The sequence below is a fragment of the Pleurodeles waltl genome, chromosome 8, assembly GCF_031143425.1.
Source record: "Pleurodeles waltl isolate 20211129_DDA chromosome 8, aPleWal1.hap1.20221129, whole genome shotgun sequence".
In the NCBI taxonomy this organism is placed as follows: Eukaryota; Metazoa; Chordata; class Amphibia; order Caudata; family Salamandridae; genus Pleurodeles; species Pleurodeles waltl.
The window spans coordinates 617,529,995-617,602,083 of record NC_090447.1 but is presented as its reverse complement, the minus strand read 5'-3'; positions in this window follow the sequence as shown (position 1 = coordinate 617,602,083).

The following is a 72,089-nucleotide window of genomic DNA, read 5'->3' as shown; positions in this document are numbered from 1 at the left end:
AGGCGCTAGGGCCTTAGAGTCATTTTTTGCATGGGAACGCCTACTTTGCATCTAATTATTGCAAAGTAGGTTTCCACGTCCAAAAAATGACTTTGACTCCATAAATTTGGCACTAGACAGGTCTAGCGCCAAAGTATAAATATGGACTTAGTTTGGCACCAAATTTACATGACAAAAATGACACAAATTTGGTGGAAAACAAGTATAAATATGCCCCTTAGACTGTGATTCTAAATGAGCAGAATATGCATGAACTAAGTGAGTACTGACAGTATTGATTGTGTCAAATACTTCATACCACGAGTTTTCTCCTCGAGCATAAGGAATTGAATGCTCATTTGGTGTTTTCTGCACAGAATTCCACATCCATCAGAATTTACTGCATTTTTCCCCGATAAGTTTTGTCAGGTTTGACCAGACAAATGTAATTTGGAGGATACTGTTGGGTGCTATGTTCACTGCAGATCTCGGAACTGCGGTATCTGCACAAACAGTTGCTTACACTGGGACTGGAATTTACCAAACCCACTTCAAATCAGAGCCTAAAATGAGAACAACCGAAAAAAGTTACAAAGTTTTAAGTGGTGAAAATTCAAGAACCTCGGGGTTGGGTGAGGGGCGAGCAATAGATTCCTGGTTCCACGCTGATCTTGGGAGAAAAACCAACACAAAGCTAATGATAAACATGTTCCCTATCCATAAGCAGCAACATTTTGCAACCATCAAGAAAATTCACTCTTTAAAAATTTAAACTGAACCATGTATTGTGCTGGAAACAGAAAAGAAAGTGCCACAGAAAGGAAAACGTATACCTCAGTGAAAGGTAAACGCGCACATACAAACAGAAGGCATATAATTATAAAACAGTTTTTTAAAGATTTTACCAGCATGAAAAGCACCTCCTAGATCAAAGCAAGCCATAGATTCAATAACACTGTGTTGAAAGAAGTGGGATTAACAAAGTACTGCCTTTACTGTCTGCTGGTGAAAGAGAAGACACAAAACTCTCTGCCTCATTTTCATGATCTACTAGGGCCTTTTTAAGTCTGGTTTAAAACAAGTTTTCTTAACGTAGCTTCCAGCTGACCGTTCAGCATAAAAGTCCATTTACTCTGAAATAAGAACACATGCCTACATTCACTCGTTCCCACAAATAAGGTGTCAGTGCGTGATTTCGGCCTATATGTGTAGTGCATCTAAAGCTAATTTCCCTTGTGTCTTAATAGCAGTGTAAGCATAATCATTTTTATAAGTCCTTTTCTCCAATCCTTTCTCTAACCTCTCCTTCAATGCCTTCCTTCTGTCTTCAGTGTGCCCTATAAAGCTCTTCTCCAATGGGGTTAGTAAGCAGGTTAGGTTATTTCGATGCGCATAAGCAGAACCAAATGTTAGTGTTGCCTCAAAGAATCTTCTAACTAATACTATATCATGCTCCTTAGCTATTTTACTCAAATATCTAATAATAGGCACAAAAGAAAACACAAGATCATAGTTAGAATAAAAGTACTGGATATATTCTTGGTTATAGAATCTGGTTAGTAGCAGACTACAAGTTATGCCATATGTTAAAGGCAAGCTATGGTACGTAACCCCTTTTTCCACAGAGGAAGGAATTTGCGCACATACAAGACAATTCCTCGCATCCATCGTCTCAACATATTCTCTAACAAAACAATAAAACACATTAGAAGTAAGCTCTCCTTGAGCATTAGTATAGTCATGCAAATAATTTTCATCTAGCTTAAACCTATCTAAAGCTGTTAGTAGTCTCAGGAACAGAAGCAATAGTAGCCTCCTTCATTTCATGAATAGACATTCCCACAATCATTATTATATACATTATTCCACACATATTTACCACTCCAACACTGAAATACCTACAATACCTAATACCTCTAACACGGTTATTTAACTCAGCCATGATCTGTAAAGAATCAGAAAGTAGAATCAACTCTTAGATAAAGTGCAACAGAAAAATAAAAAATTAAGAAAAATCTTTCTTTCTCGTAGTTCAGTTTCACACATAGGAACCCTTTTCTCCTTTGTCAGAAATCCATTAGCAGCTTTGTCACATCCAGGTTTTCAATTGTCATATCAGGTTATCAATGTCTTTTCCGGTTTTATTTCAACAGTCTCTTTCAGGTTTCTTCAGACTAGCTCAACAACTCAGTCTATTGATCCCTTTCAGGTTGCATCAAATTACTGATTCTGAACTTCTCTGTCAAAACAAAAGGACATAAACTCATTTTGCCATCCACTTGTTGCTGCATATGCCAACTCAGGACCTGCGTCTCGTCGTCTTGCTACTCTCTTTCTTTTCAACCTTTGTTCTCCACTTATTTCTCCTTCACGTATCTTCCTTTCTCATAGTATCCACTTCTTCCTCTATTGGTTCGTTTATGAACAACTCCTTCTTCTTCCCAATTTGCGACTCAGGCCAAATGTCTCCTTTTCTCTTCCTTCAGTTAATAATCTCCTCAGTATTGGACTCTTCTCTTTTTCTATGGTGTTTTCTCTTGATGGACCTGCAACGGGTTCAGGAGGAGTCAGACCACTTTGACTTTGATCCGTCTCATGTCTTTCCCCCTCTTGATCTGGCACTTGTTCTGCTTGCTTTTCAGCCCCGTCTGCTTCTGGGAGAACCCCTGCTGTGCTTGGTTCTCCTGCTGTATGTGTTGAGTTAGATTATTGCTCACCCGCCTGTAATTCTTTACTTTCGTCTCTTACAGGGGTGATTGACCCATCTTCTACCAGCTCAGGATCAACTTCAATATCAGCTTGTTCTTGCTCAGGTATAGCCACTTGCTTTGCTACTGCTGGTGCTCTCAACAACACTTCTTCATGCTCTTGCGGACTCACCACTCTCTTTGTATGGCTTGCGTATATCCAATTCGGAAGTCCTGCACACTTTACAGCTGTTGTAGTTGTTAGCACCACCTGGTATGGACCTTTCCAACGTGGCTTTAAACAGGTCTTTCAAACGTGCTTTTTGATGACAACCCAATCTCCCGCTCTCTCATTGTGACCTGGGGCATGGACAGGTGGCAGGGTAAGAGTGAACCACATCAGCCAGACCTTTGCAGTAGTCCAACACCATACCATCTGTAATATTGAGAAGTGCATTGGTGGGAATTGCTGGCAACCTCATTGCTCTGCCCATGAGGATCTCATAGGGCAACAGTCCTGTCTTCCTGTCAGGAATATTTCGCATTGACATCAATACCAAGGGTAGAGCATCTGGCCATTTTAGATTGGTTGCTGCACACATCTTGGCAATTCTTGATTTCAATGTACCATTAATTTTTTCCACTAGTCCTGATACTTCATGATGATAGCTGCAATGCAACTTCTGCTCAATGTTTAATGCTGCACATAAGAGTTTGATCACTTCGTTATTGAAGTGAGTTCCCCTATCTGATTCTAAAGAGATCGGAAATCCGAACTGTGGTATTCATTCTCTAAGCAAAAGCTTTGCTACAGTGAGACTGTAATTTCTTCATGTGGGGTATGCTTCAATCCAATGACTAAACACACACACACAATCACCAACAAGTACTTCAATAGACCGCATGCAGGCATCTCAATGAAATCCTACTGCATTCTGCTGAATGGTCCTCCTGCTCTTCCAATGTGGCTCAAATTCACCACTGTCCCTTTTCCCACATGTAATTGCTGACAAATTATACATCGATGACATACTGCCTCTGCTGCTTGTCTGAATTTCAGATTAAAACAATCAACCTTAAACAGCCTAACCATGGTGTCTCTTCCAATATGTGCTTGGCCATGATAATACATGGCTGTTGGACCTGGCTTTTTGACAGGGTCATCCCCAAACTTTTTGCCTTCCTCCTTTTCTTTTTCTGACCTCATTTTTGCTGGTTTTTAGACTCTGCGCACTTTACCACTGCTAACCAGTGCTAAAGTGCATATGCTCTCTCCCTTAAAACATGGTAAACCTTGAATCATACCTGATTGGACTATTAATTTACTTATAAGTCCCTAGTAAGGTGCACTTTATGTGCATAGGGCTGGTAAATTAAATGCTACTAGTGGGCCAGCAGCACTGGTTGTGTCACCCACTTATGTAGCCCCTTTTCCTTGTCTCAGGCCTGCCATTGCAAGGCCTGTGTGTGCAGTTTCACTGCCACCTCGACTTGGCATTTAAAAGTACTTGCCAAGCCTAGAACTCCCCTTTTTCTACATATAAGTCACCCTTAATGTGTGCCCTAGGTAACCCCTAGAGCAGGGTGTTGTGTAGGTAAGAGGCAGGACATGTACCTGTGTAGTTATATGTCCTGGTAGTGTAAAACTCCTGAATTCGTTTTTACACTACTGTGAGGCCTGCTCCCTTCATAGGCTAACATTGGGGCTGCCCTCATACACTGTTGAAGTGGCAGCTGCTGATCTGAAAGGAGCAGGAAGGTCATATTTAGTATGGCCAGAATGGTAATACAAAGTCCTGCTGACTGGTGAAGTCGGATTTAATATTACTATTCTAGAAATGCCACTTTTAGAAAGTGAGCATTTCTTTGCACTTAAATCCTTCTGTGCCTTACAATCCACGTCTGGCTGGGCTTGGTTGACAGCTCCTTGTGCATTCACTCAGACACACCCCAAACACAGGGTACTCAGCCTCACTTGTATACATCTGCATTTTGAATGGGTCTTCCTGGGCTGGGAGGGTGGAGGGCCTGCTCTCACACAAAGGACTGCCACACCCCCTACTGGGACCCTGGCAGACAGGATTGAACTGAAAGGGGACCTGGTGCACTTCTTAGCCACTCTTTGAAGTCTCCCCCACTTCAAAGGCACATTTGGGTATAAAACAGGGCCTCTGCCCTACCTCATCAGACACTTGCTGGAGAAGAAACCTGAACCAGAAACTACATCCTGCCAAGAAGAACTGCCTGGCTGCTCAAAGGACTCACCTGTCTGCTTTTCTACAAGGGACTGCTGCCTTGCTGTTGGCCTGCTGCCTTGCTGAACTCTTGTCTGGCTGTAATAGTGCTCTCCAAGGGCTTGGATAGAGCTTGCCTCCTGTTCCCTGAAGTCTCAGGACCAAAAAGACTTCTCTCTTCCTCTTGGACGCTCCGTGCGCCGAACTTTTCGACACACAGCTTGTTCCGCGGCAAGAAAAACGCCGCACACCGACGCTGATCGACGCGACGTCTTTGGGACGACCGAAACTTTGACGCACTGCCTCGCAAGGACAACGCCGCCCGACTCCGCAGGAGAAATCGACGCGACGCCTGCCGTGAGATCGAAACTTTGACGCACGGCCTCGCAAGGACAACGCCGCCCGACTCCGCAGGAGAAATCGACGCGACGCCTGCCGTGAGATCGAAACTTCGACGCGCAGCCCCGCAGAACGACGCGCAGCCGGAACACAAGCAGGAAAATCCACGCACAGACCCGGGACATCTGGTACTCCCCGCAAACCACAGTAAGAGACTGTCCGCGCGCCGGAAAACGACGCCCGACTCCCCGCGTGGAAAATAACGACGCAAGTCCGTGTGTGCTGAGGAGAAATCGACGCACACACCAGTTTTCCACGCACCTCTTCTCCTGTGGCCCTCTGAGGAGATTTTCCACCAGAAACCAGGTACTTTGTGTTTGAAAGAGACTTTGTTTACTTTCTAAAGACTTAAGACACTTTCTATCACTTTTCAGTGATATCTGTACAAATTCGTATTGCAACTTTGATCGTTTTGACCTGAAGATACCCAGATAAATATTATATATTTTTCTAAACACTGTGTGGTGTATTTTTGTGGTGTTATGCTATGGTGTTGTATGATTTATTGCACAAATGCTTTACACATTGCTTTCTAAGTTAAGCCTGACTGCTCGTGCCAAGCTACCGGAGGGTGAGCACAGGCTGATTTTGGATTGTGTGTGACTTACCCTGACTAGAGTGAGGGTTCTTGCTTGGACAGAGGGCAACCTGACTGCCAACCAAAAACCCAATTTCTAACATTGGTGATCAGCGGTGAGGATAGGACTTGTATTTGTGCAGTGACATACAGTAGCTAAGTATTTCACTACCTACCCACAGTTGAAGGTCAACTTGGTTTTTATCTCTTTTTGCAAATCCGTTTTTTTTCCTGACAATTTTCAAAAACGAAATCCTCACTCAACATGTCTCTGACTGGGTCTCAGACAGGGGACTTTGACCTAGTCCAGTTGGATACATATACGGTCAAACAACTAAGAGGATTCTGCAGGGCATTGAGGGTACCCACCCAAGGGGCCTCCAGAAAGGAGGACTTTCAAGTGGCGCTGAGGGCCTGGGCAGAAGCCCATTTAGAGGATGATGAGGAAGAGGAGCCAGAAAATGGCCCCTCAGAGGAATTTTCACTATCTGTGGATGGTGTTACCACTGCAATTGTGCACCCTTCCAGGCCAGGGAGCAGTGTCTCTGTGCAAAGCCTGACCGCAGAGGAAAGGAGAGAAGAAAGGGAGTTCCAATTGCAAATGGCAAAACTGAAAATTGAGGCTCAACATGAGGAGAGAAGGGCAGAAAGAGAAGCCAAACAAGCTGAGGCTGAAAGAGCAGCCAAACAGATTGAAGCTGAAAGGGCAGCCAAACAAGCGGAAGCTGAAAGAGCAGCCAAACAAGCGGAAGCTGAAAGAGCAGCCAAACAGGTGGAAGCTGAAAGAGCTTTGGCTGAAAAGAAACTATTATTGGCTCATGAACTGAGTCTCAAGGAGCTGGAGATCAAGGCAAGACAGTCTGAACCCAGCAATAATGGAGGCAGCATACTGACAGGACCTGCTGGAGAAAAGAAGGTTCGTATACCCAAAAATGTGGTGCCCAGTTTTGTGGTGGGAGATGACATAGATAAATGGTTAGCTGCTTATGAAGTTGCACTAAGGGCTCATGAGGTTCCTGAATGGCAATGGGGGGTAGCTATGTGGGGTTATGTACCGCCATTGGGGAGGGATACACTCCTCACATTGGATCAACCTGATCAAAACACATACCCACTTCAGAAAGCCACTTTACTTGCCAAGTTTGGGCTGACCCCTGAGGGATACCTTCAGAGGTTCAGGGACAGCACCAAACAAACCACACAAACATGGGTAGATTTCTTTGACTTCTCCAGTAAGGCACTGAATGGATGGGTGCGGGGCAACAAAGTAGCTGATTATAAAGGTTTATATGACTTGATTCTGAGAGAGCATATGCTTAATACTACTTTTACAGAGTTGCGCCAGCACTTAGTGGATAGTAAGCTGACTGATCCCAGGAAGCTTGCTGAGGAGGCGGACCTCTGGGCAAGCACCAGAGTGTCCAAAAAGGTATCTGGGAGTGACCCCGAGAAGGGTAGTTCCGGTTCCCCCCAACAAAGTGAGAGGGAGGTTAGAAATGACCCAGACGAGTCCCAGAGTTAGGGGGGAAGAAAGGGTTCCCATACCTCATCTGAGAAACAGGGTGGGGGTTCTGGTGGGCAGTGGCCCAAAGCATCCCATTCCCAACCCCGCTGCTTTGAGTGTTCCCAGATAGGACACAGGAAGGGGGACTCTGTCTGTCCAAAGAACTCACTCAATATTGGGACCTCTACAAGGGTGGCCCATGTGGCCTTAGGGGAATGTAGTCCCCAGGGGCAGGTCGTAGACCATGCCTTCATCTCCTTTAGTTGGGAGGTGGACTCAGAGGGTAAACTGGTGATCCCTGAGGGTGGGAGTCGTCACTTCCACCAGGTGGGAGTGAATGGGATCCCAGTCACCGCTCTGAGAGACACAGGGGCTAGTCTTACCATGATTGTGGAGAGACTAGTGTCACCAGAGCAGTACACCGGACAAGTGTGTAGAGTGACTCCAGCCATTGGGGAAGATTTCTTCCGCCCCATGGCCCGGGTGTCCCTAGAGTGGGGTGGGGAGGTGACCCAGAGGCGGGTCATAGTTAGTCCCCAGCTGCCCATTGACTGCATTCTGGGGAATGAGTTTCCCTTAGTGTCAGGAGAGCTGAGAGGGCCAACCCGCAAGGGTGCCCTAACAGTTCAGATGTCTGGCAGTAGCACTCCCAGAGGAGGGTATGTAAGACCCAATGGGGAGGCATGGGGAGGAAGGACTCACCCCTGTCCTCTGTTCAGCCTCAGAGTACAGACCCTGGGCTGAGGGACCAGTATCAGGGACCCACCCCTGGCCTGGTGAGAGTGGAGAAGGGGTGCAAGACCCCTGGGGTTACTACCCCCCATTCGGGGATGCTACAGGAATCCCTTGGGAGCTCCCTACCAGCCCCCCAGTTGGAGGAGAAGCTCAGCCAACGGCCCCCCTCAGGGTCTCCACCTAGCAGTGGATGGTCAGGGGCCTGGCTCATAACACTGACAGCTGTCAGTGGCATCGGTTGGTTTCTGTCCTTGTGGGCAGAGTTTTCCCTGGGTTGGGGACAGAAGTCAGACCCAAGGAATGGAATGGGCCACATCACTTTGTTGGCCATGGTGATACTGTCTGCATACTGGGATGCATCTGTAACCAAATTAAAGTTAGGAGCTGTAGAGATGGGGTCCTCAGGAGATGAGAAGGGTTCCCCATGGGCCAGATCAGTGGCCCCAGAGAGTATAGACAAAGAAGCCTCACTGAGTTCAGAAAGGCGTAGAACTGGCGAGTGCCCCTGCAGTAGTGGGCCATTGTCCATGTTCTATCGCCTTAAGCAGGGAAGTCCATCAGAGTGTTGATTAGTCTACCCTGGCTTTAGGCTGGGAGGGGGTCATGTTGGACCTGGCTTTTTGACAGGGTCATCCCCAAACTTTTTGCCTTCCTCCTTTTCTTTTTCTGACCTCATTTTTGCTGGTTTTTAGACTCTGCGCACTTTACCAGTGCTAACCAGTGCTAAAGTGCATATGCTCTCTCCCTTAAAACATGGTAAACCTTGAATCATACCTGATTGGACTATTAATTTACTTATAAGTCCCTAGTAAGGTGCACTTTATGTGCATAGGGCTGGTAAATTAAATGTTACTAGTGGGCCAGCAGCACTGGTTGTGCCACCCACTTAAGTAGCCCCTTTTCCTTGTCTCAGGCCTGCCATTGCAAGGCCTGTGTGTGCAGTTTCACTGCCACCTCGACTTGGCATTTAAAAGTACTTGCCGAGCCTAGAACTCCCCTTTTTCTACATATGAGTCACCCTTAATGTGTGCCCTAGGTAACCCCTAGAGCAGGGTGTTGTGTAGGTAAGAGGCAGGACATGTACCTGTGTAGTTATATGTCCTGGTAGTGTAAAACTCCTGAATTCGCTTTTACACTACTGTGAGGCCTGCTCCCTTCATAGGCTAACATTGGGGCTGCACTCATACACTGTTGAAGTGGCAGCTGCTGATCTGAAAGGAGCAGGAAGGTCATATTTAGTATGGCCAGAATGGTAATACAAAGTCCTGCTGACTGGTGAAGTCGGATTTAATATTACTATTCTAGAAATGCCACTTTTAGAAAGTGAGCATCTTTGCACTTAAATCCTTCTGTGCCTTACAATCCACGTCTGGCTGGGCTTGGTTGACAGCTCCTTGTGCATTCACTCAGACACACCCCAAACACAGGGTACTCAGCCTCACTTGCATACATCTGCATTTTGAATGGGTCTTCCTGGGCTGGGAGGGTGGAGGGCCTGCTCTCACACAAAGGACTGCCACACCCCCTACTGGGACCCTGGCAGACAGGATTGAACTGAAAGGGGACTTGGTGCACTTCTTAGCCACTCTTTGAAGTCTCCCCCACTTCAAAGGCACATTTGGGTATAAAACAGGGCCTCTGCCCTACCTCATCAGACACTTGCTGGAGAAGAAACCTGAACCAGAAACTACATCCTGCCAAGAAGAACTGCCTGGCTGCTCAAAGGACTCACCTGTCTGCTTTTCTACAAAGGACTGCTGCCTTGCTGTTGGCATGCTGCCTTGCTGAACTCTTGTCTGGCTGTAAGAGTGCTCTCCAAGGGCTTGGATAGAGCTTGCCTCCTGTTCCCTGAAGTCTCAGGACCAAAAAGACTTCTCTCTTCCTCTTGGACGCTCCGTGCGGCGAACTTTTCGACGCACAGCTTGTTCCGCGGCAAGAAAAACGCCGCACACTGACGCTGATCGACGCGACGTCTTCGGGACGACCGAAACTTTGACACACGGCCTCGCAAGGACAACGCCGCCCGACTTCCCGGGAGAAATCGACGTGACGCCTGCCGTGAGATCAAAACTTTGACGCACGGCCTCGCAAGGACAACGCCGCCCGACTCCGCAGGAGAAATCGACGCGACGCCTGCCGTGAGATCGAAACTTTGACGCACGGGCTTGCAAGGACAACGCCGCCCGACTCCGCAGGAGAAATCGACGCGACGCCTGCCGTGAGATCGAAACTTCGACGCGCAGCCCCACAGAACGACGCGCAGCCGGAAAACAAGCAGGAAAATCCACGCACAGACCCGGGACATCTGGTACTCCCCGCAAACCACAGTAAGAGACTGTCCGCGCGCCGGAAAACAACGCCCGACTCCCCGTGTGGAAAATAACGACGCAAGTCCGTGTGTGCTGAGGAGAAATCGACGCACACACCAGTTATCCACGCACCTCTTCTCCTGTGGCCCTCTGAGGAGATTTTCCACCAGAAACCAGGTACTTTGTGTTTGAAAGAGACTTTGTTTAATTTCTAAAGACTTAAGACACTTTCTATCACTTTTCAGTGATATCTGTACAAATTCGTATTGCAACTTTGATCGTTTTGACCTGAAGATACCCAGATAAATATTATATATTTTTCTAAACACTGTGTGGTGTATTTTTGTGGTGTTATGCTATGGTGTTGTATGATTTATTGCACAAATGCTTTACACATTGCTTTCTAAGTTAAGCCTGATTGCTCGTGCCAAGCTACCGGAGGGTGAGCACAGGCTGATTTTGGATTGTGTGTGACTTACCCTGACTAGAGTGAGGGTTCTTGCTTGGACAGAGGGCAACCTGACTGCCAACAAAAACCCCATTTCTAACAATGGCCATCTGGGTCAACAAACTGTTGGCAATACCATCTGGCCCTCCTCTGAAACCCAAATCTCATCAGATCTTTGAATACACTTTAGTCTAACCCAAAGCTTTTTTCTTCCTTGTCTGCATTTTCCTGCAATGTTTTCAGTTCTTCTAGATTATCAATCACTTTTAAAGCAAAACTTGCACAAGTGTTCTCTTCTTCAGGAATTAATTCCCACTTGTCTTTAAATGATATACAGTTCAATGCGCAAACCCTTGTGACTTGATCTGCATTTCCGTTTCCCAATGAAATGTAATCCTGTGTCTTTTGATGTGCACTGCATTTTACCACAGAAATGTCTTCAGGTAACTGTATTGCGTACAACAACTCTTTTATTCGGTCGCCATTTCTCACTGGTGTTCCAGTAGAGGTCATAAAACCTCGCTGTGACCACAACTGGCCAAAATCATGAACAATTCCAAATCCATATTGACTGTCAGTGTAGATTGTGACTCTTAATCTTGCAGAGACATAGCAGGCTCTTGTAAGAGCTACTAATTCTGCTACTTGTGCAGAGTATACACCTGGAAGCCATGAAGCTTCTAATGTGCATGTAATTGTGCACACGGCATATCCTGCTCTCAGTGTGCCTGTTCCATCTCTGAGAAATGAACCATTAGCAAAGACAATTTGGTCATTTTCCTCTAAACGCGTGTCTCTAGTATCAGGTCTCGGTTTGGTACATAATTCAGTTATCTCAAGAAAATCGTGCTCAACATCTTCATTTTCAATTTCAACAGTATCACTTGGAAGCAATGTTGCTGGATTTAACACTGTAGATCTTTTCAATGTTACATTTGGAGCACCCAATATGCTCGTCTCATACCTTATCAGTCTTGCACCCGTCAAAAATTGAGTTTTCGTCCTTGTCAATAAAATCTCAACAGAGTGTGGTATCATTACCGTCAAAGGGTATCCCATGACTACCCCCTCGCATTGGGATAGACTCTGACCAACTGCGGCTACTGCGCGCAGACAACCTGGTAAAGCTACTGCAACCGGGTCCAAGGTAGTTGAAAAATAAGCTACTGGGCGATAAGCACCCCCATGGACCTGTGTCAAAACAGACAAAGAGCAACCATCACGCTCATGACAAAACAATGTGAAGGCTTTGTGTAATCAGGCGTTCCCAACACTGGAGCTCTGCACAAACTCTCTCTCAATTCAGTGAATGCTTTCATCTGCTCTTCATCTAAGGTAATAGGATCTGTAACTTCTTTATCTTTCAACTGCTGCAAACGTTTAGTAATTTCAGCAAAATTTGGAATCCACTGTCTGCAGTACCCCACCATTTCCAAAACATCCTGACATCTCTCTGTGATGTCGAGGGACTTCTCTGCAGAACCATGGTAGTTCTCTCCCGGGAGATTCTCCTCAATTCCTTCTCAATCTGGTGTCCCAAGTATTTTACAGATTTTTGGCAATACTGCAGTTTCACAGGAGAAACTTTATGTCTGAATTCTCCCAAATGATTCAACAGGGCAATTGAGTCATGTTTACACTCGTCCCTTGTTCTGGATGCGGTGAACAAATAATCAATATGCTGCACTAGAGTCGATTGATATGGCAATTCTAATGACTCCAGGTTCTTTTTCAAGATCTGATTAAACAGTGATGGTGACTCCATATACCCTTGTGGAAGCCTGCACCAGCTGAAGACTCTGTCTAGGAAATTGAAACTAAAAAGAAACTGACTATCCTCATGAAGAGGCACAGAAAAGAAAGCTTGTGACAAATCTACCACTGTGAACCACTCTGCATCACAAAGAATCTGAAACAGTATCACTGCTGGATTTGGCACCATTGGACAACAATTAACCACCGAATTGTTCACTTTTAGCAAATCCTGCAAAACACGCACTTTTCCACATGGCTTCTTCAAACCCATTATTGTTGAATTACATGGGATGCTTAACACTGCCTTCAAAACTCCTTGTTTTAGAAAGTCTCCAATTATTTGTGCCACCTTCATCAAAACATCTTGTGGCATATTGGGCTGTAAAGTAATCTTAATCAGCTCCACTCCCTTAATCAGACCTACTTCTTAACCTGTCAGATCCCAGACTTCTTCCTTCACTGTTCCCTGCAAGTTTGCATGCAATTCTTTCACAGTAAACATTGGAAAAAACTCAATCAATGGACATTCTTCATTGGCATTGTTAACCAACATTTCAGTCACCTGCTCTTCCTCATCATCACTATTTATTTGAACTTCTATTCCGGTGTCCGAACAACTAATGGAACAGTTTGTCTTTCACAGCAAATCTCTTCCCAATAATGATACGGGACTGGAGTCACACACCACAAACCTATGTAGTCTCTGGTAATTTCCAATTTCAACCTGCATTTGTTCTGTGATTGGATTTGTCAACTGTCTATTCTCCACACCCACAACTTGAACTGTCCTGCCTGAAAGAGGTAAATTTAGGACTTTTACATTTCTCACTGTAGAGCGTGTGGCTCCTGTATTTACTAAGAATGAGTCCTTGTAACCCATCACCTTTCCCTTCACGAAAGGTCCTATGTGACCCACCTCTAGGGAAGCTGCAAGCATACAAGCTCCTTCATCCGAACTGTCACTCATCCATTCTTCGTTTATGTCATCCTCACTGTAAAATGGAAATTGGTGCACTGTGTTATTACTACTGTCTTGTCTCTGACCTGTGACCTGCTGAGTAAGCATCACCTGTTGCTGCTCAATCGGGGCTTGAGGTATCTGCATTTGCCGTCTAGGTACAATGGGAACCTGCCGCTTTATTGGTTGAAGTTGTGTTAATTGTGCACATGGCACCTGCATTTGCTGCACCAGCAGAAAATGTTGTTCTCGATTATGAACATTGGTTGCAAATCCCTTCATTTTGGGGAGGTTCACAGTTTCAAATGTACTGACATCACCTTGCTTAACAACACCATCCTGCGCCATCAACGGACACTCCAGTGTCCCACGTTTCCGCACAAATAACACAGCAACATCTTTTTCATCCCCTGCATGTCATTCTGAACCACTACAGTCCCTAACGCCGGACCACGCATCATGTCAACTCCACGTCCTCTACCTCTTATTTGAGGCTGGAACATAACAGCTCTTTGCTGCAGTGGCATAGGCGGTACTATAGCTCCCTGCACTCCTGTTTGAGCTGCCTTTATTTGCATCACCATTGCTTTCTCCTTCAACTTTTTCTGTTTCAATTCAATCTCATCAGTACAGTATTTTGCATATTGCAACACTTCATCAATCGGCATTGCCTGCCAGCAAATCAAATGACTCTTAATCATCTGTCCTACTTCTGGTCTCAAACCTTTGACAAATCTAAACACAAAATGTAACATGTCTTTCGACTCAATTGCTTCCTTGCCACTGTACTCCTTAAATGCCTTTAACAATCTTTCATAGTAGGTATGTATTGACTCTTTAGACTCCTGAACTGATCTATCGATTCGTTGCCAATCAATGTTTTGGGGAGAAATTCTCATTTCCTGGAACTCGATCACCGTCTAATAATTTTTCATTACCTCAGGTGAAGGTGCACCTGTCAGCTTATCCCCTTCTGGTTCACTTGTTGGCCAGTCTACAGCTCTCTTACACTCGACCCACAGGTCAGCTGGCACCACTATCTCCAATAGCATGTTCAAGTCCTCCCACAAACATTTGGAAAGTTTTACAAACCCATCTGTCTGCTGATACCACTCAACCAGCTTCTCTCTCAGCTTCGGGTAATCATTTGTAAAAGACAATATATCACTCCTGTGCCATGGGACATGAACAAACTACCCTCCTGGAATCTCTCTCATCGGAAGCATCTTTACTGATTCCCCTTTTTGAACTTCTTCAGATCCCTCTTGCGAATCCCGCTTTCGTTTGTCTTTTTTCTTTGTCCATCTACCATCCCACTTCTCTAATGCTCCCCAAATCTGAGCACTCTGCAGCAACTCCTTCAAATGAGCCTTCATTCCTGCTGATCTCATATGTTCAAAGTCTTTTGCCTCAAAATCTAATCTGTAACTGCATTTCAAATGCTTTGTTTTCTCAATCTCAATGTCATGTCTCTTTGCTAGCTCTGCCAAATTCTTATGAATTTTACTCACTTCTCTTGTAATCTTTGGGTATAAGTATCTCAACTCCTCTCCAGTGTAGGATTCCAATCTGCTTACACCCATTGTGTCTTCAACTAGTTTGGTTGCCTCTATATTCAACCTCACACGATTTATCTGATCTTCGCCTTTGGATGCATTTTGAGGAGTGTTTAAACTGTCTAACCATTCGCTCAGTTGCTGAGCTGACAAACCCTGTAATGAAATGTTACTCGCATTTAGAACTGGTAACTGTTGCACCACTGCACCTGAAGCTTGCAGCTTTAATAGTTTCAAACCCTGACTCGCGTTCGGGCCATTTACTGCATCAGGAAGTGCCACAAGTGGACTAAGATCCATTAAAGGTCTAGATCCATTGAAAGTCTGACCCGTGGATGATACCATCTGCACAGGATCACTCACTCCCCTCCTCACAAGGCTCTGTGACATTTCGTTCTGCTTCCCTGTACTTGATTTCTTTTGCGCAAATGAAGGTACCACTGGACCAACAGTAATTGGTAGCGATATTACATTTAGAGCTGCCTTAACACTTGTGCCTTGAGGGAATGTTACCCCCATTGCCTGGTTCATGACTCGTGTAATATATGACTGTGTTACTGTCATTGGGGTAAACTTCGGCAAACCCTGTGCCTGTGCTGAAGGCAATAGCATTGGTGTCGGTTCTGTCTGAAATAGCATTGGCTTCGGAAGCACTTGCTCCCTTGGCACCATTATGTTCGAGACTGTCTCAAGAACTGGTATATCTGGATAAATTCTCTGTACCGCAGGTGGATGCATCTGCGCTTGGGCCACGGCAGTAGCTCCGACATTAGGTGTACTCTGTACTACCCCTCGTATCTGTTCACTATCTGTCTGAGCTGCTCCCTCAGTTCCCTGTGCTTGTGTTGTAACAGTTGTAGTGGCACTAGTATCCTGAGTAGGTTGTACAAGGTGGAGTTCGATCCCTAAACAACTGCGTAATGAGGTCTTCAACATCAGAATCCTTATCATCAATATAAAAGTTTCTCTTTTACTGTACTTTCATGTTCTTTAGCACTATCTTCCTTCCCTGTCTCATCTTCCTCTGTGATGGCAGGAAACAATTTAGCACACTGTAGTGTCTCTGCTCTCCATCTCTTCTGTTCCCAATCCCATCTAGCTTCAGCTAAAGATTTCTCTACTCGCCTGATTCTCCTTTTGAACTTCATCTCCTCTGGCTGTCTGGGTACCAGCTCCCAAACCGCTAAAGCCTCAAACTGTGCCGGTCTTGGTAACGGCTTCATCTCATATGAAGCCATTCGCAATTGGGCCAAAATTCTCAAATTAAATGTTCTGTGTTCTGGAAAGGCTAAGGCCCTCCCTTCTTAGTTAGCTTACACCACTGCTTCAACCATAAACACAGTGCTACACATCACTCCTCCATCACAATGTAAACCGGAGAATTTTCCGGTGGGGTCGGCTTCCCCACTGATGCCTTAATGTAAGATTCACCCTTCATCGAACTTCTAAATGCTTTGAAAAACTTCATTTTGTCTGTTTATTACTTCAATTCAATAATGAAATGACTTTTACTCCCAAGATTCCCTCCTTTCCGCTTACTCAACCTATTGCCTCTTACGGACGGCTGGCAATCCACTCGCGACTCTTCTTCAGTAACCAACCTATCCCAGCGCAGCTCACTCTGACGTCACACACAGCGGCTGACAAAGTCTTGCGGCTCGTCCTCCACTTCGATTCACACAACTAATTCAAATTATTGCGAGCACCTTAACCAAATACCAATAACTAAAGCAAACCTGCTGGTTTACCACATGAAGGTGGCACAATCGGTTCAGAGACCTTACGGATTTTCACTAATGGCTCTTTTTCTCTTGTAGCTATTTCTCTTTCTCAGTCTCCCACATCCACAAGCAAAATTTGACCCGCAAATTTTACTCTCAACTGATCAATGGGTCTGTCCTGATGCACATAGAACTCACCAAATCTCAGTCGAAATTTTCACTTACTCAATTAACTCACACACAGACTTGTTGACCACGCCTGATCAACCTACTAAACCAGACAGATTACAACATATAATCAAGTGTCACCTCCACTTGTCAATATACTCCGGAGTCTTAGACCACTCAGGGTCCGTACATCATCCACAACTACGTGGATAATTTTTTAGCCCAAAGCGCCACACACATATGAAGTTCGACGACTTCCCTGCTCTCATACTACGTAGTACGCACACTCCTACTAACTTCAATTGGAGTACGCAAACTCCCTACATTACCTCTCATACATCACAATTCACCTGCGGTTTGCTTAAGCCTGAGCAAGCGCAACCTACCACTTTTGCACTATCACAAAAACATGTCGAGAACATATCCATCATTTCTGGGCTTAAGGGGACATCATCTTTGCTACCATTGCCATTTCAGGAAAACAAAATTCAAAACTCATAAAAATATGAACTACTAACCCTAACTTAAACTAGTACCATAACCAAATAATCACTGCGTAACTAGCTCCCCAAGGAAACTAACCATCAAGCTGCTACCAAAAACTGTTAGTGCACCTGGTCCTTAGTAAGTAAACTTACAAGGGTACGTGTATAGGTCGATTAATCTTTTGACTCGCATGGAGTATTCTAGTCATACAGTGACCATAGAAAAATAAAAACATGAATAATCATTAGTCAACTCTAGTTAGACACCCTCAAACCCATCTACTCATGAATAACCACAACTCGAAGAAGAGTTAACAATTTTTATTTCCCTATTGTTACAATTCTAAATCATCCATTAGTTCAAGCTTTAATCAACTTTATTAATCCATAAAAAGGAGCATCATCATCGAAAAGACATTTGCAAAAAGATAATTCCATAAGCTACAACAATTAGCATTAATATTGTGGTTCAGCAATTAAGTCCGTCAGTCATTGTCACCGTCAACGTCACCCCCAACAGCCTACCTAACCAAAATGAGCATTAAGATGTGGGTCTTCATGGGAAACAATTTGGAGAAAAACATAAATTTTGAAAATTCTACCTAAGTGAGAATCACTATAAAACAGCGCAGTTGGTACTTAGAAGAAAAGGCATAAGAATCGTCAGTCACATTTCATAGCTCCCTATCAAGGGTGGATCAGCAACAAGTCAGTCTTCATCCTCAGGTCATCAACCAGTCAGCTACGGATCAGGCTCACAAAGTCTGAACCCAATATCAGCACCTCGGACAGCATCTTCTGATGTCATCGATTTCTGAGTTCTTTTCCCTTCGTCATGACTTTTTATTAGGGTCTCCTACTTCATCCCCCTAATTGCTAATCGGTCAGTTAGTCAGCGGATATGACTTTCACCTATAGTTTTTGTTCACAAAATCTATTAATTTCAATATATCCTGGGTTTCAAGCAGTGGATTGGTTCTCTAGTCGATGCCCTCATCATCCAGCTCATCAGGTATCAAAATTGTTGCATATGGCTCTTCAGTCAGTGCCTCTATTGTTCAAGTCCTGGGAAAGTACATTTAGCCTGCTCTACACAGAATTGTATTAAATTGTCTTCATCATCTCCTGTCCGTCTGTATATTGCATAATGTTCTAACTACTTGAACTTCGAACGGGTCAAGGTTATCCACAACGGTTTCAAGTCCTTTGCAAAGCGTCCGATTTCTCCATGTTCAGAGTGTGCGAGGCCTAGTTCAAACCAGGCCTTTAGTTCAGCTAATTTAAGACTAGAAATTAATGTAAAACATGCATCTCATTATGACATATTAGTACATTTTTCTCACATATTTTCATTATTTTGCACATTTTTCAGTCATTTTAGTATACATGGTGATCATGGTGTGGGGCACATTTTCAAACGCGCACATTATTTTTCTACGATTATTTTCTATGCACATTTTCCCATTAGTAATAACATATAAATCATTAATAATTTTCTTAATTAGCATATCTGCTTCAACAATAGCTTATTCAGAAAAAGATGACTCACAGATGACTGAAGTATACAAAAAGTTGACTCGCAGATGATGTCACAGGAAATTAGTGCTCCAGTTTGAAGGTATTTTTTTTTTTTTTTTTTACATTTCCATCCGTATTTTTTTTTTTTTTACATTTCCATCCACATTTATTCATATTTACGTTTTGCTAATTTTCTCAGTTTACTCATCCCTGATTTTTGCGAGAAATGACCTGAAGAAAGTACTGTTCACATTTAAGTAATGAGAAAAGATGCACTCATACTTGAAAGCCAGAAGCGTTTCAATGATAGGAATGAGGGGAATACCCATGAATGATAAGTAAGTTTACTTAAATGAAAATATACACATTTAGTGTGTTGACGCCGATATGCTAATTAGAAATTATTAATAAATGTGTATATGTTATGATTTATCAAATTCATAGGGAAATTAATTGAAGAGAAAACTAATGTGCATGCTTTTGAAATGTGCCCACGGGGTATGTCAACCACATATACAAACTTACACTAAAAGGACTAAGAAATGCGTAAAATAATGAAAATGTGTAATAATGATGTAGTAATGTGCCATAATGAGATATATAAGCTTTGTTTTGCATTATATCGTAGACGCTAACTTATCCAAAGTTGTGGCCTACTTGCCAGGCCTCATGCAGAAGCAGAATTAATAAACACACAGTGTAGAAGTGTCTAGTGCCTATGAACCGACCATGAACTGTGTGCTAAGCTAGAATTTTCTGCAATGTACCGACGGACAGGCGATGATGAAGTCAATTTGATACAATTATGTGTGGAGTAGGCTGAATGTACTTTCCCAGGACTTGAACAATAGAGGCACTGAATGAAGAGGAACATGCAACATTTTGGATACCTGGAGAGCCGGATGATGACGACATCGTACAGTGGACCAATCCATGAAGTGAGAAAGACGAAATACTAGAACTCATAGATATGTAGAATAAAAGTATTGGGAAACGTCAGATATGGAAGACTGATTCACCAATTAGGAATTAGGGGGATGGACTGAAAAACTCTAATAAACAGTCATGACAAGGGGCTAAAACTTCAGATGTAAGGGCAAATTCAGATGCGAGTGGTGAATGCTGATGACGTCAAGAGACGCGGTTCGAAATTCTGTCATTGGTCTCATGCTCTTGAGAGTCTGATGCGTTGCTGATCGATTGATGACCTGAAAACGAAGACTGACTTTGTTGCTGATCCATTTCGTGGATAGGTAGTTATGACAATATGGCTGATTAACTTTTATCCCTTTCTTTCTAGGTACCAACTGCGCTGATTTATAATTTTTCTTTTAGTTAGATGTTTTTCAAATTCACAATTTCAAAATTGTTTTTGAATGAAGTCCCACATGCTAAATGCTAATTTGGGTTAGGTAAGGATTCTTTGGGTGACTCTGACAGTGACAAATGATTGACGGACTGATTGCTGAACTCTGCTATTAATGCTGTTATATTCATCTTTGTTGGCTTATGCTGAAGCATTTGAGCATATGTTTTCTCAAGTTCTGATTAAAGTTATGTTATAGGTGGTCATTAATGAACTAATTTTGAGTTGATTGAATAAAGTTTGATCTAACTTGATGACCTAGCATTGTAACTAATAGGGAACTAAAAATTGATAAAGTTGTGGTTATTCATGTAATGTTGATATATTGTCTCATGCTTAATGATTCTCTTAGTGGTTATTGATTGATTACATTGATAATTGATGTTCATCGATTACTACATAGCTAGGATACTCCATGCGATCCAAAAGGTTCATCGGTCTATAAGCGTCCCCTTGTAAGTTTACTTACTAAGCACCAGGGGGGCTTGCAAGTGCTAAAGTTGGGCACATCTACAGCTGTTAGGCCTGGTTCAGAAACGTTCTCTCTCTTTTAACTCCCCTGACCTTACCCTGTAATCTTCACGAGCTCTGGCTTGGCACTCATGACTGACAGTATTTAGAATCTCTAATAAACAACCTATTTTCCATTTTTATCCACATAATTAGGTTGTTTACTGTATGTATTATCTGTAACAATCAATAAATCGGAAAACTGGGAGCCTCAATCGCAATGGCCCATATTTATGGAAGGTTAGAGTCGCCTTAGCATCAATAATTTTGACGCTAAACCGCCACTAACTTAACTCCATTTTTAATTTTGACGCTAGAACCGTCTAGTTTAAAAATGTTGAGTTAGCGCCATTTCTAGGAAGCGCCAACCTACCTTGCCTTAGTGAGACGCAAGGTAGGCGTTCCCGTCCTAAAAAAGACGCTAGCCCCCTAGCACCATAATTAACTCCCAACGCTGGCCAGCCCAGACATTAATGTGCAGGTAGGCCCTTTTCCATGCGGAAACATCATGGAATGTGCAAAAAGATGCCCACTCCAACCCCCAGCATCACCACAGGGACACTACAGGAGGAGGAAGCCCATCACAGGTAAGTTGCAGGTAAGTGTATGTGCATGTGTGTGGTGTGCCACTGGGGGCCCCTTACATGGGGTACCCTGGTAGACACTGGGTATGTTGGTCTTGCCCTGAGGACCCTGGTCCCCTGTGGGGGGCATTAGGGTAGTGGTAATGACTCCTGTCTATATTGAGAAATGAGTATTTTTTTGGCTGCCTGTGCATCAAAAATGACGCCAGGCTAACTAGCAGCAGATATTTTGCCGTTAATCAGCCTAACGTAATTATTGACCCACTAGCGCCATTTCCACCCAACGTCATCCATCACTGGCTAGTGTCTTTGTTTGAGACACTAGCCACTCTTTAGCGCCATCGTGCATCATTTTATACCTATGGCACGCGGATGGAGTTAGGGAATGGCTTTAGCTCACGTTAAAAAAAATGATGCACAACTGCGCTAGCACGGTTGTGTGCCATTTTTCATAAAAATGGGCAAATGTGTGCTATGGGACAGGGTTCAGAGGAAAATAGCTGCAGCTTTCTGACTCAGGTGGTCTCATCAGATGGTATTTTGCTCATTTCAGCCCTCTTCCTCTTCTAGTCTACTTTACACTCCTCTTTTGCCCACTCTCTCCCATGAATGCTCTTCCTAATTCCTCACCACTTTGCCCTTCCTCAATCTCTTTCCTGTGTGTCTCTCTCTCTCTCTCCTGCTCTCCACTCCTCATAACATTCTGACCATCTTCACAGTCCACTAGTCCTACTCATTGCTCTAAGAGGGTCTTACACTTCTCTTTTAATCACTCGCTTTCTCCTTCCCTCTCTTGTTCCTGCTTCTCTCCCTCCCACCTAAAGTTTTTCATATTCTCTCTTGGCTCTTCTGTCTCCTTTCCTGTCACATCTTCTCTCTTTCTCTATCACTTCCTCTCAACTGTTCCTCCTTTCTTCTTTCTTCATCACAGTTTCATCAGCAGGATCCACTGTTCTTGTGGGTTGCCTAAGACCTCCCCTTGTTTTTTTTTATATCACTCTTATTCCCTTTTACATCCCCTTTCACTTCTGATGTGTGCACTTTCTCTGTTTCTTTCTTTCCCTCCACTGGCTCTTCACTCTTCTTCTCTATGGTCTGTTACACACTTTTCATCAGTGGGACCTATTGCAATACATTCATTGGGTGCTTCGGTCCCTTAGATCCTAGATTGATGGAGCTGTATTCATGTTCCATTGTTTACTGGGTTCCTTCCCCGGCTGTTTTCATCTATTCGAGGAGCAGGACTCCTGCTTAGCAGAGGGACTGATAGTGCTACCATCTGAGCTGGTGATCTACAGCTCTCCTTACATGAAGCCCAAGGCCACTGTGTCGTGGGGACTCCAAGGGCATGTACTGCACCTGTAACTTAAAGGTCAGCCTGGTGCATGTGAGGACAAATAGTAAAAAACGTGAAAGAGACTGTCAACACAGTGTCATAGTGATCAGTCTCACACTAAGACCCATATTTATAATTTTTTTGCGCCTCATTTGCGTCATTTTTTACGCTAAAAAAGTATAAATATGGGCCTAAAACTACACATTATAAAGCTGCATTGCAGTACTACTCACCACTGCCGTTTCTTGTCTTTATTGTGCGCAATGCATGCAGCCTCAGCTAGGCACAGAGTACATTTAGGGGCATATTTAAGAGTCCCTAGTGCCACTGGAGCGTCACTTTTAGTGACGCTATGCACTGCACCCTATTTACAAGGTGGCGTTAAGCCACTTTCTGTGGCTTAACACCACCTTGTGAATACAGCCCCTTCACACACAGCACTTTGTGTGAAAGGGACGTGCAATGGGTGTTGCTGTGGGAGTGCCACAGCAACACCAATTGCAGTTTGACGCTGCCCCAGATTTACTAGTTTTCATAAACCTGAGGCAGTGCCAAAATCCAACACCACCCCAAGAGTGGCGTTAGCAGGGTGCAACAAGGACATCAGGCGGCATTGAGAGTACACACTTGAGTGGTCAAAAGTTCGATATGATCTATCAGTTAACGGAACCTGGGGCTGGATCAGTCAGGAGCCTGTCAGTGCTTGCATAGCTGAACTGAGAAGAACGCACGGGGGACCGCCTGAAATGGTTAGGATTCGTTTTGCATCAGATTGCAATTAATCAGCAGGCCTTAGGGAGCCATATAAATGTAGTGTAAAATCTATATGTAGTAAGGATCACCAAAAAGTGAAGCCGGCTACCACCTAAATTGGTAGGGTTTACAAGTATGTAGGGTTGTCAAGAATGCTGCTGGTCCCCAGTCTCAGGCTGGCATGGTTAAGTGGGTGCTCTCTGCATTACCAAGGTCCATAGGCGTGGCACAGTCACCCCCATGACCCCAGGCAAGTGCCAGGCCATCTTTCATTTATAAAGGTACTTAAGACCTTTCTTTTCTGATGAGTCCTCCTGGGACTGTGGCTTTACTGTCCTTCTCATGTCTTCTGATCTCTCAGCACCACCTCAGTACAATCACGTCATCTGGGGGACCGAGTGCTCTAAAATAAATGCATAAATTATGCTATCAAGAAGGCGCTGGATTGGTGCCATTGATAAAAAAACAGAAACGAATGTAATTTTCAATACCGACCTATTGATAGTAAGGCAATGAGTGAGGTTCCATGACAAAATATCGAGTACAAAGCTATTGGCACACAAAAGTATAGCCACATGTAGCCGAATGCTAAATATATGCTAAATATCGATAGCATAAACATTGTCTTTCCATACGTGTTATAGGAATGATGCAAAATATTGTGCCAAAAATACTGCGGAAGGAAATATTGTCAAACCAAGGTAAGGATATAAATATTTTGATAAATTCAAATTGATTAGTACTATTTATAAAATATCATTATTGTTAAACAACATGCAGTGTATGCGACATACTTTTTTCAATTTGTTATACATATATATTTTTTTAATATATTCGCCCTGCCAGGGGTGTCACGCTGCATTAGCGGAGATGCACTGATCATGATAATTATTCCAAATTCTCTCATCCGCAAGGAGGAGCACCCATGAAGTCCAAAACTCAAAAAATAATTTTGAGTTAACAATTCACCAGTCGTTATGGCTGCACATCCCGGCTTTGTTCACGGTCATATCGTAAGGAGAAAATGAAGCTCATATACAATTAATAACATAAAAGACGACCAGAGTGAAGGAAAATCGTCTCAGCATTATCTTTCATCTACAAACAGTAGAGTCTTCACACTGTCACAGTACCGAAGTTTGTCGAAATAGCTCCAATGAAAACTTTTCTACTGTTTCTATAATGTAAGTTGGCTTGAGTCCTGATCAATCAGACCATTCAATAGCCCGATTCTGTAAACCACGAAATGGGAGTATATTTAAGCAGAGGTCCATTTTAAGCATGACCCAAAGTCCGATGTGTACTCAAATTCCGCTGTGTGCCCAGCCATAAAGAGGAGTTATATTTACTTCTCTTTCATTAGTCGCGAATCCCAAGTGTGCAATGCTCGCCCTGTTTTTATGTGAGTAGGGATGATATGGTACATCCCAGTTTTGTAGCAAAGAGGTCCACATTGGTAGCATACAGTTTCTGATACATTTATAACAAATATAGGGGGTCATTACAACCCTGGCGGATGGCGGAGAACCGGCAGTAAGACCGCCAACAGGCTGGCGGTCTTACCTTGGTGAATTATGACCATGGCGATTACCACCATGGTCATCCGCCGGTTCTCCATCCCGCCCGCCAGGGCGGAAATGATCGCCGGGCTGGAGACCTGGGTCTCCAGCCCCGCGGCTGTCGGTATACTGCTGGCGGTATTTGGACCCGGCTTACTGCCGTGGATTTCCAGCGGTTTGAACCGCCATGAAATCCATGGCGGTAAGCACTATCAGTGCCAGGGAATTCCTTCCCTGGCACTGATAGGGGTCTCCCCCACACCCCACCCCACCCCGACTCCCTCCCCTACACCCCCCCCACCCCTGCCACCCCCCAAAGGTGGCAGGGCCCCCCTCCCCACCCCGACCCCCAACATAACATTACTCACACACACCCGACACGCATGCAGGCACCACCAACACACACACACACACACACCGACATACATGCCCACAGCCACACACACAGTCAGGCACGCACACCCACATTCAAACATACACGCACACATCCATACAGACATACCCACAGCCATACACGCACTCATTCCCATACACACAACACTCCCACAAGCATACACGCACTCACACACCCCCTCTACATACACACACGCACACCCCCATGCACCCACACAACACACAACACGCCTCCACCCCCCTCCCCTAACGGACGATCGACTTACCTTGTCCGTCGATCCTCCGGGAGGGGACGGGAGCCATGGGGGCAGCTCCGCCGACACCTCCACGCCAACAGAACACCGCCACGGCAAATCACAGGACGTGATTCGCTGGGCGGTGTTCTGTTGGCGTGGAGGTGGAGCAACCTCCACTTCCCCGCCGCCCGCAAGCATGGCTGTTGGCGGCTCTCCGTCGGAATAACGACGGAGAGCAGCCAACAGTCATAATACGCCGAGCGGCAAACCCCCTGCATAGGCGGTCTTCCACACGGCGGTCCCTCGGCGGTCTTGCTAAAAGACCGCCGAAGTCGTAATGTCCCCCATAGTATTGAAAAATATGTAATCCCTAATCTCATTGTATCTTTGGGGAATGAGGCCACGTGCCTTTCTTCTCCAGCATGAACTGATTCAACAGTCTCTCTGGGCAAATAAACAATATAATGTTTCATTGACCCCTTAACTGCTGAACACTTTCCTCACTCCTCGCATTTTGAGTCCTTTTTAGCTATTTGGGGTAGCTGATGCTTAGTCCTCCATAATTTATTTCCACATAAGGTATCCACACCACATTTGTATCCTTTTTTACCAGCATCTTGGGGATTCTAAAGGTACACAAGGTCTATTGGTTCCTCTGGATGGGAACCAAGAATATAGGCCAATATATCTACATTTTGGGGGGCTTATTTACAAGCACCACTGGTGCATCACCGTTTTCCATATAAAAAGTGACGCACCTGCGGTGCAAGATACTTGTAAATAAGCCCCTGAGTTTTGGGGGGAAAACATGACTAAGTGCTGCACAAAAAGTGCCGATTTTCTACCTGAAAATGGCATCAATGAACCATCTTCCCGGCATTCAGGAGCCTACTTGTTTTACCACAGTTTTGGCATTTATCAAAGAGGTAGAATATTTTTCCTTTTCTGTGCTGTCACCTTACTCCAGTTTGTGGTGGAAACTGGTGTTAAACTCAAGGTGATCCAGGAAAGATATAGGTTTTGAAAGAAGACAGAATTCTAAATTTAGCTAGAGATCATATGTGTATATCACTTAAGATAGTACTAGGGAAACTAACTGTGGAAATAAAGAAATATTGAAAATGAGTAGGAAAAAACTTCCATTTGTGACAACGTTTTCATGTGTCACTTTTTGTCACAATGGCCGATTTACAAAAGCAATAAACCATTACATGTGCAAGACCCTTCTGATTGCTGAGGTATAAAGGGTTTGTAGGTTGTCCAAGAATCCAAGGTACCCAGAGCCAATCACTGAGCTCAAATTTACAATTTTTCATTGTGTACGGAGTATAGAACAATTCTATAATATGTGGTAAAATATGGAGACTGAAAAATGGCACGAAGGAAACCTATGTATTTCTGAAATGGGCACCAGATAAGGAGTTTGGCAGTAGCAGTTATCTGTACATATTTTAATTTCTGGTTAACCATACTAGCATATGATTCAGAGGGCATTTTTCAAAATGTGTTTATTCTTACACACTGGCTAACATTTGGAAGGCACAAATGCAGCGAAATCCAATTGGTAATAGCAAATGTTCTACTATTCTATGTTTCCACATATCTTCGGATAAAAAGGGTACATCACTTGTGTGGGTAAGCCTTGTGCGTGTGACAGGAAATGGGCCAAAACACAGCATAGACCCATCACATTTTTTCACTGAAAACATACTTTTTTTGCAATGTCAGTAGCTGCCGATTTTGGCCCCTTGCTCAGTTGGCTCGTGGGAAAACCTCACAAATCTGTACATTTTTAAAAACTAGGAACCTAGAGGAACCCAGACGGGTATGACTTGAGTGGCTTTCATCAGCTTTTCTTACCCAGAATTCCTTGTAAACCTCAAACTTTGAATAAAAACAAATCTTTTCAGATTGCTGTGATGAAAAGTACTGGAACACGTGGTAAGCCACAAAACCACCTATCACATAGCATTCCATCAAGCCTCTCAATAAAAATAGTACCTCCCTTGTGTTGGTGGACCTAGTGGCCACACTAGGAAACAACCCCAAACCGAATATGGATACATCACATTTTTCCACTGAAAACAGACCCTTTTTTTGCAATGTTAGTAACTGTGTATTTTCTGTCCTAGTTGTTGGAGGCTGGCCTGGTTTGTAGTGGGTAACTTGGGTACTTACACCTTATACCAGGTCCAGTTATCCATTATTAGTGAAATGTAGTAGTGTTCTAGCAGCTTAGGCTGATAGAGGTAGCTATAGCAGAGCAGCTTAGTCTGAACTAGGAGACATGCAAAGCTCCTTTAATACCACTTATAGTTACACAGTACTTATAAACAATTAAAGACAATACTCAGTGTTAACAAAAATAAAGGTATTTATTTGGGTGACACAGTACCAAAAATATCTTAGAGACAATACTCCTTCTGGAGGTAAGTTTTATTATACACAATATATACACTAGATACCAAAATTAGACAAGTAAATAGTCATAGAACAATGCAAGCAATAGGAAATGCTATATATTGCAATGGGAGAAAATAGGTCTAGGGGCAACACAAACCATATACTAAGAAAGTGGAATGCAAATCACAAATTCCCCCCTAGACAAGTGTAGTGTGTGCAGAATCGCTGGGAGAGTAAGAATACAGTAAAGGTAACTAAATTACCCCACCCCAGAGCCCAGAAAAGCAGCAGTAAAGTACTGCAAGTTTCCTTAGGACACACTACACCTCGTTTTGGGGATTTTGCAGCAACCAACCAAGTCTGCAAAGAACAACTGCTGGATTCCTGGACCTGAAAAGGAGGGGACCAAGTCCAGAAGTCGAAAGAAGATCCAGGAAGGACAGGAGCCCCTGCCAACCCAGAAGAGGGTGCAAAAGAAGAGTCCACGGTTAGTCGAAGACTGCAGAAATGCCCGCTAGGAAGATGCCAGCGGGTTCCTGCATGATGTAAAGGCTGTCCCATGATGTGAAGATCGTTGCAGATGTGATTTTGTGTTGGAAGTCGCCAAAAAGCCTTGGTTATGACAAAAGTGCATTTTGCATCAAAATGGCGCTGGATGGCCCCAGGAGATACCTGGGGGCATCAACTCTGTGTGAGGAGGAAGAGGGGGATCTTGGCACTTTAGAGATCCCTCAGGATGCAAGCCAGCACGGGGACAAAGGAGGTGGAAACCGCGGTAAATGCAGCACAACAAAGAAAGGTCCGCCGCCGCCGGAGAACAACTCAGTGAGTTGAGCGTCACAGGATGGATTGCTGGGGACCTGGGCCAGGCTGTGCATTAAGGAATTTTGCAAATATTGCACAGAGGCCTCAGGAGGTGAAGAAGACGCAGTACACAGGGGTACCGTTGCTCTCTGGGAAGGCAAGGTCTTACCTCCTCCAAATTGCATCAGCAGGACCTCAGGACAGTCTATGTCTATGATGTCCACCCTCTGTGTCCTTAGGAGCACGCTCACTGCTGTGAGAGGAGTCCAAGGGTACCGGTCGTCATCTTGGAAGGTTCCTGCTAGAGCACGGGAGTGACTCCGTCACTCCAAGGGAGATTTCTTTGGTCCTTCTGGTGCAGGATGAAGACAGGGAGTCCCCAGAGCGTGCACACTGTGGAAACTGTTGCTGACTTGGAGCTGAGGTTGCTGAAGAAAAGTATCTCTTGTGGATACTTTGTTGCAATTACAGCATTTCTTGGAGCAGGCTGCAGTTGATCCGAGGTCAGTGGAAGCTGAAGTTGTTGCAGAGTATTCCTGAAGGAAACTTGCAAGCAGAATCTGAAGAGAACCCACAGGAGACCCTAAATAGCCCTGAGAGGGGGATTGGCTAACTTATCAGGTATGGACCTATCAGGAGGGGTCTCTGACGTCACCTCCTGGCACTGGCCACTCAGAGGCCTCCAGAGTGTCCCCACACCTTGCAAAGCAAGATGGCTGAAGTCTAGGACACACTGGAGGAGCTCTGGGCACCACCCCTAGGGTGGTGATGGACAGGGGAGTGGTCACTCCCCTTCCCTTTGTCCAGTTTTGCACCAGAGCAGGGGACAAGGAGCCCCTGAACTGGTGTAGACTGGCTTATGCAAGTAGGGCACCATCTGTGCCCTTCAAAGCATTTTCAGAGGCTGGGGGAGGCTACCCCTCTCTAGCCTGTAACACCTATTTCCAAAGGGAGGGTGTAACACCCAGCTCTCAGAGGAAATGTTTTGTTCTGCTTTCCTGAGACTGGGCTGCCCAGACCCCAGGAGGGAAGAACCCTGTCTGTGAGGTGGCAGCAGCTGTAGCTGCAGTGCAAGCCTCAGAGAGCTGGTTTGGCAGTACAGGGGGTATGTGGTGCAACCCCCAGGATGTATGGAATTGGATCCCCAATACCATATTAGAAATGGTGGGACAATTCCATGATCTTAGACATGTTACATGGCCATATAATGGGTACTATTGTGAGGCTACATATAGGGGGTCATTCTGACCTCGGCGGTAAAAGGCTCTTACCGCCGGTCAGAAGACCGCCATTGTACCGCCGCGGCCGCGGTGAACCGCCACGGTCATTCTGACCCACAACTGCCAAGCCGCCAAAAACACGACATCCACGGAAGGCCGCCTCATCAGCGGGCAGCGATAAACTGGAGATGACCAAACCTCCACCGCCACGCCAACACAAACACGCCCATGCCATTACGACCCACGAATCCACGCGGCGGTCATTCAACCGCGGTATTCCATTGGCGGTACACACCGCCGCGGTCAAAATACACACCCAGCTCCAAAACACAGCCACATTGGACAATTTGAAATACACACACCTGATACACATACAAAGACCACTCCCACACATCCAAGCAACTATAAAACACACACCCACATCACCCACAAACCCCCACTAGTAGGAAATCGGAGAGAAGGCGATAGAGAGAGAGAGAGAGAGCACAGCAATCGAAAACCCCAACACACACAGGAACCCAGCATCATCAACCACACCACATCTACGCACACATCACCACACACCACCACTCACATCACCACAAACACCACCCCACACCTCATCCACACCACCCCATGGCACCCCAAAGACACCCCAGGTTTTCGGACCAAGAACTCAGGGTCATGGTGGAGGAAATAATAAGGGTAGAGCCCCAGCTCTTCGGCACACAGGTGCAACACACCACAATAGCCAGGAAGGCGGAGCTATGGCAAAGGATCGTCGACAGGGTCAACGCTGTGGGACAGCATCCCAGAAACCGGGAAGACATCCGAAAGCGCTGGAACGACCTACGGGGGAAGGTTCGGTCGATGGTCTCAAGACACAACATCGCTGTGCAGAAGACTGGCGGCGGACCACCACCCACTCCTCCCGAATTCACAGCATGGGAGCAAGAGGTCTTGAACATCCTGCATCCTGCGGGCCTTGCTGGAGTAGGCGGAGGAATGGACCCTGGTAAGTCTAGTCTCAACTACTCCCCCCCCCAACCACCAGCATGCCAACCCACACCCCCACCCTCACCCCCAACCCCCCAGCACACATCCTCCCTGCCAACGTCTCACCAGCACAAACCACCCAACCCAAAACCAAACCCTGAATGCCAGCACAAACCATGGACACCCATCACCTATGCATGACCACTGCACATACCCATCCCCCCCACAAACCACCCTCACAACTCCTGCCACAAGGGAATGCCAGCACTGGGGGACAAGGGCACCCACAAATCGCACGCCATGGAACACACAGAAGCAATAACCATACTCTTTCACCCCTGCAGGGCCCGAACGCCAACACACCGGCCAGGAGGGTCCAGATATGTCCATCCCACCCCCAGAACAGGCCCCCAGTGAGGACAGCAGCTCTGTCGACCTAGAATCTGATGACCAGCCCGGACCATCGGGGACCTCTGGACAGTCGGTTCCCCACACACAGACACAGGCCACAGCAGACCTAACCCCCTCAGGGAATGTCAGTACAGCTCCCACCCAGCGGGCCCATGCCTCTGTCTCCAGGACAGGTCAATCAGCGGTGTGTCCGCCACTACAGGGCACCCAGGCTGACCCAACACCCCAACAACAACAGGGACCTGGGGGCAGTGGTAGTGGGCACACCGTCCAGGGGACAGAGGCCCGGGGAAACAGGGCAACTGGGAGGGCTGCAGTGCGACGGGGGGGAGGGCAGGCCCAGGGAACTGACTCTCCAAGAGGCCCTCACTACCATCATGGGAGCATACCACCGCTCCCAGGAGACAATGGCGACGGTACTGGCCAGGTTCCAGGAGATCCAGGCACAGCAGGAGGAACGGTACATGGGGTACAGAGAGGAGCTCAGGAACATCGTCCTGGCCCTGAACCTAATAGTCACCACATTGCGGGACCATGTGGCACCCCAAAGGGCCCCTGTCACAAGCCTGGACCAGGAACAGCCTACCACCTCCGCCGGCGCTAGTGGACAGGAGGCCCCCACACAACGACGGGCCACCAGAACCCCACCTCCTGCTGAAGATCAACCACCCCGCAAGAGGAACCTGAGATCACAAAGAAAGACAGAGTAGGATGCCAAGACCCCCGCCAGCATAAGATCCCCCCGGATGTCATTCCACTGTCCCACATTGTCACCCTGTCCAACCTTGAACTGCCCCTGCTCCATCCTTCCACAAGCATATGGACAATGCACATGTGCGACCGAGAACTGGACTCTGCCATGGACATCACTCCACCCCCACCCATCACCGTTTTACTATCATGGACCTATATGTAGCACTTTAAATAAATCACTAATTGCACTTAAAACACTCAGGAGTCTGCTTGTATTCTTAACAAATGTATTACACATAACGGTTCAAAAATGTTCAGTTACATTGTGATGACAACATACCAATGTCAATGTGCTTTACTCCATGGGCGAACAAACCAGAAGTCACGCAGTGGGTCATACAGCTCTGAAAAGGGAAGGGAAAGTCACAATTCAGTTGAAAGGAACTGGGGGGAAACACAGAAAGTAGAGATGCAGGAGTCCAGAAGTAAATGTAAAATGGCGTGGGGGATTCTTACCTGTGTGCTACTGAAAATACTGTTGATTGACTGTGTCCCTGTTGTCCGTGTCGTCCCCGTCGTCTTCCTCCTCTTCACTCTCCACAGGCTCCACAGCTGCTACAACACCACCATCTGGACCATCCTCCTGCAGGAAAGGCACCTGGCGTCGCAATGCAAGATTGTGAAGCATACAGCAGGCCACGATGATCTGGCACACCTTCTTTGGTGAGTACATTAGGGATCCCCCTGCCATATGCAGGCACCTAAACCTGGCCTTCAGGAGGCCGAAGGTCCTTTCTATGATCCTCGTAGATCGCCCATGGGCCTCATTGTACCGTTCCTCTGCCCTGGTCCGGGGATTCCTCACTGGGGTCAGTAGCCACGGCAGGTTGGGGTAACCAGAGTCACCTATTAGACACACACGTTGTCTCTGTAGCTGTTCCATCACATAGGGGATGCTGCTATTTCGCATAACATACGCGTCATGCACTGACCCAGGGAACTTGGCATTTACATGGGAGATGTACTGGTCAGCCAAACAGACCACCTGCACATTCATTGAATGGTAATTTTTCCTGTTTCTGTACACCTGCTCATCGTCTTTTGGGGGTACTAAGGCCACATGGGTCCCATCAATGGCACCAATGATGTTGGGGATATGTCCAAGGGCATAGAAGTCACCCTTCACAGTGGCCAAATCACCCTCCTCAGGGAAAATAATGTAGCTCCGCATGTATTTCGTCAGGACAGACAACACTCTGGACAAAATCTTAGAAAACATAGGCTGAGACATCCCTGATGACATGGCCACTGTTGTCTGAAAAGACCCACTTGCCAAAAAATGGAGGACTGACAGAACCTGCACCAGAGGGGGAATTCCTGTGGGTTGGCGGATGAGGGACATCAGTGCTGGCTCCAGCTGGGCACACAGTTCATGTATAGTGGCTCGGTCAAGTCGGTATCGAAGTATTACATGACGTTCCTCCATTGTCGACAGGTCCACCAGCGGTCGGTACACGGGAGGATTCATCCTTCTCCACGCAAGTCCCAGCGGACGGTGCCTAGGAAGGACAACATGGAGTACAGAGTCAAGCAACCCACAGGTACGTAACTACAGCTTGCACAGTACACGATTCTCAACGCATTGAATGGCTTGTATGAGTGGCAATGCAAGGCCTAGGCCTGTGTGACGCAGTAGAAATTAAGCCATGTGGGCCCTTGAAATGGCAGCTGCCTGACCTGAGAAGTGTGACAGTGGGATGTGAGGTCAATGCGCTGGCGTGACACACCGTGGCGGTAGGCGGTCGAAGACCGCGGCGCCAAGCCGCATTGGTTAACATCGAACCCTCTGGGTTTCACGAGCCAATGACTAGGTGCGCCGGCGGTCGCGGTACGCACCGCGGCGGTACGCACCGCCGCGGGCGTGACCGCCATTTTCTATCTGGTTAATCACTCGAGACCTGATCATCCACAGGAGAGGACCTATACTGCAAGTGCTGCTGTGAACTCGGTCTGGAAGAGACAATGGCTGCTGCGACTGGGGAAAGGGCCCCTGCCTTCACTACAGAAGAGTTGAAGAAACTTGTGGATGGGTCCTGCCCCAGTATGCGCGACTCTACGGTCCTCCAGACCAACAGGTAAGTACACTGTGTGCACGTTGAATGGTAATTTTTCCTGTTTCTGTACACCTGCTCATCGTCTTTTGGGGGTACTAAGGCCACATGGGTCCCATCAATGGCACCAATGATGTTGGGGATATGTCCAAGGGCATAGAAGTCACCCTTCACAGTGGCCAAATCACCCTCCTCAGGGAAAATAATGTAGCTCCGCATGTATTTCGTCAGGACAGACAACACTCTGGACAAAATCTTAGAAAACATAGGCTGAGACATCCCTGATGACATGGCCACTGTTGTCTGAAAAGACCCACTTGCCAAAAAATGGAGGACTGACAGAACCTGCACCAGAGGGGGAATTCCTGTGGGTTGGCGGATGGGGGACATCAGTGCTGGCTCCAGCTGGGCACACAGTTCATGTATAGTGGCTCGGTCAAGTCGGTATCGAAGTATTACATGACGTTCCTCCATTGTCGACAGGTCCACCAGCGGTCGGTACACGGGAGGATTCATCCTTCTCCACGCAAGTCCCAGCGGACGGTGCCTAGGAAGGACAACATGGAGTACAGAGTCAAGCAACCCACAGGTACGTAACTACAGCTTGCACAGTAGACGATTCTCAACGCATTGAATGGCTTGTATGAGTGGCAATGCAAGGCCTAGGCCTGTGTGACGCAGTAGAAATTAAGCCATGTGGGCCCTTGAAATGGCAGCTGCCTGACCTGAGAAATGTGACAGTGGGATGTGAGGTCAATGCGCTGGCGTGACACACCGTGGCGGTAGGCGGTCGAAGACCGCGGCGCCAAGCCGCATTGGTTAACATCGAACCCTATGGGTTTCACGAGCCAATGACTAGGTGCGCCGGCGGTCGCGGTACGCACCGCGGCGGTACGCACCGCCGCGGGCGTGACCGCCATTTTCTATCTGGTTAATCACTCGAGACCTGATCATCCACAGGAGAGGACCTATACTGCAAGTGCTGCTGTGAACTCGGTCTGGAAGAGACAATGGCTGCTGCGACTGGGGAAAGGGCCCCTGCCTTCACTACAGAAGAGTTGAAGAAACTTGTGGATGGGGTCCTGCCCCAGTATGCGCGACTCTACGGTCCTCCAGACCAACAGGTAAGTACACTGTGTGCACGTTGAATGGGCTATGCCTGTGTTGAGTGGTGTGGATATTAGATGGTGGGGTGGGGAGACAATGACGAGTGCAAGGCACGACAGATGAGAGCATGTGCCACATGGCAAGGTTGGGGAGGGGGGGCCAATCGCATCTATCATGCGGAAAATTGATGATATTTCCAATTCCACCCTGTACATGTCAAATAGGTCAGCGCCCATCAGAAAGTCGACATTTGGCGTGCCATCGCCAAGGAAGTCCGGAACCTGGGGGTCCACAACAGACGGGGCACCCACTGCCGCAAGAGGTGGGAGGACATCTGCCGCGGGACCAGGAAGACCGCCGAGTCACTGCTGGGGATGGCCTCCCAACCTAGGAGGGGTGCCAGTCGTACCCTGACCCCCCTGATGTCCCGGATCCTGGCGGTGGCCTACCCCGATTTGGATGGGCGCGTGAGGACATCACAGCAGACACAAGGGGGTGAGTACCAGCACATTCAGCTATCTTTACGCGCAGTGGAGGTGCCTGGGTGGGGGAAGAGGGCTGTGGGTGACATTAGGCCAGGGCGCTTTCTGTAGTGTAGTCCTCTCCTTTAGCCATGTCCCTGTGCCCCCGCCCCCCACCTCTGTAGGGTGACAAGTACAGCTATCCATGGTCCTGCATCACCCATGTGTGCGTTTGTTGTCCCTAGACCTGTTGGCCTAGTCACAAGTACTGAGTAGTGTACCCCGATTGCGCGGCTTAGTGCATGAGGCTCCTGTGTTTGTCCTCTCCACCAACGGTGTTGACAATGCATGCACTCAACCTGTTTTTATTTCTCCCCCCACCCTTTTTCTTTATCTTCTTGTGCATGTGTGCATTAGCATCATCAGGCGGAGGAGAATTGGCAGCGGAGCACGAGGGAGCTGCAACTCACAAGGCCCCGGTGGGCCATGGCACAGACACCGAGGCCACCAGTGATACGGAGGGCGAGGGGAGCTTCACAACGGGGAGCCGTGGTGACACCAGCGACACCGACACGTCCTCGGATGGGAGCTCCCTAGCGGTGGCGGCAACATCCGTGCCCCCCGCCTCTACAGGTACAGCCGCCACCCAGCGCACCAGCTCCGCCCTCCCAGCAGCCCCTCAGCCTTCGCTCCGTGCCCGCTCGCCCAAGAAGGCGGGCGTCTCTTCGCCCCAGGCACCTCAGGCCCTGCCCCTGTTACCCCTGCTGCCCTCAGTGAGGAGGTCATTGACCTCCTTCAGACCATCATTGTTGGGCAGTCTACCCTTTTGAATGCCATCCAGGGGGTAGAGAGGGAGGTGCATCGTAGCAATGCATACCTGGAGGACATTCATTCGAGTCAGGCTGCCCATCAACGATCGTTCAATGCTCTGGCCTCAGCACTGATGGCAGCCATTGTCCCTGTTTCCAGCCTCCCTCTTCTAACTGCCTCCAGCCTGTCTCTGTCTCCTGTTCCCCTGCCTATCCCACCCACACCATCAGACCAGCCTGCACACACCTCAACACCCAAGGGCAGCTCATCCAGACATAAGCACCACAGATCACACAAACATTCCCCCAAGCAACACCCAGATGCAGACATGCCAACAGCCACTACCACCTCTGTGTCCCCCACCTCCTCGTCTCCCTCCTCCCTCCCTGTGACATCTCTACTCACACCTGCATGCACACCACCAACAGCCAGTACTTCCATCACCAGCACACCCTCCAGTACAGTCCGCACACGTGCAGTCACCACCCCCACTGCCATTTACATGTCCCCTGTGTCCTCTCCCACTGTGTCTGTCACCCCCTCTTCCAAGACACACAAACGCAGGCAGCCACCCACCCAACAGCCAACCACCTCACCACAGCCTCCAGCCCATGCACCTTCACCCAAGGACAGCACACCTGACTCTCCTACAACCACCTCCTCTTCCTCCACTCCCATAACCACTACACCTACCCTTTACCTTGGTCCTAAAAAAGTTTACCTCTCCACTCTTGACCTCTTTCCCTCACCTGACCCCCCCCTCCATCTGCTAAGAGTCCCAAGAGCGCCTCAGCCACCACCAGCCCGGCTTCAAGGGTCACAGTAGTGCATGGATTTTGGAGTCCCCCCTTTGCCAGCAGTGATACATCGGTCAGCAGCAAGGGGACAGCCAGCCCCCCCCTGGGAAGAGGACCCGTAAAGTAAGGGGCCGCCGCGAGAAGACTGACACGGCTGCCCCCAAGGACCAAAGTTCTGCCACTTCACCTGCCACAACATCCAGGGGAGGCAAGGCCCAGAGAGCCACATCGAAGGAGGGCAAGGGCAGCAGGGCGGAGAAGTCAGCCAGCAGGAGCGCGGACCAGGAGGGCCCCACAAGCCCCATCCCGGGTGTGAGGGAGGACACCTAAGGGCCCAGGACACCGTCACCGAAGGGTCCAGCAACTGCACGGTCGGAGGGCGACTGAGCAGGGAGTCGTGGCCAGGTCTGACTCCCTTGACTTACAGAACAAGCACCGCTGAACAGGGCCCCGCCGTGCAGAAAGGCACCGCTGAACAGGGCCCGCCGTCCAGAAAGGCACCGCTGAAGAGGGCCCCGCCGTCCAGAAAGGCACCGCTGAAGAGGGCCCCGCCGTGCAGAAAGGCACCGCTGAACAGGGCCCCGCCGTCCAGAAAGGCACCGCTGAACAGGGCCCCGCCGTGCAGAAAGGCACCGCTGAACAGGGCCCCGCCGTGCAGAAAGGCACCGCTGAACAGGGCCCCGCTGGGAGGAGCACCGCTGAACAGGGGCCCTTCATCTCAAGCACCGCTCCGCTGGGCCCTTCCTGTCAAGCACCGCTCCGCTGGGCCCTTCATCTCAAGCACCGCTCCGCTGGGCCCCGCCGTCTCAAGCTCCACTGGGCCCTTCATCTCAAGCACCGCTCCGCTGGGCCCCGCCGTCTCAAGCACCACTCCGCTGGGCCCTTCATCTCAAGCACCGCTCCGCTGGGCCCCGCCGTCTCAAACACCGCTCCGCTGGGCCCTTCATCTCAAGCACCGCTCCCCTGGGCCCCGCCGTCTCAAGCACCGCTCCGCTGGGCCCTTCATCTCAAGCACCGCTCCGCTGGGCCCCGCCGTCTCAAGCACCGCTCCGCTGGGCCCTTCATCTCAAGCACGGCTCTGCTGGGCCCTTCATCTCAAGCACCGCTCCGCTGGGCCCTTCATCTCAAGCACCGCTCCGCTGGGCCCCGCCGTCCCAAGCACCGCTCCGCTGGGCCCCGCCGTCTCAAGCACCGCTCCGCTGGGCCCTTCATCTCAAGCACCGCTCCGCTGGGCCCTTCATCTCAAGCACCGCTCCGCTGGGCCCCGCCGTCTCAAGCACCGCTCTGCTGGGCCCCGCCGTCTCAAGCACCGCTCCGCTGGGCCCCGCCGTCTCAAGCACCGCTCCGCTGGGCCCTTCATCTCAAGCACCGCTCCGCTGGGCCCCGCCGTCTCAAGCACCGCTCCACTGGGCCCTTCATCTCAAGCACCGCTCCGCTGGGCCCTTCATCTCAAGCACCGCTCCGCTGGGCCCCGCCGTCTCAAGCACCGCTCCGCTGGGCCCTTCATCTCAAGCACCGCTCCGCTGGGCCCTTCATCTCAAGCACCGCTCCGCTGGGCCCTTCATCTCAAGCACCACTCCGCTGGGCCCCGCCGTCTCATGCACCGCCCCGCTGGGCCCCGCCGTCTCAAGCACCGCTGGCCCAATGACAGTGCTGGTTCTGTGTCGAGCTACTGTTCACGCTGCACTCGGGCCACCCTGCCTCCTCCATTGCCTGTGGAGACTGTTATCCACTTGATAGACTGTGGCTTTGCACTCCCCAGGATATGACAGTGGGCAAGCCACCCACTGTAGAGACTTGAGAGACTGTGGCTTTGCACTCCCCAGGATATGACAGTGGGCAAGCCACCCACTGTAGAGACTTGAGAGACTGTGGCTTTGCACTCCCCAGGATATGACAGTGGGCATGGTGGCCCCTTCTTGGATCTGGCGTCGTGGACTCATGTGGCTGTGGTGCCCTCCCTTCCCTTCCCCCTGAGGTGCCTGTAGTTTTATCATCTGATGCCCCTGCAGTGTTCTCTCCAACGGACTCCGGTCTCCTGTGTAGGCTTTGCCCATGTGTTGGTACACTTTGGCCCACGGACAGTTGAAATTTCAGTGACTGTGCTGGACTTATTGCCTCTATTTCTCGGTTACGCAATGTTTAAACTTGAATATTTTTTATTCATTTTCCTATTTTACCATGACTTCAATGAACCTATTTCATACATAAATTTAGTTTCTCACTTTAATTATATCTTTTCATTATTCCCGGGGGGTTTGGGTGGGGTCACTTTGACTTGGTGCTCTGCATTGGTGTGTAGATAGTTGGGGGGTGGGTGTTTTGCGTATGTGTGTGCCCGTAAACCTTCCTCCTCCCCCCCTCCGTCGTAGGTGCGGTACTCACCGTTGTCGTCTGCGCCGGAGTTCGTACTCGTGGTAGATGAGCAGGTAGACGAGAGCAGGTAGGATGTTCAATTCGGGCTCCATGCTGTCCTCCGTCCTCGTGGGGTGTATAGAGGTGAGCGTTTTCCCGTTCATAGTCTGTTTCCGCCGTGTTTTTATCGGCGGTGCTCCCGCCCCGGAAAAGGTGGCGGATTGGTGAGTTGTGATAGGGTGGGCGGTACATTGTCTGCCGCCTGCCTGTTGGCCGTGACCGCCGCGCTGTTTGTGTGTCCCGCCGTGGCGGTCGGAGTGTTAAAGTGGCGGGCTCTGTTGGCGGTTCCCGCCAGGGTCAGAATTAAATTTTTTGGACCGCCAGCCTGTTGGCGGGTTGCCCGCCGCTTTATCACCGACCGCCAGGGTCAGAAGGACCCCCATAGTTAGTAACCTACATGTAGTGCACACGTGTAATGGTGTCCTCGCACTCACAAAGTCTGAGTAAATGGCCCTGAACTATGTGGGGGTCCTTTGCTAGTGCAAAGGTGCCCTCACACTTAGTAACTTTGCACCTAACCTTCAGCAAGTGAAGGTTAGACCTATAGGTGACATATAAATTACTTAAATGCTGTGAAAATGGCTGTGAAATAACGTGTGTGTTTTTTCACCCAGGCTGCAATGGCAGGCCTATGCAAGGGTTTGTCTGAGCTCCCTATGGGTGGCAAAAGAAATGCTGCAGTCCACATGGATCTCCTGGAACCCAGGTGCCCTGGGTAGACTAAGTGCCATATACAAGGAACTTATAAGGGGGTCCAGTGTGCCAATTGAAATTGGTAAATAAAGTCACTAGCCTACAGTGACAAATTTAAAAGCAGAGAGAGCATAAGCACTGAGGTTCTGATTAGCAGAGCCTCAGTGACGCAGTTAAGCACTACACAGACACACACATTAGGCCATAAACTATGAACACTGGGGGCCTGACCAGCAGGATCCCTGTGAGACAGGCAAAAACATACTGACATACAGGTAAAAATGGGGGTAACATGCCAAGGAAGATGGTACTTTCCTGCACTAGTTCAGTCGACAAATAGGGAAACCTAGCACCCCTGTACATTTTCAGAAACTAAGTGAAGTGCCTTATATGTCTCACACCAGCCTTTCTTACCTAAGAACCCCATGCAAACCTCACACCTTGATTGAAAAAAAAACACATTTTCCTCACATTGGCTTGATGGAAAGTTCTAGAATCTGTGGGTAGGTACAAAGATCCTGCCACCTAGCATTTCTTCAAGTCGCCCAATAAAAATGGTATCGCACTTGTGTGGGTAGGCCTGCTGCCTGCTATGGTCCAACATTCAACATGGACACATCACATATCTTCACTGAAATCTGGCCCTTTGTTTGTAATGTCAATAGTTGTGGATCTTGTGCCCTAGTTTAGCCGACATCTAGGTAAAACTGGCAATCCTGTATATTTTTAAATGTAGAAACCTAAGGTAATCTAGTGTAGGTGACATTTATGTTTCTCACCAGCTTTTCTTTCCCAGAAATCAATACAAACCTTAACGTTGACTAGAAGAACACATTTTCCTCACATTTTTGTGATGGAAAGTTCTGGAATATGCAAGGAGCCACAAACAGTTGGCTGCCTAACATTCCCAAAAGTCTCCCAATAAAAATGATACCTCACTTGCGATGGTAGGCCTAGTGGCTGCAACAAATTGTACCTAAAACCTGGAAAACCTGGACACATCACATTTTTCCACTGAACACTAGCCCTTTTTTGCAGTGTTGGTAGTTGTGGATTTTTGGCCCTAGCTCAGTCGGCACTTAGGAAAACATAGCAAACAGGTGTGCACTTTTTAACTATTCACCTAGGGAAATCCAGAGTCGGTAGACATGCATGGCTTTCACCATTTTTTCTTACCCAGAAGCCCTTGCAAACCTCAAAAGAAGGCAAAAAAACATATTCGACTCACATATCTGTGCAGAAACGTTACAGAATCTGTGGGGATCCACACATTCTGTACTACTCAGAGTTCACACACATCTGCTGATAAGCATCGTACCTCACTTGTGTGTGGGGAAAAAAGGCCATGAATAAAAGACCCCAGAGCTGTATGAGGAGAGATCAGCAATAGGGACAGCTATGGTATTCGTGGCCATGCTCGGCCGCCATTCAGTGAAAACTTACCAACCACAGACATTTCTGAAAACTAGACACCCAGAGGATTCCACAAAGGCGTTGCTTGCAGGAATCCCAAGAAGTTTCTTACACACCATGGCCTCCAACCCTCAAACATCTGCGAAAATCACCCATTTTCCTTACATTTCTGTGATGGACACTTTCTGAATCAGGAGGAATCCACAAAATTCCTCCCACCCAATGTTTTCCCATTTGTCCAGATAAAAATGTTGCCCCACTTCTTTGGCTCAGCCTCATGCCTGTGACAAAAACAGATCAAGCCAAGGTCAATGGGAGTTCCACTGCGGGATCCATGTTTGATCCGTTCCTGTCACAGTCACTGGGCCTAGCAACACAAGTTGGGTAGTGTTTTGATTGGGAAAAATGGGTGAAATATGGGTGGTACGAATTTTCAGGATCCTTGTGGATTACCTAAGATTACGTCACAAAATGCAAGGAAAATCTGTGATTTTAGGCAAAGTTTGAGGTTTGCAGGGCAGTGTGGGTAATAAAACATCACATGATCCATTTCAAGAACACCACCCTGACCTCCCATAAGTGTCTAGCTTTCAGAAATAGCTGGGTATGGTAGGTTTCTCCAGGCTGTTGCTGAGCACGGGCCCTGTTACCCCCAGTGTCATATCAGATTCGTTTTTTGACAGTAAAGGGTGATGTTGCCACATTATGTTTTGGGGCTTTTCCTGTTGTGGATGCTAGACCGACCTATATAAGAAGGGTATTGTCTTTGTTGGAAGAAGTGGGGGAATGCTGGGCAGTAGGGATTTTGTGGATCCATGTGTATTCTGGAGGTTTCATCACAGAAGTAAGGAAAGTTTTGTGTAGAGATAGAGATATGCAGATTATTATGGGTAAGAAAATGTATTGGGATCCATGCAAGGCATATCACCCTGGACTCTGCTCAATGTCTAGTTTTTCCAAAATATCTGGGCCTGGTAGTTTTCCCAAGATTGCAGCTTAGCCAAGTCCAAAAATTGCAGCCATTCACCATGGAAAGTGCAACGATTTAGGGCTTTGGCCCATCTCTTCTTGCCCTTATGTAAAAACAACTAAAATAATCAAATGTTCTCTTGTTGCTATTGGGTAGGGCTGTTTTAGTCTGGGCAGGAGCAGAAAGATTTTTGAGGCTCTGGGGTGAGGGTGGTTTTTAATGTCAGGATGGGTAAGACCCACCTGATTATTTGATAAGAAAAATAGTCCTACCATCCAGTGGGCTTTCTCTCTCCTAGGGGTAAATTTAGGGGCAAACTCCCTCTCTGCCCTTCAGGGAGGCTAAAATAATTGCATATCCCTTTTGGGGGAGTGCACCACCATATTTTTTTCAAGTACTCCTAGCTGGAACTCTATACTCTTCAGTTGGAGTGAAGAGCTGCTTGTAGTAGGCTACACCCAATGCCATGCCGCACACAGCGGAAGGCCGTGATGTATGGTCAGGCCCTGCGCCCAACTCCTTGCAGTGCGTTGCTGAAGGCCGTGCACTTGTGGGGTAGGGCTCCCCTGCACTTCTAGTTACCTCATATATTACATCGCTCATGACATGTGCTATGACATCATTGATAACATCACTGCAACATTTGAAATTACATCACTGTTGACAACTCTGTTCATGGTGTTGGCACAAGTTATAGTTACGTTAGGGCAAAAGTTATAGTTAGATGAATTTCAGTGGTTGTGTTAAATTAAAACCGTCAGTTTAAACTATAATTCTTATTTACCTACGATGGTGTTTCAACAAAATATTAAGTCCAAGATATTGTATGGACAAAATATCAGGTCAAGAATATCAAGGACAAAAATATCATGAAGGTAAGTTTCTATCTGAAAGCAGAGCTTTGCTATACTTAACTCCACATATATGTACTTTGACAATATACATATATCGTCAAGCTATGTAAACGTGGAGTTAAGAATAATAAATCTATACTCATCTATTTGCACTTACCGTCTCAATATTTTGATTCTCAATATATTTGACATGATATTCTATCCACAATACATTTTTTTCTTAATATTTTTTCTGTGATCCGCTATAACACCACTCTAATTTTTGCTTTTTCTGGACTTTCTAAGAATTTTTCTTAATTTAACATAATATATAATTACAATTCCTATCGATAATGTCACTTTAACCTTTGTTTTTCAGTAAAATAATATATATATAGGAAATTAAATAAAGAGCATTTCCTCCCTTAAGAAAAATGAGTGCAATTTGAGATTTACCTGTAATATAGCTCAGACAAAATTGACTTTCTGGACATTTACATTTTTATAAAAAAGAAAAGGATTTGTAGCAAGATTCACTGGAATGCCACAACTTGTAATAGCATACTAACTGCCAACAGTGGACACGCCAAAGCCTTAAAATGGAGTATTCCCCTTCTGGGGTTATTATGTGCTCGGTGTAAGGTGTAATTATTCATACGTATAGGATTTTGAGGTGTAGGCCCAGGAGATGATTGCATGTTTTTAGTAGAGGATTTACCTTTCCAATGTCCTTCAAAATGCCCTTGAAAGAACTTGCTGAAAGACACAAGAAGAGTTGTTTGCATAGTGAATATACATTTCATCATGGATTTTAACACCTCCCACGAAAAATTGGAAAACAGCATAAAAAAGAGGAAGATTTAACAAATGAATGATAACTAAAGAGCAACCCTCAAAATGTATCTTCAGATTACATACATAAAGGTGGCCTCCCTTTGAAATGTGCTGACACACAGTCATATATCCCCTATGAAATAAATTAAAGTAAATTGGCTCAATAAAACAGGGTAAGACTTCAGGAAATGCTCTAAATAGCCTGAGAATATGGGATAAATCAGTCTGCTGAGAAACTATTTAATAACTAAAAGCATAAGATGAAATTTATAAAATGTGAAACCGATCATGTTGTTTATGTGCTGCAGTGCACATGCAACAAAAACTATGGCCCTCATTACAATCCTGGCGGTCGGTGATAAATTGGTGGTAATACCGCCAACAGGCCGGCGGTAATAAATATTAAATTATGACCACGGCGGAACCGCTCAGACAGTCAGCCACTTTAACACAGCGACCGCCAGATCGAAGTCAACAGGCACCACAGCAGTAACCGCCAACAGCCAGGCGGAAGACATTGTACCGCCCACAGTAATATGACACACCTGCCCGCCACCTTTTCCGGAGCGGTACCAATGACATCAAAAGCCTGGTGGAAACACTGCACAGAAGGGAAACGACTCACCTCTGGACACTCAAGGAAGAACCACGCTGCCATGGAGCCCGAGTTGCATGTCTTCCCCATGCTCTTCTACCTTCTGCTTCATTACAAACACCAACAACGGCGAAGACGATCATGGTGAGTACAGCCTCATAGCACAAAGGGGAGGGTGGGAGGAAAAAGAGAGTTACACACACGGGCAACACCCCCACCCCCAGCACCACACACACAACCGGATGCGGTAACATAACATATACACCCCGTACCCCTCCGGAATAATGCAAAGACAACTACTATAGTGTAAAAAGGCTGTATAAATTTGTGCATCCAAATCAAAAAGTATATACAAATTTACAATGCAAGGGACACTGCCCAGTCCTCAATGTCGGTGGGCCACAGGGCCACATTACAAAGTCCAAGGCCCAACCTCACTCCTGCAACAACACGGAGAGAACACTGCAGTGATATCAGGTCAAGAATAGACAGGCACCTCAGGGGGTCGGGGATGGGGAGGAACCTCAGCCGGAAGATGGTACAATGCCACTGGTCCTGGAGGGGGCAACATGCCCAGTGCTTTGTCCTGGGGAGTGCAAGGCCACAGTCTCTCAAATGGGTGACTTGCCCACATGCTCTGGAGGGAGTAAACATGCACTGTGCTTGATCCTGGGGAGTGCAAGGCCACAGTCTCTCAAGTGGGTGACTTGCCCACATGCTCTGGAGGGAGCAACATGCCCTGTGCTTGGCCCTAGGGAGTCGAAAGCCACAGTCTCTCTAGTGAGTGACTACTTCCACTGGTTCTGGAAGGGGCATTGTGCCCAGTGTGCTTCATCCTGGGAAGGATGGGGTGAGTGGATGGCTTCTCTACTGGTTCTGGAGGGGGCATTTGTGCCCAGTGTGCTTCATACTGGGAATTATGGGGTGAGTGGATGGCTTCTCCACTGGTTCTGAAGGGGGCATTGTGCCCTGTGATGCAGTTTCTCAGCTGGGTGTCAGACCCACAGTATTTGCAGGGACCAGGCGGCACAACAGCCCATGGACGCAGGACTACACACTGTCCGCTGGCACTAACGGCTGCTCAGTGGTGGCAGTGGAGGTGCAGGTGTCGGTGCTGGCAGTGGTGGGGGGAGGCTCCAGCCCTTCCTCTGCAGCCTCTGACGGCTGCCCACTGAGGCTGCTGCTGCTGGCACTGGTGCTGGTGATGGTACTGGCAGAGGTGGGGGAGGCTCCAGCCCTTCCCCTGAAGCCTCAGACGGCTGCCCACTGGGGCTGTTGCTGCTGGCAGTGGTGCTGGTGACAGTGCTGGCAGTGGTGGGGAGAGGCACCAGCCCTTTCCCTGCAGCCTTGGACAGCTGCCCACTGGGGCTGCTGCTGGCAGTGTTGCTGGTGGCGGTGCTGGTGGCGGTGCTGGTGGCGGAGCTAGCAGTGGTGGGGGAGGCTCCAGCCCATCCTCTGCAGCCTCGGACGGCTGAACCACTATGGTTGGTGGTGGGGGCTCCTACTGAGTCCCAGCACCAGGCCCCTTGCGCCTTGCCCCTTCTGCCAGCAGCTGGGGACTACTCCTTGCCCTTCCTCTCAGCAGCCGGGGATTGCTCCTTGCCCTTCCTTTTACCAGCTAGGGGTGCCTCCTTGCCCTTCTTTGGAGCAGCTGGGGGTACCTCCTTGCCCTTCTATGCAGCAGATTGGGGTGCCTCCTTGCCCTTCCTTGCAGCAGCTAGGGGTGCCTCCTTGCCCTTCCTTGCAGCACTTGGTGCAGGCACCCTATCAGTGTGGCTGCCTGGTGCCCAGGATCCACCTTGTGTAGCTGTGGACACTACTGTGCGCCTGGACTGGGTGGCTGAGGTGCTTGCCTGGGTTCTGACCACCCTGGCCTGACATGAGGGATGGGTGGGAGGGCTAGGGAAGTGGTCAAAGGTGGAGAGGAAAATCTTCTTAGGGACATTGGGGCAGGAAGATGGAGATGGTCTGGGAGTGGTGGTAGAGGGAGTGGTTGTAGGAGGTGTCTGTCTGCTGTGTTTGGGTGCAGGTGCATGGGCTGGATGCTGTTGTGAGGTGGATGGCTGTTGGGTGTCTGAGTGCTTGCGTTTGTGTACTTTGGGAGGAGGGGGCACAGACACAGTGGGAGAGGACAAAGCAGACGTGTGCATGGAAGTGGGGGTGGTGACAGCCAGTGAGGGGCGTGTGCTGATAGATGTGCTAGTGATGGGTGTAGTGGGTGAGGATGTAGTGCATGCAGGTGTGAGTGTAGATGCAACTGGGAGGGAGATGGAGGAGGAGAGTGCCACAGTGGAGGCAGTGGATGTTGGTATGTCTGCATCTGGATGGTGTTTGTGTGAGTGCCTGTGGGACGAAGTGTGGTGCTTGTGTTTGGCATGTCCACTCTTGTGTGTGTTGTCCAGTGTGCCTGCTCGTCTGACTGTGTGCTTGGGATAGGTTGGGGTTGAGGGGACTGGGTTGAGAAAGTTGGAGTGGGGAGGCTAGAAACAGGGACAATGGCTGCCATCAGAGAGGAGGCCAGAGCCTGGATTGATCTCTATTGGGCCGCCATGCCAGTGGGAATGCCCTCCAGTAATTCATTTGTCTGTTGCATTTGGGCTGCCAGCCCCTGGATGACATTCACAATGGTTGACTGCCCAACAGAGACGGATCGCTAGAGGTCAAAAGCCTCCTCACTCAGGGCAGCAGGGCTCTCTGGGGCAGGGCCTGAGGTGCCTGGGGATAAGGAGATGCCCACACCCCTGGGTGAGCGGGCACGGGAAACACTGTGAGGGGCTGCTGGGAGGGCGGTGCTGGTACAGGGGGTGGCGGATGTACCTTTAACTGGGGTGGGCACAGAGGTGTCCGCCACCACCAGGGAGCTTCCATCGGAGGAGGAATCTGTGTCTGAACTGTCCCCTCCTGTCTCCACTGTGGTGCTCCCCTCGCCCTCTGTCCCACTGGTGCCCTCACCGTCAGTGGATTCGGCCTCCTGGGCCCTGTGGGATGCAGCTCCCCCCGTCGCTGGTGCCTCAGCTCTTCTGCCAGATGATGCTAATGCACATAAGGACAGGGTGACAAAACAAAAAGGGGGGGAAGAGACAAGGGATACACTTGGTAAATGGCGGCAACAACACCACGGTTGGCGTACACCACACACACACACACACAGGGAACAGCCCTACGCACTAGACAATGCTAGTCACCAGCCCATGGATAGGGACAACTAATGCTGATTGCAGCATACCTGAGACCCAACATGGGACTTACTCTGCAATATACTGTACTCACCCCCTTGTGGCTGCTGTGATGCCCACAAGAGCCCATCCAGCTCCAGATAAGCCAACACCAGTATGCGGGCCATCAGGGTGGTCAGGATTTGACGGGCACCCCTTCCTCGTTGGGAGGCCATCCCCAGCTGGGCCTCTGCCGTCTTCCGTTCCCAGCGTCTCAGGTCCTCCCACCGTTTGCGACAGTGGGTGCTCCGCCTGCAGTAGACCCCTAGGGTCCACACGTCCTTGGCGATGGCACACCATACACCCTTTTTCTGATGGGGGCTGACCTGTAGGGAAATAGACACAGGGAAAGATAATAGTCAGACCATCCTGCCTGTTACACTCATTGCCCACCATGCCCCTTCCAATCCCCATTAGCACTGTCATGGCCCACCATACATGCAGCACGCTGCCCAGGGCCCATTTACCGTCCCCTCCTAAATGAGGCCTTCACACACAGCACTCCATGCATTCACGCCCCATACATCGTACTCACGGGGTACTCACCTGTTGGTCTGGAGGCCCATACAGCATTCGGTACTGGGGTAGGAACCATTCACCAGTCGCTACACCTCCGCTGAGGTGAAGGCAGGGGCCCTTTCCCCAGTGACACGAGCCATGGTCAGTTCCAGACACAGGTCACAGCAGCATTTGCAGTGTAGATCCTCTCCTGTTGAAGGTCAGGTAGCAAGTGAGGAATTAGATAGAAAATGGCAGTGACATCCGCGGCGGTGCATACCATCACTGCCAGCGTACATCACCATTGGCCACTGTACCCCATAGGGCCCAATGTTAACAAATGAGGAGTTGCGCGGTGGTTTTCGACCGCCTCCTGCAACAGTGCACAACTTCAGCAGAATTACCTCATTTCCACCTGTCCCTCCAAATAGGACAGGCGGACGCCATTTCAGGGTGGGGTGCAGGCCATGACTCCTAACTGAGCCACAGTACACATATGCACCATTTGGACCTCTCAAACAAAATACTGTTACAATCACAAAATGAATTTAAGTGTGGTGGTTGAAAATAAGAGATACTGACCAGCTGCTCACCATTTTGCCCCATAGATTGCAACTGCTGCGGATGAATAGGAGATGGAGACAGAGCCCTGTGTACAGACCCTTGGCAGACTTGGCAACAATGGAGGACAGGCACATTATCCTCTCCTATAGACCGGGCAGGGCCACAATCACAGAGCTGTGTACCCAATTGGAGCCTGACCTAATATCTGCTATCCGTCACCCCACCGGGATCCCCCCTCTTGTGAAAGTGCTATTAGTGCTCCATTTCCTGGCAACTGGCTCCCTCCAAGTGACAGTGGGCTTGGCAGCAGGAATGTCTCAGCCAATGTTCTCAGTAGTGCTGACCAGAGTATTGCCTACCCTGATTAAACACATGTGAGATACATCGTTTTCCCCCAGGTGGAAGATTTGGCCACATTGAAAGCTGATTTCTATGCAATGGGACATATCCCCAGCATTACTGGGGCAATTGATGGTACATGTTAGACCTGACAGCCTTAGGGTGGTCACCAATGTTCCCTGTAAGGCGCGGGCGCGCGCGCACCTTTCCTTCCCCCATCGCGCAGGCCCCTTTGGCAAGCGCGCACGTTAAAGTCAATGAAAACAGCTTTTAAATACTGCGGGGAGTGTTTTAAACATCATTTGGCGTGCTTTAGCATACAAGCGGGCATGTGATATTTATCTTGAAAATCAATGGTTAATGAGCTAGGAAATGCTTCAGAACAGTAGAAAATGTGCTGTTATCAAATGTTCCACCATTCCTATACTTTGTGGTAGTTTATATGCGTTATCACTTTCTAAGCCTAAATAAGCCTTTTAGAGCGATATACGTGCTCCCCTAAGGCAGATAATACTCATATTTGAATCTGGATTAAAGTCAATGAAAACAACTTTTAAATGCCGCGGGGAGTGTTTAAACATCATTTGGCGTGCTTTAGCAGAGAAGCGGGCAAGTGATATTTGTCTTGAAAATCAATGGTTCATGAGCTATGAAATGCTTCAGAAAAGTAGAAAATGTGCTGTTATCAAATGTTCCACCATTCCTATACTTTGTGGTAGTGTATATGTGTTATCACTTTCTAAGCCTAAATAAGCCTTTTAGAGCGATATACGTGCTCCCCTAAGGCAGATAATACTCATATTTGAATCTGGATTAAAGTCAATGAAAACAACTTTTAAATGCTGCGGGGAGTGTTTAAGCATCATTTGGCGTGCTTTAGCATACAAGCGGGCAAGTGATATTTGTCTTGAAAATCAATGGTTCATGAGCTAGGAAATGCTTCAGAACAGTAGAAAATGTGCTGTTTTCAAATGTTCCACCATTCCTATACTTTGTGGTAGTTTATATGCGTTATCACTTTCTAAGCCTAAATAAGCCTTTTAGAGCGATATACGTGCTCCCCTAAGGCAGATAATACTCATATTTGAATCTGTATTAAAGTCAATGAAAACAACTTTTAAATGCCGCGGGGAGTGTCTAAACATCATTTGGCGTGCTTTAGCATACAAGCAGGCATGTGATATTTGTCTTGAAAATCAATGGTTCATGAGCTAGGAAATGCTTCAGAACAGTAGAAAATGTGCTGTTATCTAATGTTCCACCATTCCTATACTTTGTGGTAGTTTATATGCTTTATCACTTTCTGAGCTTAAATAAGCCTTTTAGAGCGATATACGTGCTCCCCTAAGGCAGATAATGCTCATATTTGAATCTGGATTAAAGTCAATGAAAACAGCTTTTAAATGCTGCAGGAGTGTTTTAAACATCATTTGGCGTGCTTTAGCATACAAGCGAGCAAGTGATATTTGAGTTGAAAATTAATGGTTAAAGAGCTAGGAAATGCATAACGTTTTGCTCACTTTGGTATGACTGATTACTTCACATTTTGTTGCCTGCTGTAGGAACAGAATGGCCCATCGACAAACTGGCTCGCTGTGCTATTGTTGATTTGCTGTGCCACAACATGTTTTATATTTTCACCTCTTCCTTTAGAGGCTCCCAGGATACATTCGAAACGCATTAATGATAATACAAGATATGTTTCAATTTGTGTGATGGAGCAATGATATCCTTTTTTTGCTTTAGTGGTATGGAGAGGCTAATGCCAAAGATCTTGGCTAGTTATGCACTGCGCGCGCGTGAATGGTCAATTTCTTGGCGCACGTATCCTTGGCTGCAGCGCACAGAGACCGCACACTGGCGCACACTGTGGAAAAAAACTAGAGGGAACATTGGTGGTCACCCCGAACAATTTGCCTGCCTCCCTCAACTTTTTGGACACTGTTTTTGCTGGTTTTTAGACTGCACAATTTACCACTGCTAACCAGTGCTAAAGCGCATATGCTCTCTCCCTTTAAACATGGTATCATTGGATCATACCCAATTGGACTATTTCATTCCCTAATAGTATGCACTATATGTGCCCAGGGCCTGTAGATTAAATGCTACTAGTGGGCCTGCAGTACTGATTGTGCCACCCACTTAAGTAGCCCCTTAACCTTGTCTCAGGCCTGCCATTGCAAGGCATGTGTGTGCAGTTTCACTGCCAATTCGACTTGGCATTTAAAAGTACTTGCCAAGCCTAAAACTCCCCTTTTTCTACATATAAGACACCCCTAATGTATGCCCTAAGTAACCTATAGGGCATGGTGCTCTGTAGGCAAAAGGCAGGACATGTACCTATGTAGTTACATGTCCTGGTTGTGTGAAACTCCCAAATTCGTTTTTACACTGCTGTGAGCCTTCATAGGCTAACATTGGGGCTGCCCTCATACAGTGTTTGAGTGGTAGCTGCTGATCTGAAGGGAGTAGGAAGTTATATTAAATATGTCCAGAATGGTGTAATAAAATCCTACTGACTGGTGAAGTTGGTTTTATTATTACTATTTTAGAAATGCCACTTTTAGATAGTGAGCATTTCTCTGCACTTAAATCTTTCTGTGCCTTACAATCCATGTCTGGCTGGGTTTAGTTGACAGCTTCCTGTGCATTCACTCAGACACACCCCAAACACAGGATACTCAGCCTCACTTGCATACATCTGCATTTTGAATGGGTGTTCCTGGGCTGGGAGGGTGGAGGGACTGCACTCACACAAATGACTGCCACACCTCCTACTGGGACCCTGGCAGACAGGATTGACCTGAAAGGGGACCTGGTGCACTTCTAAGCCACTCTTTGAAGTCTCCCCCACTTCAAAGGCACATTTGGGTATATAAACAGGGCCTCTGCCCTTTCCAACTGAGACACCGCCTGGAGAAGAAAACTGGAACCAGAACCTGCATCCTGCCAAGAAGAACTGCCTGGCTGCCCAAAGAACCCACCTGACTGCTTTCTGTGAAGGACTGCTGCCTTGCTGTTGCCCTGCTGCCTTGCTGCTCCCTGGCTGCGGTGAAGAAGTGCTCTCCAAAAGGCTTGGATAGAGCTTGCCTGCTGTTCCTTGACGTCTCAGAACCAAAAAGACTTTTCTCTTGCAACTGGACTACTTGTGCGGCAAAGATTCGGCGTACAGCTTGCAAAAACCGACGCACAGCCTGCCCGTGGTGAGAAATTTACTGCACACCGTACTGTATCAACGCAGCACGACTTCGCAAGGAGAAGATCGACGCGGCACCTGTGTTGCGACTGGAACTTATACACACGGCCCACCGGATCGAAGCACAGCTGACTTGGGGCGACGCAGCACGACTTCCAGAGGGGAATCAAGCAGCACTTGCCGTGCGGGAGAAAAGTCCATGCAACGCGCACCGGATCGACGCAGCGCTTGTGACTGCGCTCTGAAAGCCCAGGATTCCACACACAGGCCCCGGGGTGTCTGAAAACCCTGCAACCCGAAGAGGATCCACGAACAAACACCAGAAATCGACGCACAGCAGTCCCTGCGTGGAAACTAAATGACGCATTGCCGTATGCAGCTGGAGAAATCGACGCACATCCCTTTGTTTCCACGCTTCTCCTCCTCTGTGGCCCTTTGCAGAAATTTTTCACGTGAACCAGGTACTTTGTGCTTGAAAGAGAATTTGTTTGCTTTAAAAAGACGTAAGACACTTTATATCACTTTTCAGTGATATTTCTACATTTACTTATTGCATCTTTGATCGTTTTGACCTGCAAATATCCAGATAAATATAATAGATTTTTCTAAACACTGTGTGGTGTATTTTTGTGGTGCTATCTTGTGTTATTGTATGATTTATTGCACAAATAAACACATTGCCTTCTACGTTAAGCCTAACTGCTCAGTGCCAAGCTACCAGAGGGTGGGCACAGGATAATTTGTATTGTGTGTGACTTAACCTAACTAGAGTGAGGGTCCATGCTTGGACAGGGGGTAACCTGACTGCCAACCAAAGACCCCATTTCTAACAGTAACATATAGCATTTGTCCCCACCCCACCCCCCCGGCAAACTGAACAGGTGTTCAGAAATCGAAAGAGCACTCACTCGATGAGTGTGCAGATGGTATGCCTGGCGAACAAGTACATCTCCCACGTCAATGCAAAGTATCCTTGGTCTGGGCATGATGCCTTTATCCTGAGGAACAGCAGCATTCCATATGTGATGGCTCAACTCCAGAGGCACAGGGTGTGGCTAATAGGTGAGCCCTGGTTCCCACCCAGTGGATGTTGGTGTATAGGTATGTTGTGGGCCCTAAGTGTTGGTGTGTGGCTAACAGTTGTCCCTCGATATTTGCAGGTGACTCTGGTTACCCCAACATCTCATGGCTACTGACCCCTGTGAGTGATGCCAGGACATGGGCAGAGGAACGTTACAATGAGGCACATGAGCGAACAAGAAGAATTATAGTGAGGACCTTTGGCCCCCTGAGTTTCGTTGCCTCCATCTAACAGGTGGATCCCTGAACTACTCACCCAAGAAGGTCTGCCAGATCATCGTGGCATGCTGTATGTTGCACAACCTTGCCTTACGTCGCCAGGTGCCTTTTCTGCTGGAGGATGAGGCTGGCGATGGTCTTGTGGAAGCAGTGGACCCTGTGGACCATGAAGATGAGGAGGCAGAGGTTGAGGATGAGGACAACAGAAGTGCAATAATGCATCAATACTTCCAATGACACACACGTAAGACAGTGTAACTTCACATTTAATTGACAGTTTTGTGTTTGACATTGTCACTGGCATGCTGATTTTCTCACTTCTATGGCCACTCACTGTAGCCTTGGGCATCTCTGTTTGCAGACATTTGTGCCCCACTATCACTCCTGGTGTGTGGCTGCAGCCAACAACAGGTCAAAGTGTGTGTAGTTTGAATTGTCCAATGTGGTGGAGTTTTGTTTGAGTGTGTGTATTTTGAGCGTGGCGGTATGTACTGCTAATGGCTTACCGCCATTTAATATTCGCTGCGGGGATTTGTGGGTCATAATGCTGTGGGCTTAGTTCTGTTGGCATAATGGTGTGAGTTTTGCTACCAGCAGTTTATCACTGACCTTTGGGCTGGTGGACTTGTGTGTGTGGCTGTATAGTGACGGATTTGAATGTGTGTCTCATAATATGGCGGCGTTATGTTGGCGGCAGTCGGCATGGCGGTAAGCGAGATTTACCGCCAATGTCAAAATGAGGGCTTATGTGTGGAGTGCTAATAAAGTTGAAACTGAGAATTCTGCAGTATGTGCGTGATAGAAAAAATATTGACTTTACATATCCCATAGCCAAACATTTTTATGAGCGCTATGATGGCAACCTCTAAGTTTTAAGAAATTCTGGGATAAAGCACATTAAAAATGTTGAGAGAGGAGGCAACTGTGAAATGAAATAGAGGAGAGCAGAATTGAGACTCATTACACTCATGGGTACTGAGACTTCATTGGGACACAATTGGATGCAGAACTGCATGTACATCTTTACGGAATCCAGATTACATAACATATATACAAGAAAGGAATGAATATAAGTTAATTATTTTAATTATGGTGGGAATAAAGATGATCTACTCATTGAGACTCTTGGGGGAGCCAAAATGATCAGTATCCGATTTTACAAGAATATTGGCAAGAGAGGTCAAGTGAAAGACAAATTAATTAATTTTGTTTTGAGATGTACATATTTGACGATGTTTACCTGAGGATTTTATTTGCAAACATTGATTCTTCATGTGTAATATGAAATCATTATATTCAGGCATTTGCATTTTATTGTAGTCCTGACACTTTACCATTAATTTATATCAATAGATGCAATTTGACCAAGAACACTTAAGCATTTGCACTGTGTGGATGCAGTATGACACTTTAGCACCAGAACTTTATTCACTAATATCACTGTTAACATCACCATCGGTTTTGTTGCTGAATGAATGAATGCGACTTCTTAGATACACATTGTTTCACTCATATGGATGTATGGTTAAATACACAACTTGGTTTGAGGCATCCTTTAAGGATGCACTTGACTATTGCAGTTTCATGTTGATGTTTTGAAGCATATTTTCATATTTGTACACCTGATGATATATCTTCCACCCTCCCTTAGATCGTATTCCTTGGATATCTTCTCACAAGCTTAGGAAAGTCTGCATTGCCGACTTGTTTCATGTGCAAATATACATAAGGTGTTGTTTTGTATTGTATTTCACTGGCATGTAATAAAAATATGATTATGATTTTGTCAGATTGGCACAAGTGCCTCTCCACTACATGTTGATATAATAACAGAATACATTTAATGTCTGATGCAATTGATAGTCAACAAAAATATACACTTAGGATGGTTCAGGAGACACATCTGGTTGAGCAGAAATGTAATAATCCATGAAATTTACAAAAACGTGTTTGACATGTTCCCCATTTTTGCTTTTTTTTTTTAAATAAGTACCAGAAATTGCCTTTTGTTAACAATATTTTTTAAATGTTTTTTTTAAAAATTTTGATGAGGGTTTGAAAACTAATTCACAGAATTACAAATAATAATTATATGTATGCATGGAGCTAATAAGAGCTAGCAATTCGTGAAATGACCATTGAGAACATTTTAATTGAGGGTGGGCATGTGCTATTGTTGAAATTGCTTTTACCATTCAGGTTCTTAGAAATAATGGTAGAACTAATGCATTATGTCACCTTAATTTAGAGGTGCTTATTAACAAGGCCTGTGCGCTGCCAGTGCTGTGTAATGCACCGGTGGTGCATTGTGCAGGTCCATATCTGCAAGCCCACTCAAAGCCACAAGGCCATGGCTTTTCATGGCCTTCTAGATATGGTGTAAGGTCACACAGAACAAGTTGCTGAGTTGCCTTACACTGTGTCAGGAAGGCGTTTAATGGGCATTGCAGTGGGATTTCCAATGCAACACCCATGGGTTTTGACACATTCCCAGATTTACACAAATCTGTAAACCTGGGAATGTGTCACAATTGTACATCTCCCCAGGGGAGGTGCAGAAAGGAGAAATATCTTTATTTCTCCTCCTTTTCCCTCTTTCTGCAGCACACATAGAAAGAGGAAAAATCCTCTATGGATTATTTTAGTGCAGGAAGGTATGCCTTCCTGCACAGAAACCATTTTCTAAAAGTAATAATAAACTCACTATAAATGTAGATAAACATTATATAAAATGTTTAATATCCCAATTTATTATTTGGCTATTCCCATGCCAGTTTATGCAACTTTTGGGAAAGTGTTGGCCCTTTGGACGGGCTAGATTTACTATTCCCACTCCAATCTATGCAACAGGAGGGAAATTATTAGACTCCAGAGGCGTTAGATTTAACATTCCTTGTCCAGTCTAAGCAACAGTAGGTAAAGTGTTGGACTCTTGAGGGGTCACATTTACTACTCCTGCTCCAAACTATACAGCAGTAAATAAAGTGTTGGATTCTGGATCAGTTACTACTTCCACTACACAGCTCTACACAACATTAGGGAAAGTTTGAACCCCGTAGGGATTTTTTTTTACTGTTCACACTCCGGTGTAACCAACAGTACAGAAAAGAAAGGATATTGAATGATTAAATTCATATTGAAAATAAAACTACATTTTGTATAGTGCTAAAAATATTAATAAATATTCAATAATATAAAAAATGAAATCATTTAAATAAAGTTTTCTTCTCTATCACAAAAAGCAGGAAACACCAACCAACAATAACTTGCATAAGAAAGACAGCATGTTTTAAAATTAATATAACAAAAACAAAAATTATAATAAAAAATGCTTTGGACAAACATTACTATTAAAAATAGTTCACAATAGTCATTAAATAAAACAAATAATGTTTATAACATTTCGAGGAATACGAAACATACATCTAAACATTAATTAATTTCTCACCCTAATCCCCTAGTAACCCACCAGCCTTCTAATATATTAGACATGACTAACTCAGTTACAAAAAAATAATAAACATTTCAAAGTATATTCCAAAACATTACTAACAGTAATACTAACAATGTTATCACCTAAAATTATTATCATAAATAATACATATTAAATTACACAAGAAAATATATTTTTAACACCAGATTTAAGTACATAATATTAGATAAACTAATAATATTTAAAACTAAACACTAAAAAATAGTATGCTAGACAATGATGGTCTACCACGCAACATTTTGTGACACCATTGTTTTGTATCACAATTTTACAAACTTCATATTTTATTAAAAAAAACAAAGAGTGAGTTTTCTTCACATAAAGAATCTGAAAAAGAAACCTAGGTGGCTTTGAGACACCTTCTCCTCCCGATATCCCCCACTGAGCCCCTAACCGAAGTGGCATGTGCAGGAGTCTCTGTGAAGAGTAATGCGTGAGCTATGCAAGAATACTGTGACAAATTAAGGAAATCTTTATTTTGAAAAAATCCTGTCTTTAAAACAGGATTAAACTGATATTAATATACTTTGAAATAAGGCAATATAGCTGAACATTCTGCTCTTGTAATCAAAGCTCCACTGCAGCTGAAAAAACAAGTACTGTAATATCTACACAAAACAAAATGATATGCCTTTAGTCAAATTTGCCAGTTTAAGATATTAGCCAGCAAGATTTGCCAGGTAAGATATTAGCTATTACTCATTATTTCAAAGAGGAATTTCATGCAGTCAGTGCTATAACATCAATCAGATGGCTAAAACTCACTCTGTGCCATCCTATTTAAGCCCACTCTCTTATCTTCCAATCCTATTAACACCGATTTCAATCATCAGGGTTCCACCTCATCAACCCTCCAAACAAGCCATTTTCTTTTGTCACTTACACCACTCCATCTTTGCTATGTCCGAGTAGGTTCACTAAACTGTTTCATCCCACAGTCTCCATCCCTGTCCTATTTAATCACCCTGTTGACCTCATGCAGCCTACATACATGGTCAATATCCACACACTATCAATACATCTGAAGCTTCGAGCAAACCCTGACGAGGGAACACCTCCCATTTGACATGTTTATGATTTAGGGCCTCATCTACAAGGAAATAGATGCAGTGCGGTGCCGCAAGCAATATTGCTGCCCCGAGCTGGGTAATTTCCAAAACACAGGGATGTACTGTATTTAAAAGAATATAGTGCATTCCTGTGTTCCCCCCTACACCAGTGCTAAATTTGCTGCCTAGCATTGTTTTTGTGCAGTAAGAGACTCCTTCCTGCACAAAGACAATCTTTAATGACAATTTACTCCTAAATGTGCTGCAGAATGCAGCACACATAGAAAGAGCAAAACATGACGAGAAATACAAGTATTTTTCCTTGTTGCATCACTCTAATGCCTCCCCTGGGGAGGCGTTAATTTTTGGCGCTCCCACAGATTTATTATTTCTTGTAAATTCGAAGCAGTGTCAAAAAGCAATAGGTGTTGCGTGGGTACGAAAAGAGCAACAGCCATTGTAAGCCCCTTAGCTGCAGAAAACTGCATTTGTACGGCCCATATCTACAAGGCCACATTAAAATGGGAAAAGTGGCTTAACACTGCCTTGTAGATATGGTGCACCACACAGCATCACAAGAGCATCTCAAAAAGTGACAATCCGGTGGTGCTAGGGCTTTGTAAATGAGGCCTTCAGTGCCTCTTATTCTGACCTTTCTTCTTTCTTCCACCATTAAGGTTTTTGAGCAGCTAATAGAAATAGCCCCCTCTGGCTGCATTGCCACAAACTGGGGCACTAATTTCGAGTTGGTGGACTTTTTCTTTTTTATTTACAGCAGCACCTCAGCTCGCTCCACCACTAGAAACCTTTAGTTGACAGCCATTAGATATCACCCCCCACCCCTGCAAGCAGGGCAGGCCTTCCAAAGCTCTGGTTCCTTGCTCACAACTACCATGCAATCCTTGAAGGTGGCAAATGGGATAGATGACCCCCAAACCCAAGTAGTTCACCATGAATTGGGAGCTTGCACGACATTATGTTTTTTTCTGAAACTTCTTCCATCATGTTAGCAGGAGCATTTTTGGTGAAAATACTCTACCACAGCTATGAAGAACTTAGGATACTGTGAATATGGTGGATGATTTACAACTAGGTCTTCATTGACTGTGATGCCCCTAGATTCAAAATGAGACTTTTAGTCTCTGAATGTTAGTAATACCACCATCTACATCCTCTGCAATTTATACTCACCTTTGTTATTTATCTCATATGCTATAGTGAAGAAGAGGATACAGTGGTGATGACCAGGAATTTCAAGTTTGGAAATCATTCATAAATGTATGTACATAACTGAGGAGTACTGAAACTCTGTCTTTTACAATCATTATTTAACACAATCATTTGTAACTATCAAACTCTCTACCCTCTAGAATAGAACACCACCACCCCTCTTTACTGACCTCTCATCAGGATTCCACCATTGGAGCAGGATATATGCTACATTACCTTTTTTTATTTCAGTAGTTGCATACATTCTTGCATGCTCCTGCTTGGCAGGTGAGTGACTGCTGGGTACAGGATGCGCACAGGACCAGTCAAATCCGACAAAGAAAACCCAGGATTCTCCTTCACTTCCTAGGTATGGCATCACATGGAACAAGCCTTGTCAAAAACCAGGTAGTGTGCTCTCTCTCTGCAGAGAGATGTGAATCATGTCAGGCAATAACCAGGAACCTGATCTGATGGAGGATTAGTATTCTTTCTCATTAATCAATCAATCAATCATACATCTACAGAGCGCAACAAATCATCTGTGAGGGTCTTGAGGCACTGGAGCTGTATGCTGCTGCGTGGAGGGATGATAATTCGAACATCCAGGTCTTTAGTTCTCTTCTGAATTGCTGGAGTGATGGTGAGGTCTTGAGGTGGAGGGGGGGATTATTCCAATAACCTTGGCTGCCAGGTGCTAGGAGGAGCATCCCCTGCTGTTGGCTCAACTGATCTGTAGGGTGTCTGTGAGGGGTAGGGAAGATGATTGGAGGTGGAAGGTCAGGCCTTTGTTGATGTATACTGGTTCTGTTGTTCATTGCCTGCTCCAATCAACCACTGAGGCAGATTGTGGCATGCAAGGAGGGACTGAGGCTCAGGGAGAAGGAACGTATCTGGGGAGGGAGCTATATGGCAGAGTTTATATAGGCAGTTTCAGGGACAATCTCATATGTATGTTGGAGGTGTTTGTCTCTGACCTAGGAAGATTTGTTCAGGCAGAGTTACTCAGACATCTGAAGAAACATTGGGACTGTGAGGAAGGGTCTTTTTGTGGTTAAACTTAAAGACAGGCTCGCAGGGATACTTACAGATGCAGCTAAACAGGGAAAGTGAAAGTAAGAAACAAAAGATCCATCCACACATACCCTCAACCATATTCTGTTCAGCGGACCGCTTGGCTGTTCAAGGGCCTAAACACAAACTCAGACCTTTGTTTGAGCTCTGGAACTATCCCCTTGATAATATAGCCCTCTGAAAAGTATTAAGACCTGTCAATCAGGCTTTGACTACATCTATCTGCCTTCAGCAAGTCTCTGAACCCAGCCACCATGTCATTAAATATGCTGGGTCTGTTCTTTGCCCATTTGCAGAGTATTCCGAGTAAAGGACTTAACATTTGGCCCGACCTCTGTCCATCCTCCTGGATACCATACTCAGCGGTGATTAAGCACAGTAGGCAGACATTAGTTAACCATTTTCTCAAATATTACTGGGGCAGAGTATAGATTCAGGGCTTGCTTTGACCTTAGGAGGCTATAATAGCTGCCAGTTGCTCTTTTTTCCTTTGATTACTTTAACAATGGGTGGAGGAGTATTAGGAAGAGAGTGAGGAGAAGGCGCGACCATGCAAGTTATAGATACCTAACAGCACAGATTAGTGTCATGATATAAGTATAACTATAACTGTTTAATTTCTATGGTTTTGTTTGCATAAAATGTGAACCTAAGTATAACGCCCCTCTAACCTTTTTTTTGTAATGAATTCCTATTTTTTAAAATTCTATTTCCTTAACTATAACGTCCCTGTAACCTTTGATTTTTTCAGTGAATTGTTTTAACGTTAAGAAATATTAAATTACCTTACACTAATCCAACTCTTGGTTGGCCACAGGTGTTTTTCAACATGGAATTGCAGAGAAAACACACTTGCTTTGCTTTGAATAAGTTCAGTATGTTGGAGGATTGGTACTTTGCAGAAGCAGCGCTTTAACTGGGGCACCTGCTATGTTTATATTTGTAAGTGCTACCCGTTGAGGTTTAATTTCCGTGAAATGAACATCGGTGCCGGAATGGATCTTCACCTGCTTATTTATCTAAGGGAGGGTCCATAGTTTTGTGAACTGTGGGCCATGCGTGGTGTAGTGTTGGATGCCTAGGGTGGGCCAGCCCAATCACGCTCTTGCTGTGCACTGCTACTTACCCCACATATTGCATCAGTAATGACATCTTCTATGACATCATTGATAATATCACTGCCACAATTGCAATAAAATTATTACTGAGAAAACTGTGTATGGCAAGGGAGCAAGTTATAGTTACCTTAGAACATGAGTTATAGTGGCTTGTGATAAATATAATTATAACTGATGAAATTGTTGAAATTCCAAGTTTTTGTATGATAACATCCTTCTAATGTTTGGTTATATATATGCAGTAACTTTGGCACCGCATGACAAACTTCACAAAAATTTCAAAGCCAATACTTCAATGGGTTCAGATGCTGTCGTCAAAGGCTTGGAGTGATCCGTCAAGCGGATGCCGAGAAAAAGGTGATGTCACAAAATTTATTTAGATACGCTTACAGCCCAAACCACTGAACACAATTACACCAAATTAGGCAGGAAGCTAGATCTTGTTGCGCAGATTGTGCAGATATTAAAGGGCATAAAATATAGATATCTGGGGATGTGCGTCTTCCGAGGATCCAACTGTCCGTTTGCTGATATCTGATTGGCCTGCCAACACTTCCAGAAGGAAGTGTTGGCAGCCATCTTGGGACTTGGCTTCAGCTGAGTCCCACAAAAAAAGTAAAAAAAACAAGAAAAGGGGCCAGTGTAGAGTCACCCTGAGCCCCTAGCCTTGGTTGAGGGGTCCGTCACAACCCCGCCAGGACTAAAAAGCATTTTTTTTAAAAATCTTGCAAAAATAAGCAGATCTGAATCCGTGGATTAATCTGAGATTTAAAAAATCTCTGCCCTTTTCTTTTAATTGGCCCTGGGTGGATCAATTCCTGGGGATATTGGGGGATTGAAAAAGGAGGGTGGCACACAGGCCCTGGGGATCACCACCTCCACTGGGCGATTATGCAGAAATGTGCAGGGAGGCTACATGGCACTTCGTGCTTGCTTCTACGGGGCAAAGTCTTTATTTAAAAAGGAGGGGGCCCATATGGCCTTCCCGGCAGCCCTGTGGACCGCCACCTCTCTGGGGCTGAAAAAAGATAATGAAGGGAATCCATTGCAGACCCCCAGCTCAGTTCCCTGGTGTTAAAATAAAGGATGGAGAGGGCCGCGCCTCCCTTGTGGAGCCATGCATGGCCAGATCCTGCTATGTAGCGCACAGTAACTTACATTATTTATACACGAGGAAAGAATTGCGCGTCTTGCCGATTCAAATGCCACCATACAAATGCCAAGAAATAGTAACACACCATGAACAACATGAAAAGCACTCATGGAAAGAATTGCGTGCCTTGTCGATTCAAATGCCACCATACAAATGCCAAGAAATAGTAGCACACAATGAACAACATGAAAAAACACTGAAGGAAAGAATCACGTGTGTTGCCGATTCGAATGCCACCATGTAAATGCCAGAAAATGATAGCGCACAATGAACAGCATGAATTACACACGAGAAGTGAATTGCGCGTTTCGCCGATTCGAATGCCACCATGTAAATGTCAAGAAAAGATAGCGCGCAATGAACAACAAAGTTAAATGCTCATGAAACGAGTTGCACGTCTTGCCAACTCGTAAAACATTATGTAAATGTCAAGAAATATCAGCGCGCAATGAACAATAATGTAATAACGAAGTCAAATCTTTATGGAATAAATTGCGCGTCCTCCCTATTTGCAAACCACTATACAAATGTCAAAAAATGGCAGCGCACAAGTAATCTGTTATTCATTTAAGAATTAAAAGCAAGAATATGAAGATTCTCAATTACAGTGTTGGGAAATGTCCAAACACCGTCTTACCGCCTGGAAACAGTGATCACCAATGAGAGATGAGTGCAGAAGTCTGGAAAATCCAAATAGGCCGCCGGGACAGGAGCTCAGGAAGAAGCTGCTGCTCTGCACCGGGACTTCTGAATAGTGAGCACTGGAAGTTGGGCTGACTCTCTTTTATAGAGTCTTGGCCCAGCCTAGAACCACGCCCAGGCATGTTGCAGGGAAAGTCTCCAGAAGGCCCTGGAAAGGGACCACACCCTAACACACTCTGAATGTCTGCAGCAATACATTGTAAATGTACAGTATTTATAAGCACCTTAAAAATGAATCTTTTGGATGGAATTCTGCAATGCAAAATGTTAAACAATAACATATCATCACAATGCATAAATTACTTTATTTTAGTGTTGGGTTTTTGCATTCTAGATGCCCGTAGAGCGCGCACTGTCCTGGTGTTGACAGTACTCCCCTCTCCCAGGCACGCTCTATGGCCTGGTTTATCTGGATTGAGACGATGAAAGCGTCTCACAAGTACTGGAGCATGAACATCAGATGCGGAAACCCATGAATTACTTTCAGGGCCATAACCTTTCCATGAGATTAAGTACCATAGGTTACGCCCTCTCAGTTTAGAGTCCAACACTTTCTTGACTTCATATTCTTCTTCCCCCTGTACTAGAACAGGAGCCGGATGAGGGCGGACCTTTTGGACTGCCTTTTTTAAGAGGGAAGTATGGAACACTGGATGAATCCGTAATGATTTAGGCAATTGTAGTTTATAGGTCACAGGATTGATTTGCTGAAGAACAGTGTAAGGACCTATAAATTTGGGGTTGAACATGTGCTTCGTCTTGAAGTCTATATGTTTTGTGGAAAGCCACACTTTGTCACCAGGTTGATACTGCGGTCCCTCACAATGTTTCTTGTCATAATGCTTTTTGTATTTTTGTTTGGCTTTTTCTAGATGTTGTTGAATCGATTTCTGAGTTTGATGCAAATGTTGAATGATTTCTGACACAGCTGGAGTGAGAGAGCTTTCTTGAGGAATTGTGATGGGTAAGGTGTCCGGATGATAGCCAAACAAACCAAAGAAGGGTGTAACGCCAGTAGAAGTGTGGAAGGAGTTGTTGTAGGCTAACTCAGCTAACCAGAGCATTGATGTCCATGAATTAAGTGCTTTTTCAGCGTAAGCACGTAGGTATTGCTTCAAAGTCTGATTTAGTCTCTCCGTTTGACCATCTGTTTGAGGATGGTGGCTAGTAGATAGGGTAGATGTCACTTGGAGTGTTTTACACCATGTCTTCCAGAAGTTGGAGGCAAATTGCGATCCCCGATCGGAGAGGATCACTTTTGGCAGTCCATGATAACGAACCACTCTATTCAGTAAGATAGTTGCCAGTTCACTAGAGGTGGGTAATTTCTTACAGGCAATGAAATGTCCATATTTCGTGAGACTATCTACTACCACCAGAATTACTGAATGCTGTTGAACCACTGGCAGACCTGTAATAAAGTCTAAAGAGATGTGTTCCCACAAACGACTTGGGGTTGGGAGTGGGTGTAACAACCCTTTCGGTTTTGAATGACTTGTTTTAGTGCGAGCACAGACTTCGCAGTTGTTTACCATTGTATTTACATCCTTTGTTAAGGTAGGCCACCAAAAATAGCGTTGGATTAATTCAAGAGTTTTAGGAGTACCAGGGTGACCTGCTGTAGGTATAACATGCAACCAATGAAACACTATCTTGCGAAGTTTGGTAGTGGGTACGAACAAACGAGCATCGTAAAAGGGTAATCCTTGCTTGATTGATCTTTTCGGATCTGCTTGGGCCCACGCCTGCCATTTTTCAACAGTGAATGAATTGCGGATGTCTTCAAAGAAATCTTCTGTTTTTATGATACATAGGACCTTGTCAGGAGCAATGATAGCTCTGGAGGTTTGAACTGCAGGCAATGTGGTAGACTCTTGGCGGGACAAGGCATTAGCTTTGCGATTATCTTTACCAGGCCGGAAGGTTACCACAAAATCAAACTCAGCAAAAAACAGCATCCAGCGTAATTGCCGAGCAGTCAAAAGTCTGGCAGAACTCATGAATTGAAGATTGCGATGATCAGTATATACTTTGACAGTATATTTAGCTCCCAACAAATGATGTCTCCATTCTTTAAAGGCGTCACGAATCGCCAGAAGCTCTTTTTCAGCAATGACATAGTTCTGTTCGGCTTCGTTCAACTTCCAAGACATGTAAGCTACAGGATGAAGCTGACCAGTGTCTTTGTTTCGTTGTGACAAGACTGCTCCTATCGCCACATCTGAAGCATCAGCTTCCACTATGAAAGGTCGATCCGCATCTGGATGAGTCAAGACTGGGGCAGTGGAGAAAGCTTCTTTCAAAGTTGAAAAGGCTTGGTCTGCTTCTGGGGACCATACAAATTTTTCGTTCTTTCTTAATAACTTAGTAATTGGAGTTACTGTCTGGGAGAAATAATTGATGAACCTCCGGTAAAAATTTGCAAAGCCCAGGAAACATTGTACATCACGAACAGTCTTTGGCATGGGCCATGCAGATACGGCTTTTACTTTCCTTTCTGCCATCACCATACCTTGAGGGGTAAGGATAACCCCTAAAAACTCAACTGTGGTAACATGAAACTCACACTTGGTTAGCTTGCAATATAAATGGTGTTTACGAAGGGCTGTCAAAATTTTCTTGACATGTTAAACATGTTCATTCTCATTGTCTGAGTAGATCAAAATGTCATCAATGTAAACTATGGCAAAGATATCGAGGTACTCTCTAAGAACGTCATTTAAGAAAAATTGAAATGCTGCTGGAGCATTGCACAGACCAAAAGGCATGACGGTGTATTCAAAAAGGCCATATCTTGTTTTGAATGCCGTTTTCCATTCGCCACCCTCTCTCATTCTGACCAAATGGTAAGCACCTCGAAGATCAAGCTTCGTGTAGATTTTTGCTTTCTTTACTTGTTCCAGTAAGACCGTAATTAGAGGCAAAGGATATTTGTTCTTGATGGTGATTTTATTGAAGCCCCTATAGTCGATACAAGTTCGAAGCTCTACGTTCGCTTTTGGAACAAAAAACAAAGGAGAAGCTGTGGAAGACTTAGAGGGGCGGATGAAACCATTCTCTAAGAATTTATCCAAGTATTTTCGTAAATGTTGATTTTCAAATTCTGACAGGGCATACACACGACAGTTGGGAAGTATCCCCCCTGGGACTAGATCAATTTGACAGTCATACGATCTATGAGGAGGTAAGTTCTCTGCTTCCTTCTCATCAAATACATCTTCATAAGACGAATACTGTTTGGGCAACTGAACTTCTTTCTCTGCGGCGGTAGCTACGTAAGAATGACGAACTTCCGATTCTTGAGTCCTTTGGAGACAATGGCCCTCATTCCGACCCTGGCGGTTTCAAACCGCCAGGGTGGAGGACCGCGGGAGCACCGCCGACAGGCCGGCGGTGCTCCAATGGGCATTCCGACCGCGGCGGTAAAGCCGCGGTCGGACCGGCAACACTGGCGGTCTCCTGCCAGTGTACCGCTGCCCATAGGAATCCTCCAAGGCGGCGCAGCTAGCTGCGCCGCCGAGGGGATTCCGACCCCCCCTACCGCCATCCAGTTCCCGGCGGTTCTCCCGCCGGGAACCGGATGGCGGTAGGGGGGGTCGCGGGGCTCCTGGGGGCCCCTGCAGTGCCCATGCCACTGGCATGGGCACTGCAGGGGCCCCCGTAAGAGGGCCCCTATATGTATTTCACTGTCTGCTTCGCAGACAGTGAAATACGCGACGGGTGCAACTGCACCCGTCGCACAGCTTCCACTCCGCCGGCTCGATTCCGAGCCGGCTTCATCGTGGAAGCCTCTTTCCCGCTGGGCTGGCGGGCGGCCTGAAGGCGGCCGCCCGCCAGCCCAGCGGGAAAGTCAGAATCACCGCCGCGGTCTTTTGACTGCGGAACGGTATTCTGTCGGCCCCCGACAGGCCGGCGGCGACCGCCGCCGGCCAATGTCGGAATGAGGGCCAATGTTCTTTACATAGCACTGATGAGAACATGATATTTCGTTCAGCCCAATTAATCTCTGGATTGTGATGAGTTAACCATGGCAAGCCAAGGATGATCCCATACTGGTGAGCACGGATCACGTCAAGGATGAGTTCCTCTTTATGTTTATTTCTTTGATTTTTACCTTCACAAATTATTGTCAAGGGGACAGTCTGAAGAGTTATCGGACCTCCAGTCAAGAGTTTTCCATCAACTGCTTGGATGGTTTCTGGAGTCTTCTTTTCAATACATGAGATCCCCCATGCACGAACCAATTGGGCGTCAACAAAGTTTCCGGTAGCCCCAGAGTCGACTAGAGCCTTCTTGAAATAGGTATTTTTGTTGACCTGAACTCTTATTCCCAATTTTAGATGTTTGGATTGTGAAGGATCCACGGTGACACCCAAGAGCAACCCTTCTCTGCAACTTGGGTGCTTTAGATTTTCCAACTCGACTGAAGCGTTGGTTGCAACTTTCTGAACTGGGCCTCGCTTGCTCTTTGTTTTGATTGGACAATCTTTGGCGAAATTACCTTTCCGCCCACAATAGAGACATTGCCCATTTTTTCTGCGTAGGTCCTTTTCGTCTTTGGTCAAAGGTCTCCTGATGGTTCCAATTTCCATCGGTTCCGGCGTTCTTTCTCTCTGAGTTCTTGGGTCTTTGTTATCATGAGCATGCCAAGAATGTTTTTCAGTCTTATTACACGTTCCTTTTCGTTCATTTAAACGATGATCAAGCCTCAAGACAAGGTTTATTAAATCTTGACAGTTTGCAGGTTGTGGGTCGATTTGCGCTAAGATGTCTTTTAGCTCCTCTTTGAGTCCCCTGTAAAACAAGACCACTTGTTTTTCTTCAGGCCAGGATGTCTCAGCGAATAGCCGATTAAAGTTGGCTAAATATGACACTAAGTCCTGATTCCCTTGGCGTAAGTCTAATAATTCACGATCTGCTGACTGTGTTACAGTTCTACGATCGAAAACTCTCTCAAATTCACGAACAAAATTTTTCCAGTTGTACAACAGGGGACTATTTTTACGCACAAGAGGAATAGCCCAAGAAGCTGCATCTCCAGACAGATATGACAACAAGAAAGCTACTTTAGACTGGGCATCAGGGAAAGTATGTGGTCTGCAGGTGAAGTGAAGTTCCACTTGAACCAGAAACGATTGCGCTTTCAAGGGATCACCTGAGAAGCGTTCTGGGGGAGCTAAAGGAATGGCTGAAGGAACATTGAGGGAAATGTTAGTCGGACTACCTCCAGAAGTCTGAGAAGAGGTACCTGGCCAAGACACACCTGTGGGACTTTGTTCTTTCTTCTCAACCTTATTCTGTAACTGACTCACCCTCTCAGCTAGACTATTTGTCAAATCCTTTGATGATACCACTTCTGACTGGAGCTGGGTGATAGCCTTGACTAGCTCGTCCAGTGTGGCCATGCTGAGAACATACACAAACCAGGAGGATAATAATTCGTGGGCTCACTATTCTGTCAGTCACCAGATCCTCGGGGTCCGTGCACGTTCCCAACACTTCCACCACAAGACAGCTCCAATACTCTGATTAGATTTATCACAGAGTCTAAGAGAGTCCAAGTGGGGAAAAGGGGATTAGGACGGGAACAGCTAGGAAGGAGACCTGTAGGAAGCAAAAGGTTAAAACACAACATCAAAATTACATCTCATGAAATCAGTACCATGCTACAACTCTAAGCTTCGTCTTTTCTGAAAAAACATGAATAACCCTGGATTAATCCTAAAACTGACTAGGCTTTAGATGACGGAATACCTGAGGAGGAAACAGGAAAAGTTAAATAGGACTTTCAGATTCAAGTACTTTCTTTAGCATGAGAATCAGGAAACACTCTGAGCAATTTCTAAACAACCATATGAATCTCCTTTTATGAATACATATCAGGAACACACAGCATTACATCTAAAATTCTGGTATTGTTGTGTTCATCTCAGAAAAAACATTTTGGAAGTAAATTGCGCACATTGCAGATTTTTATATGAGTATTAAACACCATAAAGGTTTGTGCACCATGAAATCACACAACGTAGATTCAAGGAATAAATCACGCGATGTGTCAACTTGAAATGCTACCAAGAAAATGTCTTAGAATGGTAGCGCACAGTAACTTACATTATTTATACACGAGGAAAGAATTGCGCGTCTTGCCGATTCAAATGCCACCATACAAATGCCAAGAAATAGTAACACACCATGAACAACATGAAAAGCACTCAGGGAAAGAGTTGCGCGCCTTGTCGATTCAAATGCCACCATACAAATGCCAAGAAATAGTAGCACACAATGAACAACATGAAAAAACACTGAAGGAAAGAATTGCGCGTCTTGCCGATTCGAATGCCACCATGTAAATGCCAGAAAATTATAGCGCACAATGAAAAGCATGAATTACACACAAGAAGGGAATCGCGCGTTTCGCCGATTCGAATGCCACCATGTAAATGTCAAGAAAAGATAGCGCGCAATGAACAATAAAGTTAAATGCTCATGAAACGAGTTGCACGTCTTGCCAACTCGTAAAACATTATGTAAATGTCAAGAAATATCAGCGCGCAATGAACAATAATGTAATAACAAAGTCAAATCTTTATGGAATAAATTGCGCGTCCTCCCTATTTGCAAACCACTATAAAAATTTCAAAAAATGGCAGCGCACAAGTAATCTTTTATTCATTTAAGAATTAAAAGCAAGAATATGAAGATTCTCAATTACGGTGTTGGGAAATGTCCAAACACCGTCTTACCGCCTGGAAACAGTGATCACCAATGAGAGATGAGTGCAGAAGTCTGGAAAATCCAAATAGGCCTCTGGGACAGGAGCTCAGGAAGAAGCTGCTGCTCTGCACCGGGACCTCTGAATAGTGAGCACTGGAAGTTGGGCTGACTCTCTTTTATAGAGTCTTGGCCCAGCCTAGAACCACGCCCAGGCATGTTGCAGGGAAAGTCTCCAGAAGGCCCTGGAAAGGGACCACACCCTAACACACTCTGAATGTCTGCAGCAATACATTGTAAATGTACAGTATTTATAAGCACCTTAAAAATGAATCTTTTGGATGGAATTCTGCAATGCAAAAGGTTAAACAATAACATATCATCACAATGCATAAATTACTTTATTTTAGTGTTGGGTTTTTGCATTCTAGATGCCCGTAGAGCGCGCACTGTCCTGGTGTTGACACTCAAGCCCTCAGCTGTGCCAGTGACAGGATCCCCACACACAGTGTCTGCCAGAGCACCTCAGGTCTTGCAATCAGTACACTCTGCTGCTCCAGTACTGGGACCTCAGCGGCAGCTCAATGAGTGCACTGCAGTTCACACACTCCAATCCCTCAGCCGTGCCAGTGGCAGGAACCCAACAAACACTTTCTGCCACTGCACTTCAGTTCTCGCATTCAGTACACCCTGCTACTCCAGCACTGGGACCTCCGGCGCAGCTCCATTTGTGTGCCGCAGTTTACACAGTCCATGTCCTCAGACATGTCAGTGCCAGTAACCCCACGGACACTGTCTGCCAGAGCACCTCAGTTCTCGCAGTCAGTACACTCTGCTGCTTCAGGACTGGGACCTTGGGTGTAGCTCCATCATTGCACTGCAGATCACACACTCCAAGCCACCAGCCTTGCAAGTGCCATGAACCCCACACACACTGTCTGCCAGAGCACCTCAGTTCTCGCAGTCAGTACACTCTGCTGCTCCAGTACTAGGACCTTAGTGCAGCACCATCAGTGCACTGCAGTTGACACACTACAAGCTCTCAGCCTTGCCAGGACCAGGAACCCTACACACACTGTTTGATAGAGCACCTCAGTTCTTGCAGTCAGTACACTCTACTGCCCCAGTACTGTGACCACAGCACAGCTGAATCA